The following is a 71,403-nucleotide window of genomic DNA, read 5'->3' on the forward strand; positions in this document are numbered from 1 at the left end:
ATCTCAGAACCCAGTGAAGCTCCATTTGTGCTTCAATTTTGTCTAATCAGCAACTAATCACTTGGATTAATCGAGAATTCCACATGAAAAGGGCTTATATCATTAGAAATAATATAATTGATTATATTGTCTACTACTGAGGCAAAATCCGATACTCAAATAGTAACTTAGAATTCTTAGCTCAAATTATCCATAAAGAATTAGGTATGAATAAAATTTAAATTGATCGGCAGAAAAAGTTTGGCCCTTCTCAAATGTTAGTCTAGATAAATTTTGGAAAACTAAGTATGCAAAGGGGTATATTAAGTCAAGGTCCACACATCCAGAAAGTTTCATTGAAATCTGAGAAGGTGCTGCCAGCTCCGAATACAATTTGGCGCGAACTGCGTCTTAACCTCCTTCGGCTGTGATTTCAGCTCCGTCACGAATCTCCTCGCCCCAAATCGATCTACCAATTTCTTCAACATTCCCTTCACTTTCTCCTTCTCGCCATCCTCACTCTCCAACTCACTAATCACATTCCGAATCGGCATTATGACCAGTAGCAGTCCCTTCATGATCATCTTTTCAATCATCTTCCGGAACGATGCCACCCCCTTCCCAACTTCGATCAAACTGTTCTGAAACACCAAAGCCTTCCGCACCAGATTGTTGAACAGTCTTGAGTGGAGGTTCTCCGATCTCGAAGTCGTCCGGTAGTGACTCCAGCACCATCCGGAAGAATTCCATTATCACCCCCAGATTACAGTAGTACTTGGCAACGGTCATCGCCTTGATAACCTCGCTCATCCCGCAAGCATAACGCGTTGACTTTTAACCGGTGTTTAGCTAATGTTTTGAAAATATGTGCGCTGTGACGAATCCATGGCAGAACGTCACCGGACGGATTCACGGTTGAAGTTATGAAACCAAAAATTAGATTGTGTCAACAATAATAATTAACATTTTGACACATGCACAGAGCAGACGCAGATGTAGTTCAGTGTTGCCAGTAACTTTAAATATCATGAAAATTTCTAACCATGCGTGCCAATGAAAGTGCCCAGGTGTGTCAATCTGTATTTTTGGCACACTGTGCAGAGTGACCAACCCCTTGAATCGGTTAGAAGCAACCCATCGATTGGTTTTTTTTTGCGACGTTCGTCCTTTTGATAAGTTATGCTAGAAATGTCTTCAAATGTCCAGTTGATCAAGTTGGAGTGTGGGAGGGGGAGGGCTTTCAATATATGTACACAGGTACCTACTAGAATTTACATTTAACAAGATTGAAATTGTTTTAGACCCATTGAAATTGTATTAATTGGGTTGTTAACATTGAAAAATAGACCAATTTTTATAAATAATCTGATAGAACTTCGTTTCCTGAGCACAACGATATTTTTAACGATCCCGTAGACATTCATCTCGATTTTTAAATCAAGATTTAAATTTTTGATCGTTGACACTAAATCTATTCGTTGACAGCTCACTCCCATACAAAGTCCCACCAAGAGGCGCTAAGATGGTGATTTTTGCTAATGTAATCGCACTTATTTAAAATGGTTCCAGCAACCGGTGGAAAATAACGATTTTAAATTGGCTCACTACTTCACTAGCCTATTGGTCCCAAGCAAATCGATTAACGTAGCCCATTCTAGTCGAAATTCTAGTACTACACTATGTTTGTTTTGATTTGCTATGAAAGATTGACAGATAAATGAGGGGTTAGTGGATTTTCCTATGTTTCGAGGGGTGAATCGATTAACTTGGGACCGAAGAGAGTACCAGAGCTGAGCCAAAAAATTGAGCACGTTATTTCGGGACCTTCTAGTCTTAGAGTTACCTCTAAGGTTCCAGTGTACCAAAAATGATGAAATTTTGTATTTCGGTTCCATTTTTTATGCAGATAACGAATATGTTTTTACCTCAATACCCCTAAACAAATTTCTAAGATTTGATTGATTGAAGAATCTTCAAGACTGTGACATTTAATGCAAATTTCAAAATCATGAATCAGATTCCTCTCACTCTAAAAAAGAGAAAATTTTAAAGGTTTGAAGAAAATTTTCAATTCCTAGACCTTAAAAAAGACTAGTTCAAGTTTGAAGAAGTTTTCAAGATTCTGGAACGTAGATTCAGATTTCGGATCATGACATATTTTCCAAGATCCCCGATTTGAAAACTATATCAATGTAATGGATCTTAGAAAATTTTTAAGGTTCATAGACTTGAAGAAAATATTCATAATTCTGGAATTTCTTGGCATAACCATGAGAATTTCTGAAATATTCTGAAGTGAACTCAAGGGAATTCTAAGGAGTATTCTATGAGCGTTCTGACTGGAGTTCAATTTTAGTTTCGAGGAGAACTTCAAGCAAAATCTATGAAATGCTTCCAAGATAATTTTGAGGGCCCGATAAATAAGAAGAGCTACAATTTAAATCTTAATGGAGTTCTAAAGTGAGAAAAAATTCAAATGATAATTTAAGCACAATTACTAAGCAAATGTGAGAATAATAATAAGGGAATTCTAAAAGCATTCCAATTGAATTCTGAAGAGAACTTCAACGGGAGATCAAAGGACTTCCATAAATGAATCCTTAAACCCTTTTTGGAATTCATATGGATAAATAGGAACAGATATTACAGTGGATGGAATCATTCTTAGAATTACACTAGAACAAATAAATAATATATTTAATTCTATTAGTCGATAACTCTATAACTCAATGGTTCCTTCAATTTCGAGTTATGGAGAGTTGACTGTATTGCTATTTTTGCATTTTAATAAGAATCGGTGATTTCTCATCAAATATTGTTTCTTTCCACAAACACTTTTTTACATTTTGTTCATTCCAGCAATTGCTATATTATGTAGAAACAATATATCGAGCAGAACGCATAACTACACACTACGAAAAAGCCATGTAAATTGTCATGCCCTGAGACCGACACATGCAAGCGGCCCAAATGACATAAGAATCAGTTGAAAAAAACGAGAAAATCAATTCAATCAAGCGTACTTTTCGTCGAGTTGCGTATGTTTCGGTTTGGGAACACCTAATTTTACATGACATCCCAAGTAACATTTTAAGTTTTATGAAATACTACAAAGCAACCAAGGCTATTTTGTCATTAATGCATCCACCAAACCCTCATTAAGACTAGAATATGTCTAGTTGGCCCACCCTGGAGCAGGTTCTGAAAGATGTATTCTCGAAGCTCTTCAAGATTGTATGACGAACGCATTGAGAACCATTTCAAAGCTACAATAAAAGCTATTTAGCAACAATAAAAACCTTTTCCGAGCCATTTCACTTAGCCGCTCGCTAAATCCACTAGAAAAGCATCTGTGGCGACCCCGCGGTCGGTACGCCTCACTACCTGGGTTAGATCAACCGTGCATTCACATCGAAATGATTTTTATCACCAGCTCGCAGTTAATGACAGCTGTCAAGTTACTGACAACGAACGGGAGCAGTGTGGCGTGCGTTTTGAGGTCATTTTGTCAAGTGCAAATTTATTACCGTACAATCTTTTACAAACTACAATTATTAAAAGCTAAAATAATAGTGAACTATAATCTGAATTACATTTACTTATACTCTAATATCGATATTAAGTGTAACGCTACGGTAAACAGTAAATTATAACATAACATTGAGTTGAAAACTTACAGTTAAAATCTCTTAAGGTTCAATTTACTTTGATGCTTTTTGGAAAATTTCAAAAGCAGTTTTTTTCGACGCATTATTTTAGATTGCAAAAACCTCGCGTCATTTTGCGTAAGATATCAAAAGGAATCGAATAGTGCTAGCTTTTTGCAATCTAAATTAATGCGCCGGAAAAAACTGCTTTTGAAATTTTCCAAAAATCATCAAAGTAAATTGAACCTTAAAGCTAACCTTAAAACTAGAGTAAAAATCTCTTTGTGGAACTATACATCGTGGAAATCGAACTGGGCTGCCGTATACGGTAATAGAAATTTGAAACCAGAAAAGATAGATGATTAATATAATGAATTACAGTCGGTCGTTTTACCAACAATTGAAAACACTAAACGTAAGTAGCCACTGTGTACAATGTTTGAAAATTGCCTAATTAGCTACACTATTGTAGGATTTTTTTTTAATACACGCTAGTTATTAAAAAACCGGAATATTATTTCAATTCCCGTTGGCCGAGCACCAACAGCATCAATCAAGATAGAAAATGAATCCAATCTTATCAAAATAATTAAAATAGAAACTGATGGTTTTAAAAATCTTGCTGAATATCCAAATTTAATACAAAAGTTCTCTTTAAGTGGCCTAGTTTTAAGTGTCTTATTAAATGTTATGTGAAATGTACGTGAAAACAACGAAAAAAACAAGTCTGCCCTAGTAAAATGTCGATTTGACTAATTATTTCACATTGAAAAAAAAAATATTCTTCAGATCGACCAAGGCCGTGATTTTTTTTAATGATTTTCAAATTTAAATGTTTGCTCATTGCTAAATTTACCAAAATATAGTTATATCCAAGCATATTTAGATTGAAAGTCGAAGATTGTATAAAAAAAAGCAAACTAATTGTAACATGGTGGTGGAAAAAAGTTGATTTTCATGGGTCATTTGTGAAAAAATTGTTTTGCTTTCAAGAAATCCTTATCAAATTCATAAGATTTTAAAATGGCTTTTATGAAGAAAAATTTCAGGCTGAATTTTATTTATCAAAAGCCATTTTGCTTGATCCTAACCCATTCAGATTTATGGTAGCATTTATGGAAGCAAAGTAGCCTGCAAAAAGTTAAACGTCAAAGTTTGTTTATCTTTCGATAGTTGTGCTGTGGGATCCAGGATTCTTCCAGGTGGTTTTCTTCCGATGGATTGGGAGCAGTTACTCAGATATTTTGCGATACTGTTTTACAATATTTCGCATTTCGAACAGATGGAAGTGTAATCGTTCCCCTTCTTCCGGATGGTTACAGAAGTGCACCATCCAACGATGTAGGGATGTACGCTTGAATTAAATTTTCGAAGAGTTGATTCTTTCGCCGAATAAAATCACTGCTATGGATCGGAAACCAGCTAATCTCCGCTAACTAACAGTTTCAGTGGTTTTCTGTCGGTTGTTATTTCGATTGTCATCTATTCGCAAGATCTGGAGAAGGCTGGTATGTTTCGACCATGTTTTATGAATTCGAGGGCCACGCTCACTTTACTCTTCTCCGCCAGATGGTCAGTCGTTGATGGTATACTGGTTCTTCTAAAGAAGTAAATTTTGCTGAAATCGACTTAAAATTTTCATCCTACTTCGTCTATCCTCGAGATTTCTGTGTCATAAATTTGGCTTTTATTAACTATGAGGAACCATCTTTTAAGCTCAATTAGTAAACAGAGTAAGTGGGGAGTTTATGGTGCACTTTAAAAGCCTAAACAGCAACAATAAATGCTTTTTTGCTCTGATGAAAAACCTAGTGGTTTTATGGTTGCTTTATTATGATAGAACACGTATATAAAGTATTTTATCAAGACATTAATAAACAATTGCTAATGACGTTTATGCTTGAATTACAGAACAGTTTTAAAAAGGGATTGAAAACTGTTTTAAATTTATTTTTAAAACAAGACAGTTTTTGACTTTCTTGTCAGACTATAACAGGTTTTTAAAACAGAAAAAAGCTGAATTACTAAGCAGGAATGTTTTACACTTTGAAATGCTATATTTAAATTCAATTGATTGTTCATTGCCATTATAAAACCATCATAAATCACAGTGGATGCCGCATGGTTACTGAATTGTTACTTGGGATGTTTGTTTACGTTCCATAATTTACATCCAAGATGTATTACGTCTCGTGTAAAATAGTTATTTCTTAGTGTGTATTGAGAAGTTTAGTTAAAAATGAATATCGCCAATCATTCTCAACTATGCTTTTCACAGTCCATACGTTCGAAGGCAACTGCTGACTCAGAAGTAGTGCGATGCACAAAATTGGATTTTTCCCTAATACAATCGGAAAAGATTCCTCTTAACACTGCACGGGAGCTTCATCCTCTAGCAGTTGCAAAAAAAACACTTTTGTTTTCGTTTGCTTTCTTCGAGTTGACGACGCATATGGGAAACCGTGTTCAACGACACGGAACTGACCTCCTCCCGTTTTCGCTTGGCCAACTTTGATGCCACGTGAGTTAACGTTCAAAATGCGCCAATCGAATTGTTTATTAGTAGGCAGGGGTTTTTTTTTTATTTCTGCGACGTGTTTTTTAACGGTTTTATTTTTTATCAGACGCTCTTTTGATGTTTACCAAATGAAATCAACAAAATCACGGGAAATACATATGACGACATAGTGTTTTTTGGCTTGTTTACAGATTTTTTTCCTAAGTTCCAAGACACGTTTCCCGAGACGAGAATCGTAATATAGGTACCGACGAATCGAATTTAGCGGTCAGCTTACCCACTGCAGTAATACTAGTGGTAATTACCCCGGATTCGGGTGGATTCGTAGTTTTCTTTTACAGGAAAAGAAACTACCAAGTCGCATTGCAGTTGCAGAGGAAGTGTGTTTGTGCAGGTGAACTGCTGCCAGCTCTCGAGAGAAACACACATTTAAACCGAAAGCAGAACCGTTCTGATCCGTGGAAATTTGCGACGCGACGCAAACTACTAAAAGCGTAAGACGACGATGAACGACGTGACGCCTTGATGAGACAAGAAAGGAAAAGCCAATAGCGTTGTAATGGAAAATGCGGAAAATAGCGTCCCGCGCTGTTTGACTGTCTGCTGCTCAGGCGTATGTTTTTTGTTTTTATTTACGTTGGCCAAGAAGGGTATACGGATGCTCCTGTTGCTGTTGCTTATTAATTTACGTGTTCTCTTATTTTTGTTCTTTATGGGACTGCTCGATACCGAATTGGCATAGGGTAGGGATTTTCCGTCTTTATACTGAAAGTGAGCAAACCCGTGTACGGGGTTGACCCAAGGAACTCGGGCAGCTGAACTCAGTCAACGTCGATCCTCCGAAGAGGAAAGCAGTTGAAGTAACTGGAAAGATTCAGCAAGCGCAAATTAGAGACACTTACGGGTGAATAGAACTTCACAGCGGAGCCAAAGTTGAAGCACGAGTTGGAGCAAACTAACTGCACTGCGGAATAGCATTTTCTGAAAGTGATTTCTTTGTCCTAAGCTAGCAGCGCATTTAGAAGAACGGTGATAGTATTGTGATTTTTTTTTTGTTAAGTGTAACTGAGTGGTACTGAATTTACTGGAATAATAAGTGGAAAACTAGAAAAGCTGTGATAAAAACGAACATTTTGGAACTGTTTGTCGCCAGTGAAAAATATTCTGTAAGTGTAATGATTATTTAAAAAAAAAAACAAAAAAAAACTTGTCATTCTTTACTAAAAATTATTGAGATATTTATAAAGTTTCTTTAACGTTTTATTTTTTTTTTTTTAGTGATTTGAAATTAATTTGAGTGAAATGTGATTTGAAATTATTTTATAATAGATTTTTCAAGGATGAGTTTACATAGTCGAATCTGCTTTTGTAAGCAAAGATTTCAACGTCGATTTTTCAAAACTCTTAGCTCACCCACGCAGACTTACGCCACCATGATGGTGTGGAAACTTTACCGTACCTGATGAAGGTAGGGCCAATAACTGGTACCGTTGCATATATGAGATTGCGCCATAATTTAGCTAGATATATTGTTATTGGTAGCTATCAACAAGCACCAAAAAAAGGTGTCGTTATCGATATTGGCAGAACTATTCACTCTTTTACCTCAGCTATAGGATAGAAGGGCAAAGTCTTAAGTAAGTTGAGTAGTAATTTAAATATTTCTTTTACAGAAAATTTGTACCTTCTGATGTTAATTTGCTTCAAGTTCCATAAAAATCCGCTTCAAGTTCCATAAAAGTTATATAAAGTTCCAACAGAACTTTCAGGTTACTTTAGAAGCTATAGAAAGCACACGAGGAACTTCATGATATGATATGACAATGGTTTACCACCCATTGTAGCACGAAAACTAAGTCCGACAGCAGTGAGCTCTCTTTTCTGTTTTTTCTTGATCAAGCTTAATAACTTCTGATTGTCCTCAACATGTCGCTGTATGAAGGGCCAAAGTTGGATTGGGTAGATCGATAGGCAAAGTCACCCATACGCATCTCTTAAATAAAGATTAAAAAAAAATAAAAAAAAACCTATACGCATCTACGGGACAATAAAGAATCTCCTTTCAGCAACTTGATCCGCCAATTGGTCAAAAAGACAAGCCCCCAAACAGGAAGATGCCCCAATGAGTGGGTAGAAGAGCCCGCCCTTTATCCACGAAATGTTATCAACAGGGAGTTGGCATTCCCGCTCTCTCCGTCCAAATCGCTTCAATCGGGTGCTCTGTTGGACCGTCCTTTCCCTTTTATTTGTATTTCAATGTATATACGAGTTGATTGTTATGATTATTGACAATAATACTTACATTTCCATGAAGATCGTGCTACTTATTTTACCTTTTTTTTTGTGATACTCATCATCACAAAATCAAACCTTGAATCGTAGACCAGGTCCATCAACAATACACTCGTTCCGAGAAGGGGCTCATGGTCACCTTCTTCTTCTTCAGGTTTGCTCATCACCCGGAATGAAGGCTCGGTGCGGTTAGTAATATTAAACAGTGTTCCATGCAAACGAAAAAGAGATACAACCAGGATTAATTTTTTAAAGTAATAGTCATCTGAATATCCAACTAACCATATCTCAGTGACATTGTCTCACTCTGAACCTACATTAAATGTTATTTAGTGATTATATGGTTACTTTGGTACTCACATGAAATGTTGTGCAAGTACCACAAGTGCAACAACTATGGACAACTCACCCAGACATCCAGAATGCACGTATATTCAAAGTTGTTTTCGTGATATACAAACATATATACAAACAATTCGTATGGAATATTTGCTTATACGTACAAAAGTGGAGGCCATATACGTGCATATTTTAATTTTATTTTAAACGAGTTGATTTAACATCATATACGATTTAATCTGTTATAAAAAATTTCATTTTGAAATGTATTACGATGTAATGCGATTTAATTTGTGATACTGTACGACGGAAAAATGAGTCATCGTATATAAGTCAAAAATTTGCATTCTATACGACTTAACTTAAACATAATGTGAGGTATGCCATTCTTATATGCGATTTTGTAAACTATCACAATTTGCAATACTGTCTGTACATTGGTATACGACTTCTGGTTGTCTGGGCAATGTTAATACCATTTACTATTTGAATCAGCGTACACCAACATGATAATCTACTAAGAAACACCTAAGAATGTATAGAGATAAAGCTCAAAAATACAGTTTTAACTGATGGTAGTTTATAAACATCAAACTGTCCAATATTGGACCCTGCCAACACACGGCACCTGCACGGTAATGTGGGCCGTCAGAATGGTTCATCGGTTGCGAAGTGAAGTGCTTCTCAAACTGAAGCGATACATTTCTCAATTTTTCATTTTTTTTTTTAATATTATCAACCATATGCCCGTCCACGCCCGAATCCCATCCACCTCACAAAATCAAATAAAAATGTTTCTGTATGACAAACACGTCCAGACATAAACGATAATATGGGTGTATATCTTCACTGTAACAACTACGGGTAATCTTCGACAGTACATGCATTTTACTCAGGCACTTTTGAGCAAACTGCAATCACTCTCTCATACTCGAAATGTGCCACGACCAAATTGGCACAACGACGCCCTATACGCTATCTGACCAAAGCGCAGGGGGCTACGGGCCTGATGATAACACTAATTCGAGAATGCTATCCACATTTCCAGAAACCTGAACATGGCTTCTTGATGTTCTGGCTGTGCAGCTGGAACATCTGGAGCTTGGGAGATCCTAAAAATTACGGAAGTCCCTATCAATATCAAATGATTTGAAAACCGGTAGAGGGGCTTTCGGAATAATGCCGGTACTTCCTGATTTCTCCAACTTATTCGAGGATCAGTATGAGAAGCTTTCTGAGAATAATGCGCGGCATTGCTGGATTGCTTCCTAGGTGGGCCTTTGAAAACAAAATGACTACACTCGCCAACATCAGGGTTAGAGCCCTTATCATCAACTGGGACTATATAACTGTTAAGCTTTCGACTGATTAAAATCATCAGATTTAGATCTTTAAAAGCTGAACAAAGGTTTACTTGGTCTATGCACAACAATGACCCAAAGTAAGGCTGAACTAAAATCGATTAAACTACACTTGTTAAGCATATAATTATTACCTAGGTAGGTGGACGATTTTAGAACTGGCGATGAGGCTTTAAGCGTTATTTTAACTGTGAAGCAACTTCCGCTTCTGAAACTCGATAAGGTTTGATATATGGTCGATACCGATCAGCTATTGAAAAAACGTTTGCATTAAAAAATTGACTTTTTTCGGATGGTGATAAAAAAAGCTAAGACAGATAATTTCTTTTGATAAATTTCCCATGGAAGGTAATTATTTAAGCCTACTTGCAAAAAAAAATTCTACCCCCTTGCGAGCGGCCTTCCGGCAGTTAACCAGAACATTAGCCATGGCGGATGAAAACATGCGTGTAGGCATGTTTTTGAGTGCTTTCTTCGTTTTATTTATCAATTCCTCCTAAGTTTTTACGACAAAATTGTTGGAGTAGATCTTACGCTTCAGGTTGGCCCAGAAATTTTCGATGGGACGCAGCTGCGGGACGTTGGGCGGGTTCGCCGACTTGGGTACCTTATCGATATTCAGCCACTCCATCTCCTCCAACGATCGCTTCGAGTAGTGGGCCGACGCCATATCCGGCCAGAACACCGCGTCTTCACCCTTATGGCATTTCTTGATGAACGACGCAACTTCCGGCAGGCATTTCGTACTATAAATTTCCCCGTTCACGGCCAGTCCGGACCGAAAGAAGAGTGGCTTTGACATCCCCTTCTCGCTGATTGTCAGCCACAGCAGCACCTTCTTGGGGAACTTGGTGTGTGAAATGAACTTCACCTCGGAGCTCACTTCCTTCGTGGGGGAAGTAAAATACGAAGTGCCCTGCCAGTCGTTGCCATCCAGGGTGAGATAGGTCTCGTCGTCCATCACCACCGCCACGCTGCGATTCGCCGGGAAAAACGAGTTGACCATCTTATTCAGCCGCTGCCGCTGCGTCATTGCCTGCAGCTCCGAAACCAGTGGACGTGACTTCCGCTTCCTGACATGTATGTTCAACATCCTTTGGAGCTTCTTGTCGCTCAGGGTCGTCGGCCGTCCGGAACCGGACTTTCTTTCGATGCTCTGATTGTTGTCTAATAGTGCCAAGATGTTGTAGATGCTGGAACGGACGTATCCTGTGTCCACAAAGTGCCACACGATGTCCATTTTCGACGCGGCGGGGTGCCGTTCTTTGAACACGCACACTTCTGAACGGAATTGCTTCACTGTTTTTGCCGTCACGGTTAGAGTTCGACTGATAGAGCTGTCAAAATTTGTCTGCTGACTCATGGGTTACTATGATTGATGCTGCATGGGTAGTTTCGTCAGTGCTGTAGGTAGGAAGGTAAACCCATGAAAAATCGACCAATGTTGTCCATTTTTTTAAATGCAAACGTTATTCTAATTGAAGCACGCACAAATCATTTACAGTTGATCTGATCATTTTGGAGCTTTAAAGAATATTTTGGCAAATTGTCGTAACGTAAGGGTGGGTTAGCTTACCTCCACCTACAATGTGAGCCAACATCAAAAAGAAACAAGTGATTGGGGTGATATAATAGAGTATTTAGACATAGCTCACAAAATTTGAACGGTTTATCAAAATGTTGAGAACAAATTAAGGCAATGGAAACGCATGGTGTCTGATATGCGCTGTAAAATTCAAACGCAGCTAGACCAGCATTCGATCGCGTCCAATTTCGTCGCATTTCCAATCTTCCGGGATTAGATGTCTATATTTAGTTCGGCTACGTCTAGTTATTGACCTTACACATGTGGTGCGAAGCGCGATTAGTTTTTGCCCCGGAGTAAGTGTATGTGAGCAACAAAAGCAATAAAACCATCTTCTGGCAATATGGTTGGACGGAACGTGTAAGAGTAAACACTAGCAAATCCACCAAGAATGGTATATTGCGCTTTAGGTATAATTATTTGCGGCTGTTTTTGTCAATATTGTGACAGTTTGGCGAGACGGGCATGGATTTCATCATCTGCGATTTCTAGCGCTCACCGGGTTGCCAAAACTTCAGAATAATCTATATTTCAAAAAATTGTACAGAGTTTTTTATAACCAAGAATCTGTATTCACTGATCACAGGTTGTCTAGGTTTGACATAGATCATACAGTTTTTTTTTTATTATGAGTTGAAGTTTTAATATGGTTAAACATTCCAAACATAAGGCATAACTTGATAAATAATCCTACTTTTATATTTGCTTCAGTACAACTTTCGTATCACCCACTATAATTTACGTATTTTATTTGCCTTGGCATGAAAAGGGAGTATGAAATGAGTATTCTTCTTTGCTATGTCAATATTAATTTCATATATTTTTGTCTGTATAAATCCCTTACTCACTTTTCTAAGAAAATATTTATTTGATTTATTTCAATCTTTTAACTTCATCAAAACTCTTATTTATTCGGATTTTCGGTGAAAAAAAAACGAAGATGAAAATATTTTTTATCGTAAACACAGATTTCAATTTGGCAACCTTGCTAACCATGCGACCCCATTTTCCCATTGAATGCGTATATTTACATATCCTGCGTCCGCTTTGTCACACCAGCATGTCATAGCGAATGGTATTTCCCAGAATTTACCGATGTTTGCTCTTTCAGGTATTGAAAATATTTATTATTTTTCGCAAGCGCAATTTTGTATTATTGCGATCTAGGTGAGTTACTGACCGGGTCGGTTAAAATCTTACCCTTGGGACATGTTGCTGGCGAATTGCGCACCTTCTTTTCTTAGAGGTGAGATGAATTAGGAAAAGTTGGCAGCCGAAATAGTCGTGTTTGGTGAATTACCCACAAAAAATGAAACAGTTTAATACTTTTATGACGGGGGGGGGGGGGGGATAACCGTTTGGCATTAGTCGAAACGAAAAGCAAAGAACCTGCAGCCGACAAGCTGTCTGTCTGGGCTGTCGGAATGTGTAGTACTTCAGAGGTTTCCACTTCTTGGCGACATTCTGCCAAACACGGATCTAATGTGAATGTGTTTCATTCTGTTGTGCAATGGGTTGTTAGGAAAATCAGCTGTCGATTTTAACTCATTGACAGTTCATTTTTGGATTTTGTTTGCCAACAAAGAAAGTACCGCTTTTAAAGAAGATTATGCTTGTGTGCAGTTTCATACGTAAATTATTTTACCGGCACCCTAAATATAGAAATTTACACAAACACTGATCAGCTGTAACCGACGAGGAAAAACGAAAACCATTTCCGAGTATCGCGAAAAATTAAACACAAACAAACGCAATGATCGTGGATTGCCGAAAGCAACACTGAGTAATTCACCCAGCAGGGTTCAGGGTAGTTAACATTACAATTTGTAATCGTAATCCGTAGCGTTGTAAGAAGGTTTCTACGGCTCATAAGCATTAACCTTTTTGATGCTGACTTTAGGCTTATGAAGAACTTTCATTCAAATCAATCATTGTGATCTAGATGAGAAATGCGAACGCATACGATGTTCTTCGCTAACTCTTTCCTCGTCGAGATTACGATTTCTCTTCTATTTTTTTTTTTTGCTCCCACCCAGTAGTTGATGTTTGCTCCAACAGAGAGGGTGCAAGCAAATCAGCTAACTGGTTCTTTATATACCTTTCAAAAGAGGAAAAACTGTACAACGTTACAAAGTTCAGTGATTTTCAATAAAACGCATTACGGGGAAAATCCTTTGTTTAATCACAAACTGCACGTGTTGGTAAAACGCTCTTCAAAACGATCTCGCTCCACATCTGCGGGATACTACGTTCCACACACATATATTGGAAGATCCAATATAAACCATCACCAGCAGCAGCAGCAGCATCATGATGAACGAAAGAGGTCAGTGAAATGTGATTTGCTCCTGAAATAGAAGAAATCCACGGAAAAGTTCTTCTACTGGCCCGCCACGTAACAAAAGAAAAAGTGTTAGATAATGTGCCCTATCGGTAGCAATTCAACTGACATCGTCGAACGTGGGGGACTGATGGCGAATTTTCAATTGAACACTTTCGGTTTCTATTCGACACGGTGCGAGCAGAGATCACCGAGTACGAAAATACATGCGGGGCACAGTGAGAGTGGATATGAGTGATTGTTGCGATCGGCGAGCGTCATGATAGTGCTGATGCTTACGCCTCACAATCCCAACGGCTGACGTGCAAGCGTGAAGAACATGGATTAGTTATATTTATAACAGAGCCAAACGAAACTGGTTGGTGCTAACATGTAATTAAGTACAACTTTGTGATCGTTTGATGACTGCATTAATATAGAAAACAATGCATTTTAAACGATTCATTGAAGGTTGTGATTGTTTCATCTAGGAGCACGAAAATATGTATTCACTCTTATGAAAACCACGACCCCGCTCTATGATTGGCAGGATAAAATCAAGGTGATGAATAGTAACGAACAGAGGTTGTGCAAAATATTCGGCACTAACAGCATTTCCCGTAACGTGGGTAGATCACCTTTTCGTGGTACGTTACGGGATGTAAGATCTACCACCGATTCCTAGTCCTGACTACTTTAAACTAGGGGAACAGGATTTTACAGTAATCCAAGGAACACATCTTAGTCCTTGTTATTTTTTTAATGCCTTGTTGATATTGACAAGACTCGGCTTTTTCCACCGAGGATGATCTTGAAACAAGGAAAAACTAGTTAGTTAGTCTTCATATGTGTGGTTCCTAATCTTCTATTCATTGTTACCTAGTTTGAAGTGATTAAGACTAGGGTTCTGATGTATGATCATTATCGGTGTCATTGTTAAATTTTGTTCCTAAGGAATCCAATTTTGACTGACTGACTGACTGATGGTGTTTTGACACTCTAAAGGGTATAAATAGTGGGACCATTCAATTAGAGTCGGATCCTTGCGATAAATGCAACTGTAAAAAAATCGAATACTTCATCATTTCTCAATAGTGATGGAGTAAATAATACCACATGCACTAAACTAAGGACACGGGATATACAACAATAGATCAAATTACTGGTGTCGCAGTGGTATTAGGTCCCGAACAGAGGAAAAAAAAGCATTTTGTCCAATTGTAAAGTGCTACAGTTCCATGAAATGTTCCGGATGTTTTGAGGTTATGTCAAACGTCCAATTTTCTGCCACTGCTTATTTTGGGATGCAGATTGAAAATATGATATACCATACTATACTGTAGACCATGATTTAACCTTGTGGAATGCTTTAAAACCTCGATAAAACTTGCAATCTTCTATATGGGAATATGAGTTCATGGAGTCTATACTCATCTCATATGATCGACGTGTATGTATATCAGATGTACTAGGATCTCCCAAACGTTCCGAAGTTTAGATCAAAGGATCTCTTAGATCTACGACGATTTGGAAATGTCATTAGCAATCGAAACATGCCCAAACATATTTGTGGTGTATTTCCATATGAACTACGATAGATTTCCATGTATATAAGATGACATAGGTTCTCCAAATTATCTTGGAGATCAGATCAAATGATCTACAAGGGGAAATGGCTCTCATGTTGGTCAATGGATCTAAGACTGGGCCCATCGCTAAAAATATGCTATTTATCAATTTTATCTAGATGAACGCGTCATTGGGACGGTACTAATGGATATTTTTGCTCGCAATTTACATTAATATAAGACATTCTAGGTTCTTCCTATCACTGTCGGTAAAGGCGCGGCTATAAAGCAAGACCATACCGGATGCGGTTCGATTCTCGGTCCGGTCTAGGATTTTTCTCGTTGAAATCTCGAGTTCCCTGAGCATATAGTAAGATCGACAATCAATTCGAAACTAACGATTTTAAATTGGCTCACTACTTAACTAGCCTATTGATCCCAAGGAAATCGATTAACGTACCCCATTCTAGTATGAATTCCAGTACTACACTATGTTTGTTTTGATTCGCTATGAAAGTTTGACAGATAAAATGATAGGTTCGTGGATTTTCCCATGTTTCGAGTGGTGCACCGATTAGCTTGGGACCGAAGAGAGTACCAGAGCTGAGCCAAAAAGTTGAGCACGTTTCTTCGGGACCTTATGGTCTTAGAGTTACCTCTATGGTAAGATTGAACTTGCCACACAATTATACTAATGCAAAAATGGTACAGGCTTAGAAAGCTCTCAATTACCAACTGTGCTGTTACAGAAATTCCGATTTTGAATCCGCAAAATCCTCACCGCGACATTTGGTCATCCGCGCCAAGATTGGATTTCTTTTATTTTATTTTTTAAGGACCGTGGATATTGTTATTGCTACTTCATTTCTGATCACATCAAGAAGAATTGCACAGAGAACCTCATAGATGGCGCAGCAGATTAGCTTTATCCACCTTCAATGTGCAGAACCACCGCCAGCCACGTCCACACGGTCTTTTGGGAAAGGTGATTCCGTGGATACACTTGTATCATCAACAATGAACATGAGCATTATTTGTAGATGATTAAAGATGATTAGTATGACACCCGTTGTTATAGGAGACCGACCGTGTTTACCTATACGTCTCTACGATTTACATTGGAAGGGAAGTTGTGTTAGTGTGGGACAGGTTATTTTTTATCTGGATTCACTGTGGTAAGTGATGCAACCGGTAAAGCAGATTTGTTTATTTAAACCTAGATAATTAGGCATAGTGACAAATATGAGGAAAGGCACGGGCCTGGGATTGAACTCCCGACTTTCTACTCAGTAAGTAGAAACGGTAATCACTATGCTACTGAGTATTTATGCCAAAAAAAATTGAATTTACAACTCAAATATCCCCATAAAATTAGGAATAAACTCAACAATTGTGTATACAGCCTTAAACATTAATTATATCCAACATCTAAGACTTTGAGTCTAAGTACTGGAAGAAATTCTCGTTTCTGCCAAAAGAAAGTAAATTTAAACGGAATTAAAAGGAAATTATTCAACCCACTTCAAAAGCTCTTCAGCCATAAATTGTGAGGGATATGAAATTTTTGAAAGTCCTAGAATTACGAACATTTAAATGTCAGGTTGGAATGTACGAGCTTACAGGTGAATATGAATATGTTGGAAAATACGATGCACCGTTGTTGGTTTGCGTCGATGAATAGCTTGGAGACGATAGGAGTAATTGGGTGATATCGAACTTGTTAATGATTGACTTAAGGGTGAGTGTTTTGGACTGGTTGGCAAATCACTAGGACTTGTTTGATTAAGGTTGGGTTTCGTGGTCGTGCGGTTAGTGGCGTCACCCGTCGTTCAGGCGTATTGCGAGTGTCACAAAGTGAGGGTTTGATTCCCGCTCCAGCCGGTGGAACTGATCACAACCCGAAATTTTCCCTACTGGTCCTACTGGTTGTTGTGTGTTGTGCAACCTCTGATTGAAGACGGTGTCAAATGTATTGTTTACTCTTCAACGACACCCAGCCAATTGCTGACCAGTCCAAAATACTCACCCTCAAGTCCACGGAAAACACTAACAACAAGTTCGATATCTCGTTCGTGATTCGTTGAATTATGCTGACGATGAGATGCGTGATCATTGATCAATCTGCAGTACAGCATCTTTGAAATAATCTTCTTTTACGACATTGTTACGGTGCAGTAAGCAATGCCATTTCGATGTTTTGTATTGAGGCAAAACAGACCGTTACCTTCGAATGAATGAGAGTCGAGAGAGTAAGAGCAACCAGCGGAAACTAACGATTTTAAATTGGCTCACTACTTGACTTGCCTATTGGTCCCAAGCAAATCGATTAACGTACCCCATTATAGTCGAAATTCTAGTACTAAACTATGTTTGTTTTGATTCGCTACACGGTAAGAAAAAATTACCCAACGGCCAGTTCACTTTTACCTACTATTGACTAGTTTGCCCCAACAGGGGTAGTAAAGTGTGGGAACCCAACGTTGAGTATTATCATATTTACCTACTTTTGGGTACAACTAACTTACTTTTGGGTAGAAAGTGAGTGGAAAATTCCATTCGAATTGCACACAAGTAAATGAAAACTATTTGTACCCGCTTTACCTACTTTTGGGTTCCTGCACTATAGTGCCGAGATGAGTGAAAAGAACTTACCTTTGAGTACTTTTTTCTAACCGTGTATGAAAGTTTGTCAGATAAAATGAGGGGTTCGTGGATTTTCCTGTTTCGAGGGGTGCATCGATTAGCTTGGGACTGAAGATAGTACCAGAGCTGAGCTAAAAAGTTGAGCACGTTTCTTCGGGACCTTCTGGTCTTAGAGTTACCTCTATGCTACTAGTCTTAGAGTTACCTCTATGGTAAGAGAGCGTATATCTTGGGCCTCGACTCGACTGAAGTGGACCCGAAACTATTGCTTTTATTGCCAATAATCGTATTGTTAATACATTCAATATTGGCGTCAATACATCGATATTGACAATATTTCTGTATTCACATCATCAATATTGTTGTCAATAGTTCCCCTTCGCGTCAATATATTGATACGTGTGGGGTTCGCTGGAAATGATGTAAAAGAATAGGTGAAATAAAATAATCAGAAGTAGGTACGTTGACTGAAGACGAAACTTCTTTGTTTTTATAAGCTCTCGCTATCACCGGCTAAATACCAAATTATATCAGACATTGTAATATCTAGCTGCCTATTATCGAAGACAACAAATCAAAAAGACTGGCAACTTTGCCAGAATCCAAGCGACAGATACAGTAGCGCTGCGCTTGAGTGAAGGTGGAAGCAACGCATAGTAAAATGCGCAAATACACAAACCCTTCGTCTGAGGATGTAATCTTTGCTATCAAATTCGTTCGAAGCATATACCTTTGAGCGGCAGATGACGCGATTGTACCTGTCTCATAGCGTTCGTATGAGAAAATAGAAGAGTTGCCAGTCTTCTTGATTTGTTGTCTTCGCTATTATCTTAAAGAAATTTCTTGTCACATACTTTACCCAGCAACCTAAAATGCATCGGCATGATCAAAGTAAATCCAATCCTCTGCCAAGAAGGAGGGTTGCTGAAGCCACCACCATTAGTGGTGTCAGCACTGTAGCCTACATTTTTTATGCTATGTGCATTGACGAAATGTATGCGTTAAAAGATCTTATTTTTGCAATCGAGCCAAAGAATCAACAACTGTGGCTTCAAGCAAAATGTTTGTGGATGACGTTTCTGCCACCGGAGTGAGTGAATCACGCCTGCCGGACCGCCACCAATCACTCCAGAGTTTTATGTATCCTGGGCCAGTGCTGCAAAAACTCTACAATACACGGTGAAATTGACAATTCTGCTTCGGTCACTCATTTGAGCTTACAGTCATCGTCAAGGCACACCATGTCAATTGTCAATGACAATTTTTATTAACTAAATTTGGAACGATATTAAATGACTTGAGCAACACAATTACATGGAACCGTTAAAGTGAACAAGCATCTACGCCCTGAACTGCTTGGATAACAATAATGTGACGCAGAATGCACGAAATTATACTTTTTGTTAGCAGGTTAATCTTTGTCATTGACGAAAAAATTAATGAGATTTTGACAAAGGTTTTTTTTATGATCAAGTCTGTCAGTGACTAAGTGAAAAAAAAAAACATTTTTTTTCAATATCGCACAAAGTCTGTCAATGACAAAGGAAAATCTCAGCACTGATCCTGAATAGCATTTGGTACGTTTTTCTTCAAATTGATCTGGCTTCGTTGAACAAGATAGATCCTAAAGCAGCAATGAGTAGAGCATTCTAGACCAACAATTAAAATAGGCGAAACAACAAAACGTTAAAAATAGCTTTAAACGCAAATTGCTCGATACTCAAACACATCCACGCAATCTTACACCAACACCTGAAAAAACAATCATCCTTTATCGAATGGCATTATTAGTTTGCGCAGATGTGTTTTTATGCTCGAGAAATTTTTGTTTAATGCCTATGACAGACATGATTGTAGCAACAATCAATACGAAACTAACGATTTTAAATTGGCTCACTACTTGACTAGCGTATTGGTCCCAAGCAAATCGATTAACGTACCCTATTCTAGTAAGAATTCTAGTACTACACTATGTTTGTTTTGATTCGCTATGAAAGTTTGACAGATAAAATGAGAACTTCGTGGATTTTCCTATGTTTCTAGGGGTGCATCGATTAGCTTGGGACCGAAGATAGTACCAGAGCTGAGCCAAAAAGCTGAGCTCGTTTCTTCGGGACCTTCTGGTCTTAGAGTTACCTCTATGATTGCAGCATAGAGGTAACTCTAAGACCAGAAGGTCCCGAAGAAACGTGCTCAACTTTTTGGCTCAGCTCTGGTACTATCATCGGTCCCAAGCTAATCAATTCACCCCTCGAAACATAGGAAAATCCACTAACCCCTCATTTTATCTGTCAAACTTTCATAGCGAATCAAATCAAGCATTAGGTAGTAGTAGAATTTCGACTAGAATGGGGTACGTTAATAGATTTGCTTGGGACCAATAGGCTAGTCAAGTAGTGAGTTTCTTCGGGACCTACTAGTCTTAGTCTGTCGACGGTATAAAACCACCGACGAGTCGACATGCCACAGAAGCATTTCATTCGCCATTTAAGGCATCCGAATTTTGTTTTCTCCAACTGGTTTTGGATCTCGTTGTTTCACCTTGGGAGATTTTTCGGATGAAAATATTTTAAACTTTGACGATTTTGTGCCACCCCCAAATCATGTCCCATTGAGCCCAAATTTTGCATTGGGTCTGTTTCGAGGTAATGAACATTTTGGGCATGTTTGGTTTGCAAAATTGGTCACTTTTTCCCATGATTTCATTGTCATCTTGTACAAAGGCCAACAAACTAGAATCTGTCTTCTTTTTGTTTTTTTTTTGTATTCTGTTTTAACTCGATTAATTTTTTTTTCGACTTTGGACGTGGCGACTGAGCACCAACAACGGCAAAAACAGTTTGATAAGAATGTAACGAAGACAAACACAGTATTAGGAAACAAAATCAAGAACTCAATTACAATTCATTATTATTACCTCGGTTCCCTAGAGCTTTATAAGACACTGAGCCTTACACAATAAAAAATAAGGGTAAAAAAGTGTAACAGAAAAATTAAAGAAACACTAATAGGTTTTCAAACAAATTTGAAGAAATTCAAGAAAATCTCAAAGCACCTTTCAAAATAGGACATAAATTTAAAAAAAAAAAGTCCAGAGCACTTTGGTTTAGGGGACTTTGTAAATATTCAGGGAACTTTAGGGGAAATTCAGCATACATTGTAAAAAATTTAAGATGCTATATGGAATTTTCGAGAAATTTCAGGAATTTTAGCAAAGTTTCAGGATGTTAAAGAAATTTTGAAAAAGTTCTGGTAATTTCAATTAAATTATAAAAACTTTAATGAAATTCAGGGAAGTTTTCGGGTGCTCCCAAGAAGATCAAATACCGTCCTAGAGATTCAAAGATAAAAACAAAGTTTCAGTTTCATAAGAGATTAAAAAGCAACTTTGCTTAGGGAGTTTTGGAAAATACTTTGAAAAAAATGAAGTAACTTTAGAGATGTTCAGTAAACTTTGGGAAATTTTGTGGGACGCCAAAATAGCTCAGAGAACTTAAAATAATTCAATGGTGCTTCCAACACGAAGTTCCGCAGCTCCAGGAGTCGGTAGTTGAGGAAACTCTGTAAAAGTTTAAAGAATTTTAAGAAACAGCCATGCTAAAAATCTGATAGGCATTATATTGAAGTGAATCTCGCCAAGATGCATATTAATTTTACGTTTTTGATTTCCTCTACTCGTTCATAAGGTACTAGTTTGACTGTGTTTGATCGAATTGTACGGCGGAATCAGCTTTGTGACACTCCTCCGGAAGATCCTTATCAACCGGAAAAGCGGTCAGTCCTCCAATTCGAATGAGCTCATGTATGGTCAGCTGGATATGGGTCAACCGGAAAGCACTCAATCACCAGTGCCGACAGTTTTTGATGTTTGACAAACAAAATCTGTGACCCGTTTGAAAAAATTATAATATAACTCCATAGAACAGCGCTCCCACATTTCTCCAGTCTACAAACGATTGACACTATTCTCCCTTTGCTTTCCTCCCCCAGGACGTGTCATCACCATGCCGGCCGAGTGCGCGGCCAACCCTCTGCAGAGGGCCCTCGCCGATGCCATCATCCGGATGGTCCCGATGGATGAGCTCCGTATCCTGTTGGCTTGCGGAGCCAAAGTCAACGAACAGGTCACCCAGGGACTGCGCCCCCTGCACTATGCCGTGTGGCAGAACAACGAAGCTGCCGTCAATTTGCTTCTGGTGCGCAATGCCGAAGTTAATGCCATCGACGAAGTTGGCTACAGTGCGCTGCATCTGGCGGCAGAACATGGCTTTAAAGATTTGGCCAAAATTTTACTGAACGGTGGAGCCAAAGTCGACTACCGTGAACCTACCGATGATCCATATCCCAGGACGACGCTTTGTGATGAACCACTTCGCCTGGCTCTCCGGAATCGGCACTACGAAGTAGCCCGGCTACTGCTGGAGCGTGGAGCCGATCCCAATAAGCGATACTTTTTTGGTTCGGAAATCAACTTGGCCACCGATATCGAAAGTTTGGAACTGCTGCTCAAGTTTGGAGCGAATACGGAGGCCCGAGACCGATCTGGAATTACTCCGTTGATGCGAGCGGTTCGCACCAACGGAAACTTCGATTCTGTTCTACTGTTGCTTCAGTACGGTGCGAATGTAAATGCCATGACCGATGCCCGGAATGATTATCGAACTGTGCTACACTATGCTGTCCTCTCAGGTAATAATGCAGTTCATTTTTTTTATGCGCTTTGCATTTGATAAACTAATACTGATCTATGCTATATGTGCTATCTGTAACACATTAGGGCTCCATCTTGCTGATGGTATGTTTCAATGTCAAGTCGACGACGGTCCTAGACTTGTACTTTTGTTCAAAATTGATGACTTATTCGCTTCCTTTGATGAGCAAACGCTTCCGAAGTTTTAGAACTTGACCCTTGACTACTGACGACCAAATACTTTTAACGAAAGGAAATTTCTTCTACTCCATAGGAAATGCCTCCTTGGTCACACTGCTCATCAAACAGGGTGCTAGAGTGGACATTCCTGCACCACTCCCGGAACCGGACAGACCCAGTCCTCTGGATTTGGCGGTGCTACGAGGCGATCCCACTCTGGTACGGATACTGCTGGAAAATGGCGCCAACGTGAATCGTTGCAGTCCCATCATCGGATCACCTCTGCACGTAGCCTGCGCCGATAACATCCCCCACAGAGTAGAAATCATGAAGGTACGGTCCTTCTTAAGATTTATTTTCCCCAAATCTTCAAATCATTGATTATTTCCACAGATGCTCTTGTCCTACGGTGCCGATCCGAACATCCGTGTCATTGGAGACATAGCTACGAATGCCGTTTTGAGACCCCCAATTGCCGAACTGATTGCCAGCAACGACGATGTGAAACCGGAAGAACTTCGATTACTCATGAAGTACGGATCTCGGGTAGGTTTCTTGTACCACCACCTTGGATATCCACACTCGTTAAACTACATTCTCGTCCTTCAACAGGTCATCCTGAAGACCCAATTCCGTGATCCCGAGGGCGTGCTCAACTGCCTAACCGGTATGGACCCGAAGTCGGACTCGTTCCGGATAATCCTGGAGGCAGCCGAAGAATTCGATCCCTGCATGATGCGCCGTAGCCAGCAACTGAATGACGAACAGCGGATGCTTCTGTTGGAACGTGCCACCATCCCTATGCCGCTCAAGTCCCGCCTGCGTGCGCACTTCCGAAGGCTGTTTGGCCGCAGTCTACCCGAGTTTGTACCATCCCTGTTCATCCCGAAGGAACTGCAGAGCTATCTGCTGTACGAGCATAGCTTTTGATTATTTTTTTAAAAATCCGATGACAGTGTAACGTGGTACAAATTAATCGTTAAACTCTAGATTTTGTGAGCCAATTTTGAAGAAGATTATATGAAAAATCCCGATAAGACTTATCCTATGAGAACGAATATATTCCTAAAACATTAAACTTATAAACTACAGCACGACAATGTTTCAAAAGATATTATAAACGCTAGACATTTTGTAGGTTAGGATTTGATGCTGGAAAGATATCGAAACACTGCCACTTTTCCGAAACGGATCTTCCAAATGTGAATCGTGGTCTTCTTTTTCCTGGCGAAAAGGCGACCAAGCATGCAGATGCAGATCGAGAAAAGAATGCAGGCAGTGACCTAGCACTTGTTTGTGATAGATTTAAGAGCAGTACGATTCTTATGAAAAACTTACACAGTGAACTTTAGACTTTGTAACCGATTCGTGATCAATTTATTTCGTAGAAAGTAACGTAATATGAACATTTCTTAAGTTAACATTTTGGTATATTGTAATAAAGTGCTTTCATGTGCTATTTTGGAAAAGATGGTGGTTTATGTTTGAAACCGAAATATGTTTGTAGTTTCACAAGGCTCCATTCTTGATCTAGCACTCTTGAATGAGGGGGGCGACTCTATCAGCGATGTAGGGAAGATTTTGTTTTGCTGTGGTTAGCTGCACGTAGATAGAAAGAAGATTGATGACGATGAAGATATCCTGCAAAAATATGATGCAAGTAGATGCGAAAAATGATAGAAGGTTTTTCGAAGATTTAGATGTGTCGCCCCCTCGCTTAAACGGCGCTTAAGATTGTTGGCCTTGCAGATGACGTTACCTTAAAACTGAGTTTAGGCTAGGCAAGTCATTTGATCAACTAAGTTGAATTCAATTGGCTTGAAAAGTTGAGCCAGGTTCAACTTTTTCCAATTCAGGTGAGTTGATCAAGTCAGTTGAACGGCAAGGTTTACACGTTCAATTCGCGTTTGAGTTGCCCTGTCTTAACCCAGCTTAATGGTAAAAGATGACAAGTGAGAAGATGTTGAAATGCTAGCAACCGAGGTAATCCAAACGGTAGAGAAACAAATGCAAGGAGCGAAGACCTATCACAAACCGGCAGCGCTATTTGTCAGTAACTGCAAAGTGGCGCAGAAGACAGAAATCATCGTCGGAGAGCATGCCATTACCTCGAAGGGGTTGTTCATAAACTATGTAAACAGTTTAAGGCGGAGGGGGTTGGTAACTGTCCACGGTCCATACAAATTAAAAAAAATAGTATGGACAATTGTTTACACAAGGGGAGGGGGGTCTATAATTTTTGATTATATATTATAATAATTGATTAAAAAAAATGACATGTAACGAAAAATCCCAAACACGGACACAAAGATAGAGCGCAAATCGAACAAACGACGCATTGCGCATGCTCACATGAGCGAGCGTAAGGCTCGGTTGATCGCTCACCATTTGGTGATGATGCAACGTCATCTGTGGACGATTATGAAAGCTTGCCATATAATAAAGAACTTTCTGAGGAGTCCGCTGATTCCGAGAGTCGAACAGCGGATGGTTACCTAGAGGAAGCAAGACTGCAACGAGATAGTGTGTTCCACCGGCGTGGCATAGAGATTTTGATTACGCTGGATTCGTATTAAACGCTATGAATAACGTTGACAATATTCCGAGCTCGATTGTGGAGCTGAAACGGCGTGACGATTGGGACAGTTGGAGAGCGGCTATTGAAGAGGAGATGGATTCGCTACGCCGGAACAATACGTGGACCTTGACGGAACTTCCCGCAGGTAGGAAGCAGTGATGGGCAAAACACCGGTACAGCACCGGTACGGTTTTCTAAAGCATAACCAATGTGCTGATCTGTTGTACCGAGTGTATGGTGCTGCTGTCGATTCGGTTTGGTAGTTGCAAGTAACACCGCACCGTGTTCACCAGTTCGCTGCACACGGTGCGGTTCTGATTTTCCAGTACCGGTGTTCTGTGTTCACAAGGATGATGTTTTGAATTCAAGAACCGATCCGGTACTGTTGTGTGTTTATGTGCGTGGTGCGCATTATTCAGAATTGCCAGTGATGGCAGATAACTAAACAGAAATTGTATTTGATGAATAATATTATGCAGTGTCAAGTCGAAATAGCGGTTTTTGAATACAGAAAAATTGTGAATTCAAATGATGTATTACGCAATGTGGGTATTTCCAGAATCGGTGTGACGTGGAGATCGGAAATCTTCAACCAACGCCACCTTGAAATCCAAGATAGCGGCTTCCGGTTATAGAAAAAAATTTAGGCTGTGAACCATTTTCCGAGTTAAATTTAACTCGTAGTTAAAAGTGACATTTCGAAAGTTATTTCTTATGTTCGAAAATCCCCGTGCTGTCGATCGACCGGTTTTCGAGCCACGGTCGTCAAAATTTAACTTCTTGTCTGTCAGAAATAACCACGCTCGGATAGCAGGGTTAATCGATAACTTTCCATCTGTCAAATTTTAACCAAAAGTTAAAATAATCCACCAAATGGTTCAGAGCCTTAAACACCTTTAAACACCTGTCAAATACCTTTCAAAATGAGTATTTCCGGAATCAGGGTGACGTCTTGAGACCGGAAATCAATGTCTGCCGCCATTTTGAAATCCAAGATGGTGGCCTCCGGTTATATTAAAACTGGGAAATAATGCCAAAAATCATTCAATATGGGTATTTTTGGAATCAGAATGACTTAAATATACCAGAAATCGATGTCTGACGCCATTTTGAAATCCAAGATGGCGGCTTCCGGTTGCAGAAAAACTGGGATATAACGCCAAATATCCTTCACTATGGGTATTTTTGAAATCAGGATGACGTATAAATACCGGAAATCAATGTCTGACGCCATTTTGAAATCCAAGATGGCGGCTTCCGGTTGTAGGAAAGCTGGGATATAAAGCCAAATATCCTCCAATATGTCTATTTTTGGAATCAGGATGACGTCTTGAGACCGGAAATCAATGTCTGACGCCATTTTGAAATCCAAGATGGCGGCTTCCGGTTGTAGGAAAGCTGGGATATAAAGCCAAATATCCTCCAATATGTCTATTTTTGGAATCAGGATGACGTCTTGAGACCGGAAATCAATGTCTGACGCCATTTTGAAATCCAAGATGGCGGCTTCTGGTTGGATTAAAACTGGGAAATAATGCCAAATATCCTTCACTATGGGTATTTTTGAAATCAAGATGACGTATATATACCGGATATCAAAGTCTGACGCCATTTTTAAATCCAAGATGGCGGCTTCCCTTTATAGAAAAACTGGGAAATAATGCCAAATATCCTTCAATATGGGTATTTTTGGAATCTGGATGACGTATAAATACCGGAAATCAAGGTATGACGCCATTTTAAAATCCAAGATGGCGGCTTCCGGTTATATAAAAACATTAAAAGCTGGAAAATAATGCCAAATATAATTCAATATGGGTATTTCTGGAATCAGGATGACGCATCTTCTTCTTCTTCTTCGCATTTCAAGCTTATTGCATATCGCATATTAGCTTATTGCGTGCTCTCAACTTAGTGTTCTAGATGCACTTCCACAGTTATTAATTGAGAGCTTTCGATGCCTGTACCATTTTTGCATTGGTATAATTGTGTGGCAAGTCCAATCATACTTCTATGCCCAGGAAAGTCGAGAAATTTTCCTACCCGAAAAATTCCTAGACCGTACCGGGAATCGAACCCAGCCACCTCCAGCATGGTCTTGCTTTGTAGCTGCGCTTTTACCGACTGAGCTAAGGGAGGCCCCAATGACGCATATATACCGGAAATCAATGTCTGACGCCGTTTTTAAATCCAAGATGGTGGCTTCTGGTTAGATTAAAACTGGGAAATGATGCCAAATATCCTTCAATATGGGTATTTTTGGAATCTGGATGACGTATAAATACCGGAAATCAAGGTCTGACGCCATTTTAAAATCCAATGGTCATGGGGGCTCGAGCACTCCTGGCTCAAAGCTTATGGCGGGAATCAACTTAGAAAGAACAAAACAATTTTAAACTTGAACAAATTTTCAAGCAGTTTTCCATTGGCTTGCAAAATGAAATCGATTTACTGCGCAGTACTCAGGTAATAGCGGAGCATTTGGCTGGGTTCACTACCATTCTGTTTAACCTGCACCAACTAGCGAATACATTCAGTTGACGTTGAAGAAAGTGACAGTCAGCAATGGAGCAGATTCGTAGGAAGATTTTGAGGTCATCTGCATATGATAACCGAGGAGCTTTGATGACCAGATGCACGTCGTTGAAGTACAGTATAAAAATTAACGGTCCCATGTGGCTTCCCTGAGGTATACCTGATGTGGTGAAGAAGCTAGCTGATCTGCAATCTCCTATGGCAACTTTTAGTTGCCGACCGGTAAGATATGATCGAAACCAACTCAGAAGATTACCGCATACATCGAGCCTGCCGAGTTTAGCAATCGCAATACCATGGTTCAACTTGTCGAATGCTGCGGATAGGTCTGAATAAATAACGTCCGTTTGAACCCGATCCGACATGCTTTCGGTTATATACGATGTGAGACACAGCAGATTGGTAGTTGTAGAGCGGCCGACAGTAAAACCAACAATCAGTAAGAAACTAACGATTTTAAATTGGCTCACTACTTGACTAGCCTATTGGTCCCAAGCAAACGATTAACGTATCCCATTCTAGTCGAAATTCTAGTACTACGCAATGTTTGTTTTGATTCGCTATGAAAGTTTGACAGATGAAATGAGGGGTTATTCGTTTTTCCTATGTTTCGAGGGGTGAATCGATTAGCTTGGGACCGAAGAGAGTACCAGAGCTGAGCCAAAAATTTGAGCACGTTATTTCGGGACCTTCTAGTCTTAGAGTTACCTCTATGGTAAAACCATGGTGATCAGCACTCAAATACTGCTTGCAATGGGGCAGCAACGGTTCCATAATGACTAGCTCGAATAGCTTCGAAACGGCACTTAACGATGTAATTCCTCGATAGTTATCCACAGCTCGTTTCCTTCCTTTTTGTAAACGGGAAACATGTGCGCAAATTTCCAGCAAGATAAAAAAAATGCCACCTGAGAGAGACATTCGGAACAGGCGAAGAAGCGGAATTAACAAGCTAGCAATATGTCTCTTCAAAAATACAGACGGAACTCCATCAGGTCCAGGATTGAAAGATGACTTGAGCAGAGTCGCGGCCTTAGAAATCATTTCTGCATTAACATCAATTGCCCCCAGCGTTTGATCGTTAACTGGAACGTTCCTGGCAGCCAGGTTAATACGGTCGTCAGTTAGTGTCTCATTAGTGAATACACTGGCAAACTTTTCGGAAAACCCGAATTTATCCACCTATGGTGTGATCAGACCCTTCTTACATATTCAAGTTTATTTATTTTATTGTCATTATCAGTGACCAAGCCCCCACCCCCGTGTCATCCAGTGACGCTACGCCACTACCTGGGGGTACCCGGAATATATCCGGGTGTAGTCTATTTGGTGAGGCTACCAATCACCTTATCATCGTATTTTAATGTGATTTAATGGGTTTTAATTCAGTTGTCCCACAGCTGTCTACAGCAGCAGTCGATTTTTTATTTCGGTGTGAACCACGCGATAGCCTGTTTTCGAGACTCGCTATTATATAGTTGCTCTTTGTTCGTTGCTAGCAGTTCGGAGCCTTTTGTTGCTACAATGCAAGATGTGTGAAGTAAAAAACACCATCAAGTTTAGCTTCAGCCACCATGATGCTAAACCAAACATCGGAGAGATTGTAAATTTCGCCAAAGCACTCGACGCGGATCGAAGTGAAATGGAAGCTGTTTATCGCATTGGTGAGGAAAGGGGAGTATTCATCAAGTTCAAATCAGAGGAAGCGATGCTCCATGCTCTGACGTTCAATTCGGAGGATTTAATCTTCCATTATGCGAATGGAACGACGGCAAAGGTACGCATGTCGCATGCTGGTGAATACATTCAATATGTGCGTGTGTATGACTTGCCACCAGAGGTACCCGACAACGAGCTAGATAAAGTGCTGGGGAAATATGGAAAAATTAAACGCATCATCCGGGAGAAATTTCCATCTGATCTGTGTTTTGAGGTATATACAGGGATACGCGGTATATATATGGATGTGAAGAAGGAAATCCCCACGTCATTACATTTCTTCAATCGCAAAGGAAATATATTTTATGATGGCAACAAAGATAAATGTTTTCTGTGCAAGGCGGACGGACACCGGAAGCTTTCCTGTCCCATGCGGAAGGCTGGGAAGGAAGCGGAGAAGCAACCTAAGGAAAAAGGAAAGCAGCAAAGTGAAAGAAAACAAAACAGCAGCAGTACGTATGCTGGTGTAGTGGTGGAAGGTGCGTCGCTAGTCATTAGCGACCAGGAAACGGACACGAGGTTGGAGATGCTGAATGAAAATAACGAAATGGACGTGACGACCCCGACGAGAGTAGCGGAGAGCATGCAACGGGAAACGACGTTCAGAAGCAGCAGCAGCGATCACGATTCGGGTTCAATGAAAATGAGGAACAAATTCGGGAAAGAAAGAAGTTGCGTGCACGGGAGAAGATCGCTTTGTCGCCGCTTCGATCGCCACCCAGAAAAATCCTATCATAAAATGCATTTTTATATATATTTTTTTTGTATTTTGAGTACCAAAATTGGTATTTTATGTACTCGGCTCCGTTAAGTTATTTTTATAACATTTGAGCCTTCCAAATAAACGAAATGAAAAAAAAATGGGTTTTAATTCAATTTATATTCAAGCAACTTCCCCGGGGTACCCGGAAAATGTCCAAGTGTGTCCAATGTGGTCTGGAACACTTAACACGACTTGCATTGATCTTATTTTTGAATTCTGTAGTAATTTGATGTGTCGCATGATGGTTTTGATACGTTTTCCGTTAAATCCAGCGTGAAGGCCCATATTCACCGGATCTTATTCCGGCCATATCTCCGGAACCGGTTCACCGATTCCAAAACCGTTCAATAGTGTTCAATGGGACCCCAAGACCTATCATTTGGCGCCAAGTTTGTCCAAATCGGTTGAGCGGTTGCTGAGAAACGTGAGCGCATTCATTTCGTTACATACACACACACAGACACACATACACACGTACACACACACACAGACATGTTCCGATCTCGTCGAGCTGAGTCGAATGGTATGGTGCAATGGCCTAGGATCGATAGTCGGTTTTTCAAGTGATATCTATACCCTTCTTTGTAAGAAGGGTAAAAAGGTGGCATATATCCTGAACAGTGGCAGCAACTTCTACGTTGAATTCCATAGACGATGGGAGGCTGGATTCCATGCGTTGCTCGTTCACGTAGTTCCAAAAGGATTTCGGGTGTAGCTTAAGTTTGCGCTGGATGCCTCGTTGGAAACTTGAAAAGCATTCACGACTGACTCGCTGGTACATGTGATTCAGCCTCACATAATGTAGTTTCAGAGGAAGTGTAAATTTTCGTAAATCTTCTCAATGCTGCTCTCTTGATTGACTTCAACCTACGTAGCTCTCTCGTTTGCCAGGGAGGGTGAGACACTTTGTGGTGAGTTCTTTTCGGGACGTGTCTGTCAATGACATATGCCAAGACATGTGAAAAGGTTTGCGCTGCAGCCTCAACGTCATCTGGATCAAGGATGTTCTCCCATGCCATACTAGGCAATACATCTATGATGCTACGGTGGTCAGCTTTACGGAAGTCATAAGAAACCGTAGCAGTATAGTCGCCGAAATCACGCACGAGTTTGTCCTCAACAGTGACAATTAGAGGAGGGTGATGTGGAACTAGCTTAGTTAGTGCACAAGGAGCCGAGGAAATTGATGGAACCCTGTCCTGTGTGCTCACGAAGCAGAGGTCCAAACTACGACCATTTTCGATAACTACATGGTTAATTTGAGAAAGAGTCGCTGCGCTGTAGTTGTCGAGAAGGCTAATAGCTCCTGCGTGAAATGTAGAGCTATCAGGATCTGGATACAGGAATCCGCTATGAGGTGGACTCCACGAAACGCCTGGCAGATTGAAGTCACCAAAAATGAATATCTCATCAACTGGAGTGGAACTTCCGACAACTGTGAAAACTGACCGACAGTGAGTATCGATGAGTTCATTGTCGTGGACTCGATCAGGTGGAATGTACAGAGCGCATAGAAATAGTGTGCGATCACCCAGATTGATGGCTGTCCAAACCTGCTCCACATAGTTCCATGAATCGTTCTCGATGGCCTTTGCCTCCAACCCGCTACGGACAGCTACAAGGACACCTCCACCAGTAGATTTACGGCTGTTGTTAGGATTCCGATCGTAACGACAATAATATCGTAGCAACGATCCGATACAGCTAGGCGGTACTCTTCAACATCAGAATTCATTCCACCGGCGTTTTGGTAGAAGATCACGACGTCCTGCTTGCGGCAAGGAATCGAACGACTGCTCTCCCTGGAAATCACAGATACATCAGGCAATAACTGACCATCATCAAGTCTCATTGGATACTCGCCATAGTGAGTGGGTTGGAAGACCCCCTCTCCGCATCCGACAGCAGGTCCGGAACGACTATGATGAACGAAGGTTGCTGATGGCAGGACTGAGACGGACGGATTGGGGGCTTCCATGGGGCTTTCTACGGCGCGTTCCGGGTTTCCAGGATTAGGAGTTACAGAGGCATCATCACAATGACTAACATAGTTAGAATTGCTGAAAGTTTGATCGGCATCAGGCAGTTAATAGATAGTATATTGATTGTACTTGCTTGTAGAGGCAAGGTGGAAGACTCCTGATTCATATCCAGCCACAGGTCCAGGACGACTATGCTGAACGCTGGCGGGAATCGGCACGCCTGGGCTGGAGTAACCAGGAGCTTCCAAAGAGCGGTCTATTGTGCGTCCCGGAGATGAATTAGGATTGTTCGAACAATAAAGCGGATGTTGTGAATGAGCAGTATCAGAAGTGCTTCTCAACTGGAAACAGCCGGCAGGTGCTTGAAGCGTTGCACTGGAAATGACTGTAACTAATGTATGCATACTTGCCTGAAGACGATGCTTGGGAGACCCCACCACCGAACTCGACCGCAGGGCCAGAACGACTCTGATGGCAGGAAATAGAACGACTTTGATGGCGGGAAACAGCTAGCGCGACTGGATCGAGTGGTTCGAGGTCTCCCATAATGCGAAGTTATGTGCTCAAGTTATTAACGAAAGAGAAAGCCGACGAAGAGAATCGACCAATGTTACTTAGGGTCTAATGCATTGTTCAGCTGGAAATAGACTTTTCCCCATCAATCTTCATTTAGACAACAATAGAATAATAAAAAATAAGGGGGATTATTTGAAACAAAATTGGTCGAATTTTCAAAATTAAATTGGCTCCAACTTCGAATGAAATTATTTTATTAGTCCGAATCAGTCCTTACATAAGCTTCTCCGTGTGCTCATTATTTTCGTTCATTTGTATTCTTAAGAATTGAACTAACCAACTATTGAAAAACAATTAAAATACTATTGAGAAAAACTTTTTATGTGATTCGGATTGAGACTGAATGGAAGACCTAGAACTTTTTTCAAAAACACATTGAGGCCTATCTGCGCCGCGAGTGAGGTGAGATGACTTGCTGTCACGAGTGAGGAGACTCTCCATTTGACTTCACGGAGATTCACCTCACGAGTGACAACGAGTTAGCTTACCGAAAAACCTTTTGGGAATCAAAGGGTTAAGGGAAAAATATAAATCCTGGAAAATGTATGATCAGAAAAGGTTTCTTTCGAGTAGAAATACAGCTGCACAGATTACGAACAAAATATATTAGCGTGATTTCATCATTTTCTTAAATCGCGCGAAATACAAAACTTAAATAGTGTAATCACGACGAAACGAAATTTTCTACGCTGCAACAGGGTAGTTTTTTTTCATCCTATTCGGCATTTCCAAATGTCTGATAATTAGGTATTTACAGTAGACAGTGAAATGCTTAAAAACAAAATTTTGATAGGTAGCATATAGTTGACTGTTTTTTTTTCTTCTTTTCATTTCACTCTCGTTACTTTTTCTGTTAATTCTAGGAGTTTTCAGCTTTCACTTTTATAGTTGCCTAAAATCTAGACCGTAGTTTTATGTTGTTGTTTGCAATAATTAGCTCACAGGCGAGTTAAAAAAATATCTACAACGAGATCTCTCTGACATTTGTTGACGCTTTTTTTTTCTCATCATTTCATTTGGCTACATAATGCTTCCTCTCTGAGCTGAGAATTTCAATTCAGTTCAATGGGTAATTTCAGAATATTTTCTCCAAAATAAGGAAAGTCGGAAAAGGAACCCAGCAGGATTAACAACAAGTAAAAAAAAAAGATAACACACATTCCTGTGTAAAACGATTTTAAAGCCTTTGGCGAAAAGATTAAGTAAAAACAAATAGGTAATATCCTTGTGGAAAGTAGAGTAAGGTGGTGGGGAACATAATAGTTTGCTAAATGCACTATCGTTCTCACGTTGCAATTTGCCACATGGTGTGGATGTTTTTAGCACTGCTCTTCAACTGGTTAAAATCACAGGAATGACTAAGACAACGGAGCGTGGCCAGATAGAACTCCTGCAGGGCTTGCAGACGACGCAGGATGCGGGCGGCCCAGGTCGGACGTTTAGAGGCCAACCGGTAGAGGCGTAGGTTGAGCGAGATGTTATCGCTCAGCTCCCGCTTCATTGCCCCCAAGCAATCGTCACGCGATGGCGAGTTCGGCTGTGAGTAATATATGGTTGTTATAGAGTTGGAAACGCGATTATGGGAACGAACTTACCTTCATGTCGTTGCATATCAGAGTGGTGGCATATAGCCTTTCGGGTGGGTTCAAATTGGAAAGAATAAACCCGAGCACGTTGGGGACGGTTATCGGGAGACTGCGGGAGAATACACGACTCTCGGATTTTCTGGAATATGCAAATAAAAATAATGTATCGAAACGGCTAATAGCCGAGTTAAAGGTGTTGTTACCTCTGGTTGGGGAATATGATCAAAGTTGGAAATGAATCCATAGTGTACTCCCACCGGAGGTCGTTCCTGTCACCATCGATGCGGACAAACTCTAGCAGTGGTTGCTGCTGGAGCATCTTCGAGATGATGAGCAGATGCTGCGAGAGCACACTGCAGAAGGCACATTGAGCAGAGTAGAAATGAACGACGACAGTCTGGAAGTGAGTTTCAATTAATAATTGTCAACAGCAGAAAGGTTCACAGTTTTTTACCTTATTGCAATTAACCACCACGTGATTGAAATTGTGAGAATTGATCTCCCGCACGAAATGATGCCTGTGGTGCTGCACTTGAGGCTCGCCGGTTGGTCTCGCCTCTTCCGGCGGTTTCCGTTCCGTTTTAATTTCATTTCGAGAAGCGTTCTGCTTCTCGCCGCCACCTTTCTGCAGCTTAGTGACCATTTCCGATCGTTTAACATCAATCATCCTGCGGTGTTCCTTCCGGAACTCGCTCATATTGAACGAATGAGTAGTTTTGAACGAAACATTGTTCGACCGCAGAAACCGCGGATAGGTGCCGTTGTAGAAGTCGTGAACCAGCTTCGCCATACTGGATAAATTAACTTGCTTTCTTAGGAGATAGGTAGATTCGTCCTGAAAGTGGTTTAGATTGGATTGAGATAAACAGATATTGACTTTGTTGGCAAATGGTTCCTACCTCCGGGTCAACAATGATAGCGATGGACTTGTTGGGTTCGTGCAGCACATCCACGCCAAGTCGTTCGGCAAATGCATGATACAGATCGCTGTCCATTCCCAAGAAAGTCAACGTCTTGTTGAACTTACAGGACATTCCTTTTACCAAATCCACATACACATTTTCCGGCCCTGTGGGCTCTTGAAAGAAGACTTCACTGTTATCCTCTTCACTCAACCGCAGCAGTTCGCACTGTCTTCTCAAACTTAGTCTCTTCAGTAGCTTAGGCCCACGATAGTCCTGATCCGAATCCAGCATAGAAGTCGCCGGTTTCCCTTCCCGACCATCATGCTTCATCGACCCATACAAATGACTTCGTTTCCTTTTCCCACAACTTTCACTCGCTCCCAGTTCCATCGATTCTTCGATATCTCCACATTCATAGAATCGCTCGTCGCACTTGACCTGCTCAATGTCACAGAACCCATCGCTCTTCTTCCGCGCTTCACCAAACTTAGACGAATTCAACACATTCACAAACGAAACTGCAATCGCAGATTTACTGGAAGCCCTGCAATCACCCTCCGCTCCGCTTCGATTTTCATCTTCCTGCGAAGGGTGACGCTTCAGCATCAACTCACACTCCTTGCTCAACTGACTGTAGACGTCGGCACTGACACGCCTCTGCTCGGCAATGTACTTTTTTGCCATCTCCTGCACCCAGATGTCGTTTCGACAGTTGTAGTACTGCATGCCGAGCTGCCGAAGCATCATGTAGGCATCCGAAGACGACCCGTACAGGGACCGCGGTGTAAAGAAGAACAACACCGGCCCTTGGTTGAAGTATGGCGCCAGGGAAGAGGACTTGGTTGCCCCCGGGGGAGCGATCCACATCGACACCACTTGGATTTGTTTGTTGATCCAGGTGGTGAGCTCCGGCATAGTCCACGAATCGTTCCCAGGGAATTCCTGTGAAAGTATACATGTTTAACAGTGTACCAATTTATGGCTCCTCCAAATTAAAATCTCTGCCATTGATCACGAGTACGACCAACGAGAAAATACTCACAATTGTCTCGTTCCACAGATACAGCCGAATGGCCGGAACCTCTTCAACCCCAAATGCACTGGAAGACTCGCCCGTTACAGCGCCGAATGCCACCTCCTGGAAGGGATCCTTCTCCAGCCACTTGAGCGACGTTTGATAGAACCGATTGTATTGCTTACGATTGACATTCACATCGATAAATGCGACGACCACCGCCTGAAAGATTGAACCGATTATCAACGTCCCACCTGCAAGCCACGGCGCATATCTCTTACATCCTTTCCAGTCATGAAGCTCATCAAATCGCCGGGACCAACCATCCGCTGGATGGGATTAATCAGCGATTGCACAAACCTGGACAGCGCCGCATTGGTCCACGCCTGGTGAAACTGGACGGCCATCCCGTTCGGCTGATATGCCATCAGAACCGGCCAGGATTGCACTTTGGAGTACTGCAGCCGGCACTCGCCTCCCGGCTGCCAACAGTTGATGGCGGCAAAGTGAGCCTCCCGGTAGTAGAGCCGCGCGACATGTTCGTAAACCGAGCGGGCATGTTGGCTTTCGGCGCACCACGGTGCATAGTAGAACACAAATGATAGCTCCGACTGCGAGACGCGTGTCTGAGTGGGTCCCAGAGCTCCCGTGGGCCAATCGTGCACTAGAGACCCTTTCGAGAAGAACGGTGCCGGCGGTGGTGCTTTCGATATTCGGGGAGGACTGGAAATAATCGTCTGGCCTGAAGGGAATTCCACAGAATTAAATGGAAAACCAAACCTACCTGTTTTGAATGGACGCATATGTCGTCAGTAAGAGTGCCAGAATGCACAACGCCTCCCGACCGTAGATAATAATCATGCTGATTCGGCTATACCTTCTGCCTCGATTGTTACTACCGTTATCACTGGATTCGTCCCCCGTGTAGTGATACTTTACCACAAGATCACTCGACGATTGTAGCTCTTGTTCCACGTCGTCTTTCACATTGTTTTGCTTCTTGCTGTCGTCATCATCAGCATCAGCAAGTCTCGTCAACAGCGACGATGGGCTTGATTGCTCCACTCCTTCTGCATTGCTCGAGGACGATTCTTGCTGGTGCTGGCCCGGAGGATTGATGGAAGTTGTAGCCTCGTCGACAGTCGCCTGTTTTGCCCACGGTGCGAGACTGGAACTGATCCGGCGGCGACTGCTCCGTTGCTTTTCGTCCGCTTTCAGCTTCTTCGTAGAGTTGTTGCTGCTGCTGCTGCAATCTTCGACTGTTTGCTGCTCCCAGGCTTGTGTTAGTGTATTCATAAGGAACCGCTATTTTCATTCGTCGTCGTCGTCTTTGGCTCTGTTGTTGCTGTTGCTGCTTTCGATAGTGCTCAACCGAGAAACAACACGTCATTACCATCAGCAGCCGTCGTCGTCGCTTTCGTCGTTCAAAACACGGCCCCAGCCAAACACCAGCAGTGAAGGGGAAGAAGCCAATCAAAACAGCATAATACTCTTGCTTTCACAGCATTCCGCACGACCTTGCTATCGCCGCTTGACAAGCTTATCACTTACGGCCCATCCGGTAATCGGTGCCCTTGGTGGATAAAGCTCACAATCAATTGCAAATTTCGGCTAATTCAATTATTACTAGTTTTTTCACAGTTAGAATTCCGAAGAACGGATCGCGATATGGAAATAAAAGTTTTGACGTTTCACGACAGTTCACGACACTTGCGTTCGTTTAGCAGTTGTGTCGGTGGATGCAACATGACAGTCAGCTGATCGAACCGGTTCGGTTTTGTGTATGCTCAACGAGCTATGCTTTGCTACAACCCTGAAATTTGTTTGTAACCAATGAAACATTTAAAAATCGTCCTTCGGTGATAACAGATCCTGCGGAAAAATGAGCGACCATCAAATGCCGGTTTTTAAACGAATGAATTTGGCCCAAACGAATTCTATCGCTGGTAACAAGAAGCGCACCTGGAAGTCCCTCAAGCAGATTACGGCTTACGAACGCACGCTTCCTTGGAAGGATACAGATGTGACTTGTAATTGTTCCATAATTAGCATTTTATATTTTGAAAGTAAAATTCCATTAATTTCATTTCCAGATTCCTCCGTTAACGCACCACCCTCGTTCGTGCCGGCCAAGAAGTACTCGGACATATCCGGCCTGATTGCCCCGTACACCGATCCGCAAACCAAGCTGCACTTCCACAATGCGGAAGAGTTCCAGACGGTCCGGAGCCTACCGATGGATCTCACCGCGGGCTTTCTGGCGCTGCGAGGGGCAAGCAGTATTGTTTAGAATTACTACTTTAGATGTTTAGATGATCTTCAGCTCGAATGCAGCTATGGTGCGATATCAATATCAGATTTCACTGCTAATATGCTACGCTGCTCACTCCTAATAAACAAAAACCATAAACGAAAGATAACTCAAATAGAACTTTTGCTCAAATGGTTTGGATGATACCCCAAACACGTTGTAAAGCAAAATAACCATTAACAAAATATTAGGGACTGTACCAAGGGGTAGATCACTCTGCACACCAATCTTGGGTCATCTTTTTTGTCAATGTGCCGATTGTGCCGGGCATAGAGCAAGCTGCGATTGTTTGTAAAATATCCATCCCGGTAACCCGGTATTTCTGACACCTTGAATGTTTAGGTTTGAAATCGCATTTAAAAATGGGATTAAGGATGACACGAGAAGTGGCGGGTGTGCAAAATTGTGGTGTTTTGTGTTCATAAGAGCAACCGTAACGGTACGCTGCTAGACTCATTTTAGCAGCCCTCATCATAGCGCAGCTACCGTATCGGGGGTTGCCATACGAGTAACTAAAATAGCAGTCGGCTTCTCGGTGAGAAGCGCGTTACCAAATTTAGCAGCGCGGGAGAAAGGTTGCTATTTGATGAAATGTCAAAATGCTCACTATCGGTACGGACTACGGCGAGTAAATTGATAACCGCGATAGCAGCGACCGGTGTGGAGAGGAGTGACTAAACTAAAATGAGAGCGCTGTGCGCTGGTAAAATAGTCGCGCAAATGACAACGACCGTTACGGTTGCTCTAAGATAATAAACGGCCGTTTTAAGCGAGGTTTTAAGGGTTTTATAATGCCCTCAAAGGCAGTCCAAAAACCTAGCCTTTCATGATGTGAAAAGCAACGGTTTATGCGCGGCCGGAAAGAGTTGGAACCGGTGGGGAACATTGTTAGAAACCGAATATAGAGGATGATGAATATGACTTCTGTTGTTTGTTTTGTGTGAATTGCAGCATTATTCGAATTAAGGGTGCTAATGGGGTCTAATTATCTGCCTCTTTCTCTTGAGTCCACTCGAGAACCTACATTGCGTATTTAGATCTATAAATGGACCGAGAAGTGAACTGCTGGTCTGTTCAATGAGAGGATGTTCCTGAATTAGGTTCTGCAGCGTGACGTCACAAATGAACTCAGTGTTAGCCGGCTGAATCTTTTTGACAGTTCAGTGGTACTGTTTACAAGCACTTAGTCGTTTTTTCGAAAAAAATTTTCTAAGGTTTCTGAATTTTAACTTGAAAATTGTCGAGGAACAGCGCGTTGCAAGGATGTTGCTCGTGAACATTGCAGAAATGCTGTGTACATCTCACTGCAGTCTGAAAAATTATCGAGAAAATCCACCCAAGAAAAAATCGACTAAGTCCACGTAAACAGTACCACTGAACTGTCATCAGATTGAGGTTAACCCCGACGGTGCAAAACCTACACAGAAACAAAATCCATTGGCAAAAATACTATATTGATGGTTTAAATTAAATACTCCCACCAATAGATTTGTGCAGAAACGAAATTCATTTAATTTGACTAATTTTTCTATCAAAACTACTATACCGTTTGAGTCAGCATAGTTGTTTTGACATAATGGTAGTAAATTTGATTATATTTATAGTCAACTATACTGAAATCATGGTATATTTAACGGTATTAAGCGTAGTTATACTGAAAATAAGTGTTTTCTGCAAAATAGTATTCCTAACTATTATCTTTGTTTCAGTGTAATATACAGTCAAACTAAAGCCCTACAGTAAAAGTATGGACGACTGTCACCACAAAACTGAAAAAAGCTGTTCCAATCGAGCAAAGCGGTGCATTTTGACGGTTCGATTGGAACAACTTTTGACAGACGTCCATACTTTTGCTTTTACTGTAGGGCTTTAAGTCAAACAGCGCGTAATGTTGTGAGCAACTTCAATGACAAATGTCCAGCAGTGCTCCCATTTTATTTATAACAATCCAATGCCTATAGCGGTGCCGGTGGTGTAGTGGTAAGCGTGATTACCTCTCACTCCAGCAGGCCTGGGTTCAATCCCAGTCGGCGCCGCCGGGATGTTCTGAGGCATAACATCTCTGATCACGTCTTCCTTCGGAAGGGAAGTAAAGCCGTTGGTCCCCGGTTCATGAGTTGATGGGTCGATAGGTAGGGTCCAGGTGTGGGAGCTGCCTTCCTGGCGTCGGTAGCATTGGTGCTCAGCACGGAAAACAAGATCGACGGAAAACAAACCAAAGAAAAAAAAAAAAAAAAAAAAATCCAATGCCTACGATATGTGCCGAAGGTAAGCCGATGGATGTGCCCACGCTGTGCCGAATCTAATTTCGCCACAATGTGCTGAATAATTACCCCTTGGACTGTACAGTATTCCCCTGGGGGCAAGACAGCTTTCGATCATGAGTAAAACCGGAGTTAATTCTGAGTAACTCTGAGTAACTCACATTGTTCAATATCTTATATACACATAGCAACCTGATTGTTATATTGAAAATAATGTTGATACCGATGCTGTCAAGCAAAGTAAGTTGACGTGCTTTCTTGGAATTTTTGTGTAGGGACTTTTGAGACGGTTCGATAGGTTCGGATTAGGCTAAATCAATTCAATTCTTAGAGCAATATAGTTAACGTTTATATATTTTTTTTAAACTTCCAGAAACTCAATGAAAACTTAATTTACACAAATATATAAAAATAATAGCGTACATGCAGGCTGCACGATTTTCAAAACGATAAGAATTCAGTGCCTTCCCATTTTTGATAACTAATGATTTTTGCATGTTATGCTGTCTATAAATTCATCGAAAGCTCCATTCAATTTATAATATTACTCGATCATTCTTTAGGGATTAGACGTTTGATATTTCATGAAATGTTGTGCTTGAGGAAATAAACATATGAGGCCGTGTTGTTGACCATGGCATGATTATTAATGTTAAGGTTCCACAAAGGGTAAATAATTTGTTTACTTCTTCATTTTGGAATATCCTTCTATATGTATTCACCATTAAATACATCCACTCACCCATGTTAATGAATCTTCACAATTGCTTGTTTTAATAAACTTTAATTCATTACTAGAGGTAATACCATAGAGGTAACTCTAAGACCACTGGGTCCCGAAGAAAATCATTATTATTTTTGGCTCACTCAGTACCAGAACAACGGTCCCAACATAGAGGTAACTCTAAGACCACTGGGTCCCGAAGAAAATCAATATTATTTTTGGCTCACTCAGTACCAGAACAACGGTCCCAAGCAGTCCCAAGCTATTTCACTCACCCCTGCATGTTCTGCATGAATCCACACACCCCTGATGTTATCTGTCAAACTTTCATAGCGAATCAAAACAAACATAGTGTAGTAATAGAATTTCAACTAGAATAGGGTACGTTAATCGTTTGCTTGGGACCAATAGGCTACTAAAGTGGTGAGCCAATTTAAAATCGTTAGTTTCGTATTGATTGTTGGTAATACACCTGGCAACGCTTTTTCAATGATACATTTACGATTGCTGGCAAAGCGCTAAAGTTGAAGTGGTTTTCTTGGTGTTCAATTTTGTTCACCAAGAGTTTTGAGAAGCACACGGCGAATGAGAACGACCCAAATTTGAGTTTAGTTCACTCATAATCGCCAAAAGTGCAGGAACTCAGCGATGAGTAAATTTGCCTCATGTTTTTCCAGGGAAAAATTCCCGAATTTGAGAAAAGTAAAGATTGGATTCACTCAGTCTATTGGTATTACTCCGAGACTGAATAAAATTTTCGTCAATTTCCTCATTTTCCGGCAGATTTGTTAGGTTTTCCACAAGAAACCATGAGACAAATTTAACTCATCGCTGCGTTCCTGCACTTTTGGCGATTATGAGTGAACTAAACTCAAATTTGGGTCGTTCTCATTCGCCGTGCAGTTGTTTTGAGTTTCGTGTATTCGATTGTGAATACACTGGAGTCGCTTTTTACGCGGGTGATACGTCCCGCGTAAAAAAAACCGCGTAAATTCCGGAATCCGCGTAAAAAAAACCGCGTAAATTCCGAAATCCACGTAAAAAAAACCGAGTAAAAAAAGACCGTGTAAGAAAAAACCGCGTAAAAAGCGATATACCGCGTAAATTCTGAAATCCGCGTAAAAAAAAAACCAAAATCCGCGTAAAAAAAAACCGCGTAAATTCCGGAATCCGCGTAAAAAAAAACGCGTAAATTCCGAAATCCACGTAAAAAAAAAACCGCGTAAAAAAAACCGTGTAAAAAAAACCGCGTAAAAAGCGACTCCAGTGTATATGTGTATACTAATGATGATGATTGAAGAATATTTCAAAAACAAGAAGAATACAAATTTAATTGTTGAACCTTAACAAACTCCACGAAGCTGGTCAGAGCTGACCTAATCTGGCCTAGAATCAGAAACTACATAATATGCTACAATCAGCAGTCAAGGACCAATTATATTGACCACAAAGGAAGTTTAAAGCTCAGGTCCCAACAAACATTGGAAGTGGAATAAGAGCTTATTCAGACAAAAATATGCTTCTTGAGCTAAAAAATTGCTTATTCAGCCTTTAATCAGCACACATTGTTCGTTGGGGTTGTACCTCAGGTAACCGAAAAGGAGCATTCCCCTTTTGGAACGGGTCACTCCCGTCACTCCTGTATCGTCCTAGTCCCGTAAAACCGCCGTGCAGTCAAACCACCACAGGAGCATTTCGTTTGTCCACAATTCGATTTGTTAAACGAACGATTCGATCTTTCTAATGGGCGAACAGATGCTTCAAACGAAAAAAATCGAGACTACTTTGATCATTTTTGAGTAAATATGAGTAACTCAAATTTACTCGTTGCAAATATCCCAACAAACATTGAATGCTGAATAAGAGCTTGTTCAGGCAAAAATATACTTCTTCAGCTAAAAAATGGCTTATTCAGCTTTTATTCAGCTCACATTGTTTGTTGGGATATTTACTCAGAGTACAGCTGTCTTGCCACCAGGTATTCCCCTACTTATCCTGCAAGAGCATCGCCGGACTATCGGGGTTTTATAATACGACTATCAAATCCATATTAAAAAAAATCAAATGAAACCGACAGCATTTTTATACTGTATATTCTGAGAACAGACATCCTAAAGTGTGTAAGAAATATAACTGCTATTTTCAATAGACATTTGAAACTAGCAATATCGTGGTGGCGCTAGTGTCGCTATCCATCGACGTCGACGACTGGCAGACGTCATCTTAACATAAATCCGGAGAACGTTGAGATTTGGGCGTAATTGCTTTTGTAAACAAACACGTCATTCAACGATTTCTCCGAGGGGGGCGACAAATCTAAATCTCAATTCTAGATGCTCAAAAAATCTCACACTAGCGAATCAATCTTCGAAAAATCATCTTTCATTTCTCGCATCTACTTGCATCCGAGGGGGACGACTCTATCTACGATGCAAAAAAGATTGTGTTTTGCTGTAGCTACCTGCGCGCACGCTGAGTAGATAGAAAGAAGATTGATGACGATTTTAAAGATTTCTTGCAAAAACTTGATGAGCGATGCAAGTAGATGCGACAAATGAAAGAAGATTGTTCGAAGATTGATTCGCTAGTGTGAGATTTGTTGAGCATCTAAACTTGAGATTTAGATGTGTCGCCCCCCTCGCTTGCATCGTGCTTCATCTTTTTGCAGGAAATCTTCAAAATCGACATAAATCTTCCTTCTATCTACTCAGCGTGCGTGCAGCTAGCCACAGCAAAACACCATCTTTTCTGCATCGTAGATAGAGTCGTCTAAAGCCCTACACTGAAACAAATCGACATGTACCGTTTATTGGATCCATCTTATAACATAGCAATGTCAGGAGATTTATTCATTCTATGTGATGATTGATAGATTTCAATGGATTATCACTTAAAAACTATGACTGCGATATGGAATGATTTCTATCGTAATTTCACATACTTAGTACTTGATAATACTTTGCTTCGAACGTGGTTAGCGATAGGTAAGATGTATATGAATATTGTCTGATATATTTCATGGTGAAAAACTGTTGATATGTCATGGGTGGGAATAGGCATCTAGAAACTAATGGAAAATCATATAATACCCCGTTCACATTACAGCCTATATCACGTAATATAGGCTATCTTGCAATCAGCACTCATATATAGGATTTCCAGTGAAAACTAGATGTATGAGTGCTCATTGCAAGACAGCGTATATCACGTGATATACTCTGTAATGTGAACGGGGTATAAGTTTGCACTATGAGCAAATCGAGTAAAATGTACCTGTTTTCATGATGAATATTGCTCACTAAAAGATATATCATATAAGATAATCATGTATATTTTATTGGAGTTGCTTTTAACGATTTTTGACGTTTGTTGATATGTCGCGTGTAAACAGACATGTAGAAACTATTGGACTGTCATTTAACTTTGCAGTATAGGAAAACATGTATAAATCTCATTGGAATAGCTTCCTTTGATTTTTGAGGTTTGAATATTGTAAAAAGATCTATCCCAATCATTAAATAGTCATATAGATTTGCCTTTTAAGAAATCCAACAGCAAACATTTGTTTTGGTATGTTTTTCTGGGATGAACATCGCTCCCAATAAAATTTATCTTACATAATTGTTCTTTATAAATTATTGAAACAATTTTCAACTATGTTATCGTACACTCATTAGAATGATTAGTCGAACTAAATATTGCTAACAACAATGATACTGTAATAAATAATCATTGTTTGTTATTGTTTCATAAGATAAGGGGTTCCGGAAAAGAATGTTTTGAGATTGAAAAAAAAATGATTCTACTGCAATATTTATTTGCTAAGATTCTAATTGTAAGCCTTCTACACGGCTGATTCAGATTCCAGCACTAGGACTCGAACTTCATGAACCAGTTCCATGAACTCATATAATGTAGTCGTTGTTTTATTGCACACAGGAGCATTAATAATGATTTGAATACACGACACCACTGAAACGGAGCATATATGGGTCAGTGCTATTTTTCTTCACTATAGCAAAACGAGTATAACGTTGCTCTATATTCCATGTTGAGAGAGCTGTTATTACTTCATGCTAATTGAACGAGTTCAATATTGAAGTCAGCCGTGGCCCAATGGAATCGAGCGCAGACACGAAAAGCATCACAGCTCAACAGTTCTGGATCGAATCCCAAATCAGCTACAATAAAAACAACACAACTGTGAAAGCTCCCACTGCCTGGTGTTTATTTTTCGATTTATTTTTAGAAATCGATTAAATATATGTGTCAAAAGAATAAGTAAATTTCATGTGATTTTCACATAAACTTTACTTCGATTGATTTATGACACATATATTATATTGTGGTGAAAAGTAAAGCTTATGCTTATGGGTTTCAAATCCATTTCAGTTAATTATTATAATTTGACCGATTTTCATTTATCATATGGCGATCATATAAAAGTTTTCAAATTATCATCATTGTGAATGTATCAGATATTCATATAGAATTTACCTGACACATTTTCAATCATATCATTTTCAATGGATTATCTTATAGCGCAAAATTATTAGACTTCCACATAACAGGAATATGTCAAATTGGTTCAGTGTACAGTAAAGTAAAAGCACAGACAAACAGACGTAACTCTTCATTATGTATCTTCGTTCATGCATTTAACGGTTGATTTGAATATTATCAGTTCCGCGAACTACTCGCCGCAGCGCTGGCATCGGATCACTTTGACGTTTCTATATATTCTATAGAAATTTGATGCAATATTGTTTACGAGTTAGCGAGCAAGCTTGTTTTCCGCGAGAAGCCAGATAGATGTCGTTACTGAGGTTATATGTTTTGAGATACTATGTTTTCAAGAACAAGTTTTTCAAAGAGTTACGTCTGTTTGTCTGTGGTAAAAGTATGGACGTCTGTCAAAAGTTGTTCCAATCGAACCGTCAAAATGCACCGCTTTGCTCGATTGGAACAGCTTTTTTCAGTTTTGTGGTGACAGTCGTCCATACTTTTACTGTAGGGCTTTAGAGTCGTCCCCCTCGGATTTCTCGCGAATCAAAGCACAATCTATCACTGCAAATAAAATTCACGTAATATTCACCTGAAAAGGTACGTAAATATTTTCCATCGTACTTATCAGGTGAATATTACGTGTTTTGGGAATGAAATGTTGTTTCAAGTGATTCATATGAAAATCAAGTGATTTTCACGTAAATTTTATCGGACGTTCCGATGATCGTCAAATTAGCTTCACTTAAAAGTTACGTGAATTGTTTATTAATCGTCACTGGATTTTGTAGTAATATTTATGTGAATTTGTGGTATGTTTCATGTGTTATGTCATCCGGATTTTTTTTTAATAAAATTTAACTTATTTGTTGAATTTTTACTTTATTATAATCTCATAAAATTGTTCTTTTTAGTAACTATCGTGAGTATCAAACCTATTCTTAAATCTATACTGCATTTGTTTGCTCCTCAATGCTCTATAATAATTGCTGCTACTGAATAAAGTTAAAGTTGGTTATTGGTTTATTTAAAACATTAAGTTTGATCCTTACATTTATTTTCCTCCATTAACTGATGACTTCGAAAAGGACATCATGTCTCCAATAGACGTCTTTTTGTTGTAAGCACTCCTGTAGTTCGGCGATTAAGCTTGTGAGGACTGCTCAATCCGATTTTACGCTCTTCAATTTATTTTGGGTATTGAAAATCAGGATTCATATATTGATATTAATCAAAATTACGCTCACAAACATTAAAAATCCCCAATCTCCTAGTAACAAAAATCACATATTTTCAACCGGCGCCATTTTGAACTAACAAATACGCAAAAACAGTTTTCACATCACGAGGTCACTTAAAATTTACGTGAACTTCACTTAACATTTATCTGTATAACACTTGAACTCCATCAGTGAATCTAGTGGAATTCATTACCATGCCATTGATATTTATGTGCAGCATGTAATTCTTATTGGATTTCTATTTTTGAAAGGTTACCTGATTTTCCAGGTGAAATTTACGTTTCTCGTTAGTTCAGTGATAGAACAAACTATACCAAATGATAGATGAATCATTCCCTACTTGTTTGTGTTGTTAGTTTTTGAGATTGAACTTTAATTCACGAGAAATCGTCGAATGAAGTATTTGTTTACAAAAGTAATTGCGCCCTAATCTCGAAGTTTTCCGGAAATGTCAAAATTGTTGTGAGAAAAACATTAACCGAGACTTTTTTTACAACTACTATATACACCTAACCTACTATATACAAATTTGCATATCAAAGCATGTTTTGATAAATTACATTTTTGTGCAAATTTAGTCTTAATTTCGTTAATTTTTGAATCTATTTTGGCAATGCCTGCCTCTTCATGTAAATTTGTTATTCTAGTGTCGAAAGGACGATCAAGTACCATCCTCAGCACTCTATTCTGAGCGACCTGAATTTTGTTCCTGTGAGTCTGTGCACATGATTCCCACACCGGAGCAGCGTAGAGGATCGCAGGTGCTATGATTTGTTTGTAGACGGCCAGTTTGTTCACCCTTGAGAGGCGGGATCTGCGGCAAATCAGCGGATACAGACACCTAACCAAGACTACAGTTTTCTCTACGTGTGAACGGAAGAGGAGCTTTTCATCGATCAACATCCCGAGATAGGTTACTTCAGCGGACCACTCAACCCTTGTGCCATCCATGATTACAGTACGAGATGGAGCCGGTTTCAGTTTGGGCGATTGCCGATGGAGGAACATGATCGCTTGTGTTTTTGAGGGATTGATTTTGATTTTCCACGTGGTGGCATAATCAGCAAAGGCGTTAAGGCATCGTTGAAGTTTGTTCGTTATTTCGCGAGGCATCCTTCCTTTGACGGCTATTGCGGTATCATCTGCGAACAGGAAGAACACGCAACCGTCACCGAGGGGAGGAATGTCGGAAGTATAAATGCTGTAAAGCAAGGGGCCCAGCAAACTGCCTTGCGGGACTCCTGCTGGGATGGAAAACGTGTCTGAAAGACAACCATTCAACGATACCTTAAACGACCTTTGCTGGAGGTAGTTACGGGTGATTTTAACCAGATGTAATGGGAAGTTAAAGTTAGAAAGCTTGTACACAAGTCCGTCATGCCAAACATTGTCAAACGCCTTTTCAACGTCTAACAAGGCCATGGCTGTGGACTTGGATACAGCTTTGTTGCTTCGGATGTTATTCATCACCCGTACTAGCTGTAGCTGGTGATTGGTAGAGTGCCCCTTTCTGAATCCAAACTGTTCCGGAAGGAGAATGTTATTTTCCTCGACAAACTTGAGCAAACGATTGAGAATGAGTTTCTCGAACAATTTGCTCAGCGCTGAAAAGAGGCTGATTGGTATGATTTTTGCTACTTTTCAGATGCTTGGAAAGTAGTGCAGTTCCAAGCATCTGTTGAAGATAGTGGTTAGAAGAGACTGCACTTTCATGCTGAGTCTTTTCAAGATCAGCTTTCATGTTCTTGGTGCATTTCAGCGCTGAGCAAATCTGTTGTACTGTAATCATATCCGCCGGAGGCACGACACAAGGGGAGGCACCTAGGTTTTGAACGAATTGCGCAACCTGATCTTCGAGCGGACTTTGGATATTCGAGCCAAGCAAATGCGATGAAGCGACATGCTCGCCGATCGCATTTGCTTTCTCCTGTGGGGTGATTAAAAGCCGATCGTCATCATTTTCGACTTTGAGAGGTGGAATGGGTTTGGGATGAGTTTTCAGGACCTTGGCTACCTTCCAGAATGGTCTGGAGCGGTCATCCAGATTCTGGACAACACGCCCGAAACTTTCATTTCGGAGTGAGTCCATTCTGGAAGCAATCTGTCTGTTCAGATCAGCCATTTCACGTTTTTTGCCCAGATCTCCAGTCCTCTGAAACTGGCGTCTACGAACATTTCTCATGCGAATCAAAAGTTGGGTGTGGGAATCAATGGCAATAAACTTACCCGTCACAGGAACTCGTCGGACGCACGCCTCGTCAGCCACGGTTATGGCTTGGTGGAGTCCCTCCAACGCTCGGTCGATGTCCTCCACGGTGTCCAGCGGCGGGTTGTCGATGATGTGCCTGTCTACCACGCGTCCAAACTGGGCCCAGTTTACGCGATGGTAGTCCTTGCGCAGGCTTGAAGCAGGAGCCACGTTGCAGCCCAGTTCAGCCACTACTGGTTGGTGGTCGGAGCTGAGTTCGTTCAAGGCTACCGGCTTGGACAAGCCGATATTTCTCGATGAACATTTCAAATGGTCCTATCTGCTTTGATCGATTCTCTTCATCGACTTTCTCTTTTCATAACCACTGCTATGTAAACAGATTTCGCGCTAATTCTACCACATAGTTTAATAAAGGAGGTTCTTATCTAGCGTCCAAAACGTCAAATACAACAGGGAAAGGTTTTGCAGCTGAGTTATTAACAAAAGAGAAAGTCGATGAAGAGAATCGATCAAAGCAGATAGGACCATTTGAAATGTTCATAGAGATTTGTCAAGAGCAGGTCTAGCGTCGATGGGTTGCCCGCCGGTGAGATGAATGTTGGTTCATCCGAAAAACAAATGGAGTACAGCTCATGCTGTGAGTGGTCGAACAGCAGACGACCGTTCTGGTTCTGCTGGTAGGCCTGACGGAACATGGCGAGCATTCAGATCTCCTCCAACTACGAAGCTCGAACCGAGCAAAGTAAAACCGATCAAAACATGGACTGCAAGTGTGAGTTTTATTGGTGCGCGAATAAACAAGGTGTTACCAAGCGAAAATCTTTTCACAATTTTCCTAAGGATGCTGAATTGTCCGAAATACAGAAAATTTTCTTCTCGCGTGGAGTTCAAGTTCGTCGGTGGTCCATGCGCTTGCAACGAAAAAGTTATTTTCCGACCACTTCCGCCCGGAGGCTTTTCGAATTCCTGGAAGCACGGATGCAGAGTAAGCAGTTTACACATTTTTCTGAATTTAAATGAGGGCCAATTGGAGTTCACGCCATCACTGAATCATTTGAAGATACGCCGTCAGTGAACTCAAAAAAGTAAATTTTGCAGCTGACTACTATGTACAGTTAAAATTGGAACGAAAAACGATTGTAGATCTGCAAGAAACTGTAGAAGACCATAGTTTTTTATTCAAAAATAATGGTTCCACAGAACCTCGATTGATTTCCGTTGTTCATTTGGATACACGGTCAATAGTGATATATCCAAATGCATGTTGTTATTTTTCAATCCGATTTTTTTCGGATTAATAGTGTCCAGATTATCTAGTGTCAGATGAGCGGGAAGATACTGTAATAGCACCGCACGCTGATTTTCACACAAAACGGCCAACGTTGACATTTTGTAGGTTATGATCCAGGCTATTATAGGGGAAATGGCTCTAATGTTGGCCTATGGATCTAAGGTTGGGCCCATCGCTAAAAATCTGCAATTTATCAATTTTATCTAGATGAACGCGTCATTGTGTGCGGATCTATGACACAATTGGTCTACGTCCTGAAGAAGAAAACGACGTAGAAGTGATAAAAGCAAGGTTTGAAGAATACTTCACACCAAGTTATATCGTTCGAACGTATCGTGCGAACGATAACGTTGATATAACTTTAACCGAATTGTGCAGAGTGAAGAAGAACAGTTTGACAGTTTTCTTACCAGAGTGAAAGAGCAGGCGAAAAAATGCTCATTCAGTGTGCTTCATGATTCTCTGGTGAAAGATAGAATCATAATCGGAGTCAAATACACAAACCTAGTGCCGCAGTTGTTGAATGATGATTTGACACTGCAAAAAAAACTGTTGAGTTGTGTCGCAATTTCGAACTGACGACGATGCAATCAAAGGCACTAGCCGGAGAAGTGAAAGTGGACATGATGAAAACCATGAAGAAAAAGCTGAGCAGCAATCTACCTGAAGAAAAAGACGTTTTCCAGTGCAATAAGTGCGGAAGAAAGCACACGAAACGGTCGTGTCCCGCTTTCGGAAGAGTCTGTCGAAAATGTGGTTTACAGAACTATTTTGCGGCAATGTGCCGGTCGAAGAATGTGGTGCACAGGGTGCACACCATTCAAGCATCAGTGGAGGATGATAGCAACGTATATAATAGACGTCAACACGATTACAAAAATACCTATGGACCCATATTGAAGGGTATTTGATGTTTCTCAGATTTTATGTAACCGGAAGCCGCCAAAGAGCGTGAAAATAGAGGGTTTAATTTTCAAAAATGTAATAAAAGAAGATTTGTTTATAATTTTAACAGAAACGGTCAACCACCTAAGTACCGGTCTCTTTCTTGAAGTAGATGTCAGAATTGTCATCAAAAATACCTTGTGGACAACCGGAGGGCTTTCTCATAAAATTGGTTTCCAAAGCCTGATCCCTTATCGGCCATCAGCCGAAGTTTTTAACCGTTCCAATAATCGAACTACATGACAATTAAATACTCCAGATGAATGTACCTCGTCCACGTCCAGCCGCCTCGTTCTGACCGACCACCGCTTACTCGGTCCAACGGTGGCAACAACCCGGATTCGTACAAACGTAGTACAGTCTCATTTCCTCTTCAGCTCGTCGTGTCTGTGCCTGAAAGAATACCGCCTCGCGGTGGGTACATTTGGGACAGGCGTGTTCCTCCGTTCGGGGCAGCGTCGGATCAGATATCACGTCCGGTACGATGTGGGTCAGTTCGCTGGAAGGATATGACAATTGAGGTTATGCTGCACGCCGCGCGCAATTCTCTGGACTTACTCAATTTCGTGCATAATTTTGTTCACGTAGATGCAGTTCGAATCGGCTTCCTGTTTGTAGTCGCAGTTTCGGCAGGCGTACAGCAGCACTTTGTTTTCTTTGTCTTCCTTCGGGTATAACATGTTGTTGCTGCGGGTAATGATTAGCGGTGGAACATAATTCTTGGATTTTAAACCAACTTACCATTCCTGACAGAAACGAATGCCAACGAACCCGGGTCCATCGTCGTGGGCAGGAGCATCAAATGCCATTTTGGATCAATATTTTAATAAGAAAATCTGATTTTATTGGAAGAAATTACTGGGAAAGATCCAATCACAGCGATCTGTTTACGCCTTATGACGTTTCTCCAACATAAATGCTAGGTAGGGGTGTGCGAGGAACCGATTCGAACCGGTTCAGTTTAGGTGATGTTACACTGCAGCATACATTTCCAACAAGAATCATGCTCGCGATGGTTCGAGAGAGTTCTCGATAGCATAATGTGCAATGTTTATAAAAAACTGTTTTGTTGAGTCGCACAACGCAGCTGAGAGTGACACAGGCGACACGAGGTTGGATTGTGTGTAGAAGACGATCGTGAGGTTCCGTGAAGGTGAACATTCTATTGCCCAGATTTGGTGAAAACCTTGAAAATCAGAACTGTAAAAATGGCCAGCGGAGGAGATAATCCGGACCAGCCGAGGCAGCCTCGAAATATGCAGGTAAGAAGACATGGGAGGATTAAAGATTGAATACTCATGCAAAGTCCTTAGGGTCTGTTGAAATTTGCGATGGAAGCAACACAAGCGGAAGATGCTCCCCATGAGTCACACGTCCAGCCATTGGACGAGGAACGTCGTCGATTTCTGGAGCAGGCTCTCAAATCGCTTACACTGGATGTGGTCGAGGAGATTGAAAAAGCCATGAAAACTCTCATGGATCCTAGCACGGACGAGGAGGACAAAGCGCAAGCCATTGAGATCATCATTGATTTTGTACAGGACATTGATGCTGCCAATGGTAGGAAGTCAGATCAATTACTTGCTTTGCCACCGCAAAATTCCAATCGCAATTTAACCTTTTTCTAGACTTCTTCAAAGTGGGCGGTAATGTCATCATAAATCCAGGTCTCGATTCACCGAATTCGGACGTTCGCGCGGGAACACTTCGGCTGATAGCAGAACTAGCCCAAAACAACCCCTACTGTCAGCAGCAGCTGCTGGAAGCGAACACATTGCCTCGGACAGTCGAGCTTTTATCGGATGAACCGGCGGTAGCAAGCCAAGCCATGCACGCCATCTCCTGCATGGTTCGACACCACGAACCTTCTTTGGCGGCGTTCATCGACCTTGGAGGGCTGGAGTGTATTCTTGGATGCATTCAGACCGATAACGAAAAGCTCCGCATCAAATCGTCGTTCCTAATGTCCAACCTGTGCACGGAATTCGCAACCGTGAGGGATGAATTTATCATACTGAATGCGGTGGAACGGGTGGTGGCCGCCGTAAAACCATCGAAACAATTTGAACCCAAGCTGGAAACGGCACTGTCTACGCTGAATGTGCTCACGGAGAGTGATGAAGCAGTCCGCCGGAGTCAGGAGTCGAGTTTGCAGCTGAAGGAAAAGTTGGAACTGGTGCTGAAGCTGAACAACGGGAAGGAGGAGTGTTTGGTAGGTTTTGGGATTATATTTGGATAATTTTAATGCGAGCTTTAACAATGGGCTTCATTTCAGGAACAGATTGAATATGCAAATACGTTACTAAAGCGATGTTTCTCCGATGATAATGGTGGCACTGACCGATAAATAAAGACAAATTGTGGCGTTCATAGTTGTAAGCTGAAACGTTGGCACTTTTAATGTTATCAAGATGATGACAGCCCTTAATGAGATGGGGGATTAATGTGCAGGAACTCACCTCACGTTAGAAACAGGTAACAATCATGTAAATATTTATTACTATCTTTGTTTGAGCTAGTTAAGCCTTCTAAATGTTGTGTTCAAGATACTGTCAGATGCAGTTAAGGTAGTAGCCATTAGAAATGCTTGAGTAGACTATTAACAAGGTAGAGTATCGAAATGTGTAACCAAAATCACCCCCTCCCCGTCAAAAAAAGAAACACAAAAATTGATGAAAAACAAAGAACGGATAAATAAGAAAACAAATAGAAGATGTTTTAATGATCATCAGGCATTGATAATGTCAGGAGCTTGCTTGAAATGATCCAGCCCGGTTCTATACGCATGTAAGCATTCACATTAGGGTGGTTCAAAATATCGATCGATTCTAATGCAGGGTGTAGGGATGGGAGAATTGCATTCCCGACCCACTAAACCTTTTTTTTTCCTCTGTTCGGGACCTAATACCACTGCGACCAGTAATTTGATCTATTGTAGTATATCCCGTGTCCTTAGTTGAGTGCATGTCACTATTGAGAAATGATGAAGTATTCGATTTTTTTACAGTTGTCATTCTCGCATTTATCGCAAGGATCCAACTCTAATTGAAAGGTTCCGCTATTTGTACCCTTCGGAGTGTTGAAACACCCTCCAAAGACGCGCCCCTTTGTCAGTCAAAATTGTATTCCTTAGCAACAAAATTCAGGAATAACAACGTTAATGACCATGCATCAGAACCCTAGTCTTAACCACTTCAAACTAGGGAACAACGAACAGAAGATTAGGAATCACATAGATGAAGACTAACTCATTTTTTCCTTGTTTCAAGATCATCCTCGGTGGACAAAGCCGAGTCTTGTCACTATCAACAAGGCATAAAAAATAACAAGGACTAAGATGTGTTCCTTTGATTGCTGAAAAATCCTGTTCCCCTAGTTTGAAGTAGTCAGGACTAGGAATCGGTGGTAGATCTTACATCCCGTAACGTACCACTAAACCTTACCCTGCGCGCTTGGCCCTTAATCTCCCCGGAACCGCCCGAAGGCATTACTTCGTGGGAGGGGCCGCTATAGCGCTATGGCACTTCTCTAGCAATACTCTATCGATCTAGTCGGGCAGTAGGCAACTGCTGCTCGGCACGCCACTGTCGTTGTAGTTCCGAAACTATGTGGGTGACCGCAGTCACCATCGCGCTCCAGTTCTCGGTGGTACCACACATCATAGGGACGATGTTATCCGGACTGGTATCCGCTCCGCATATCGCTAGCATAACGCTCATTACTGGCTTGAAGCGTGGACAGGCGAACATAACGTGTTCGGCCGTCTCTTCGACAACAGCGCACGCGGAGCAGATGGGAGTACTTGCATGTCCGAACCTATGCAAGTAACTCCTAAACCAGCCATGGCCTGACAGGAACTGTGTCAGGTGGAAGTTTACTTCCCCGTGGCACCTGTTGACCCAGCTTGATACGGAAGGTATCAAGCGGTAGGTCCACCTCCCCTTTATGGAGTTTTTCCACTCCGACTGCCATCTCGCAATCGACACCGCTCGCGCGTTGTTGCGCACCCCTCGAAGGGTCCTCGTGTCATAGCACACCACGTCCTCCTTGATGATGAGGTCGATTGGCATCATCCCTGCTATGACACAGACGGCCTCCCTCGAGATGGTGCGGTATGCACTGGCCACCCTCAAGCACATTAGCCTGTGTGTACTCTCTAATTTCCGGCTGTGACAGTACACACTTAGTTTTTTCTACCGAGCTCGGCTGTGCAAATCTCGGCAAAATAAGTTTCACTCACACACACACAGATCTCAGCAAAAGTGACATTTCATTGCTGAGTCTCGGATAATGCTTAGCTGAATCTCAGCAAACAAATGAAATGTTTGCTGATATCTCAGTGAAACTTTTTTTGCCGAGATTTGCGCAGCCGATATCGGTAGCCGTATCTGAGGCTAGATACTACGACCCCAGCGAGGAGCCTGCGCTTACTGGCACTCACTGCCGAGCTGTTTGACATCATGCGGGATAATGCCCCCACAGCCATAGACGTTCTCTTGCAGGCGTACTCGACGTGGCATCATCGAGCATAACCCCCAAGAGTTTCAGAGAGCGCACAAACATAATTGTGCTTCGGCCGACTGTCAACGTCGCATGCTGTACTGACATGCGATTGTTGACTACGACCACTTCCGTCTTGTGATGGGCAAGCTCCAGTTTCCTGGATCTCATCCATTCCTCCACAAGCTTGACGCAGTGTGCCGCTGTCAGCTCTACCTCCTTGAGGGATTCCCCGTAGGCTACCAGCGTGACATCGTCGGCAAAACCTACAATTTTCACACCTACAGGGAATCTTATCCTCAACACTTCGTCGTACATGACGTTCCATAACACCGGGCCCAGGATGGAGCCTTGTGGCACTCCTGCGGTGACTCTAACGCATTTTTCGCCTTCTTCTGTGTCGTACTTCAACACACGATTCTGGAAGTAGCTTTCGAGAATTATGTACAGCCCTACGGGAATTCGGACTTGATGTAGCGAGCGGGTTATCGCCCCCCAGCACGCGCTGTTGAACGCGTTCTTCACGTCTAGAGTTACCACAGCGCAGTAACGAATACCCCTTCGTTTCCGGTGGACCACCGCTGCCGTCTGGATGACGTCGCGGATAGCTTCCACCGTAGATCTGCCTTTACGGAACCCGTACTGGCTGCTTGACAGGCCGTCTACACCTTCGGTGTAAGCCGACAACTTGTTGAGGATGACCCTCTCAACCAGTTTACCAGTTGTGTCCAACAAACAAATGGGTCTGTATGCTGACGGGTCCCCAGGGGGTTTTCCTGGCTTCGGGAGCAGCACCAGCCTCTGCTGCTTCCACGCATCTGGGAAGATGCCTACGTCCAGACAGGTCTGAAAAACAGAACGGAACATGCCTGGATTTTCCGCAACGGCCGCCCTTAGAGCCACAACCGGGATTCCATCTGGGCCTGAGGCCTTGCTCACCACCAGCGACTTGGCAATATCACTCAGTTCTTTGTTTGTCACTCTAGACACTTCTCCCTGATCCGCGACTGGGATTCGCGGCCAGGAGTCTACGTCCCTATGTGGAAACAAGAACCCAACGATCGACGCCAGCATCGCCGACGATCTCTCCGGGGGTGCCGCCACGCCACGGGTTTTGGCCATGACCACTTTGTGAGCATCCCCCATGGGTTCATGTTAGTTCTTTGGCATAAACTGTCAAAGCACGCACGCTTGCGTCTGGCGATCTCTTTGTTGAGGGCCGCCTTAGCCGCTCGAAGAGCGACGCGGCGTTCCTCTCGTGATTCGGTCGTACGAGCTCGTTGCATCCTCCTTCTCGCATGGAGGCAAAACGCCCTAAGGATAGCAATCGACTCGCTCCACCAGTACACCGGTCTATGGCCATGCCTGGGATAGGCTCTCATAGGCATGGTTGTATCGCACGCCCTTGTCAGCGCTACTACCAGTTCTTCCCCCGTCGGATCCGGGGTTATTCGCTTCCGCCTCAGTGCTTCGCCGAAGACCTCTTTCTCGAAGAACGACGTCCGCCAGCCTCGAGCGCAGGAAGGATTTCCTCCTGCCACTCGCCTCTCACCTGGCTCCACACTGTACCGAATCGCCTGATGGTCACTATGGGTGTAACCCTCATCGACCCTCCAGTGTAGGTTGCCCTCCAAACACGGGCTGCAGTAAGTCACGTCGATGACGGATTCCGCACCATTCCTTCTGTAGGTACTGACCGAGCCGGTGTTGGCTAGTACAATGTCCAGTTTGGCCATTGTCTCCAGTAGGATGCATCCTCTCTGGTTGGTGTGGTGGCTGCCCCACTCCACCGCCCATGGGTTGAAGTCGCCCGCAATGACCACCGGTCTTAGGCCGATAAGTACCACAGTGAATCTGTCCACACTGAACCAATTTGACATATTCCTGTTATGTGGAAATCTAATAAATTTGCGCTATAAGATAATCCATTGAAAATGATATGATTGAAAATGTGTCAGGTAAATTCTATATGAATATCTGATGCATTTACAATGCTGATAATTTGGTAACTTTTATGTGATCGTCATATGATAAATGAAAATCAGTCAAATTATAATAATTAACTGAAATGGATTTGAAACCCATAAGCATAAGCTTTACGTTTCACCACAATATAATATATGTGTCATAAATCAATCGAAGTAAAGTTTATGTGAAAATCACATGAAATTTACTTCTTCTTTTGACACATATATTTAATCGATTTCTAAAAATAAATCGAAAAATAAACATCAGGCAGTGGGAGCTTTCACAGTTGTGTCTTTTTTTTATTGTAGCTGATTTGGGATTCGATCAAGAACTGTTGAGGTGTGATGCTTTCGGTTTCTGCGCTCGATTCCACTGGGCCACGGCTGACTTCAAGATTGAGCTCGTTCAATTAGCATGAAGTAAGAACAGCTCTCCCGACATGGAATGTAGTGCAACTTTATGCTCGTTTTGCTAGAGTGAAGACAAATAGCACTGACAAGTTTATGTTCCGTTTCGGTGGTGTCGTTTGTTCAAATCTTTCTTAATGCGCCTGTGTGCAATAAAACAACGACTAAATTATATGAGTTGATGGAACTGGTTCATGAAGTTCGAGTACTAGGGCTGGAATCTGAATTAGCTGTGTAGAAGGCTTACAATTAGAATCACAGCAAAGTAAATATTGCAATAGAATAATTTTTTTTTCAATCTCAATACATTCTTTTCCGGAACCCCTTATCTTATGAAACAATAACAAACAAAGATTATTCAATACAGTATCATTGTTGTTAGCAATATTTACAATATCAACAATCATTTTAATGAGTGTACGACTTGGTGTACGATAACATCGTTGAAAATTGTTTCAATAATTTATGAAGAGCAATCATGTAAGATGTATTTTATTTTGAGCGATATTCATCCCAGAAAAACATGCCAAAACAAATGTTTGCTGTTGGATTTCTTAAAAGGCAAATCTATATGACTATATAATGATTGGGATAAATCTGTTTACAATCTTTAAACCTCAAAAATCAAAGGAAGCTATTCCAATGAGATATGAGATATACATGTTTTCCTATACTGCAAAGTTAAATGACAGTCCAATAGTTTCTACATGTCTGTTTACACGTGACATATCAACAAACGTCAAAAATCGTTAAAAGCAATTTCAATAAAATATACATGATTATCTTATAAGATATATCTTTTAGTGAGCAATATTCATCATGAAAACAGGTATATTGTACTGAATTATCTAATAATGCAAACTTATATGATTTTCCATTACTTTCTAGATGTCTGTTCCCACATATATCAACATGACATATCAACAATTTTTCACCATGAAATATATCAGACAATATTCATATACTTTTTACCTATCGCTAACCACGTTCGAAGCCAAGTTCGAAGCAAAGTATTATCAAGTACAAAGTATGTGAAATTACGATAGAAATCATTCCATATCGCAGTCATAGTTTTAAAGTGATAATACAATGGAATCTATCAATCATCACATAGAATGAATAAATCTGCTGACATTGCTATGTTATAAGATGGATCCAGTAAACGGTACATGTCGATTTGTTTCAGTGCACCATCTGCGAGAACTGCTCGAAAGACCACCTGGGCGGAGCATAACAGCTACTTAAATATACTCCATTAACCCTGGCGATCACGAATCCCTCGCTCGAGTTGGACACGACTACCTCCTGAATGGGGAAGCTCCCCATCGTGCATATCGCCGCCATCCCCAACGCGTCCGTGACCCAATTCCCGTTGCCGGTTGGGACGCGGTACGGGTCGGAGATGATTGCGACATCCGCTCCCCATTCCGCTGCCGATTGCCATAGCAGTTGCTGGGCAGCCGAGCAGTGGTTCAGGTTCAACTGCGCTACCTCGAACATGGCTGAGCATTGCTCTTGGCCGGGGCAGCATTACTCTTGGCCCATGGGCAGCGTGGGCCACCTGCCATGTGGTTGGTAGGGGATTTCCCTTTCTCCGCGCATATAGTGCACCTCGGCGGCTTTTGGCAACCTCGTGCCTTATAACCCTCCAAGCCGCACCATCTGCACAGCTTGCTTCTGTCGGTGTTCTTGCAGTCCCGAGCCATATGGCCCTGGCCGAAGTTCCTAAAGCAAGCTGTAACCGGTCGGGGAATACTCACGGGGCAAACCGACCAGTCCACTCGCACCCTCCCTGTGGCTACCCTCTTTCTGGCATCAGCTGCCGAGAGCTTGACGGTAGCCACTTGGGTGGAAAACAGTCCCTTCATCAAGGTAATCGCTGTTTGTGGTACCTCGACTTGACACTGCTCCCTGAGCGCCGTGACTATCTCGATCGCCTCCGTCACTTCGTCCAGGTCCTTGACTTGGATGGTGATCGTCGGGCCTAGTGACTTCACCTGCACCCCATTACCAACGACCTCCTTTGCCAGTTTCTGGTAGGTTGGCCCCTGGTCTTTAGCGCCGCGCTTGAGCACCAGGAGCATCTCGCCAGTACGATTGCGCCTGATGCCCCTCACGTTGCTGCCCATCTCCGCAAGACGCTCGTCCGTTCTCAACTTCTTCAAAACTTCCGCGTATTTCGACGCTTCCGTCTTAAAGATGAAAGCCTCGCCCTTCGTCTTGTTCCTGTTCCGGGCAGAGCTGCTCTTGGGGGCAGTTTTGTCCGGGGGTTTCGGGAGTTTCGGGGGAGCGCCCTTCTTACCGCCCTGCTTCCCACCCTGCTTGGAGCCGCTATTTGTCTCAACTGATTTTCCATTCACTATTTCAGTCCTCTTCTGCGGATCGTCCACTGTTGCAGTGATGGGCCACCGCCACGCACACCACCTGCGCAGAGACTTTCCGTCTCTTAGGGCGTGCCGCGCCCTTTACTGGCGAGGGTGAGGGCCGATCGCGCTTCTGTCCCTGCGTCACGGCAAAGTGGAGGGCCTCGTTGGCCATCGTGTTGTTGCCCGCGAAGTTGAAGGCGTCCGTCTGGGTAGACTTCGGCTGCTTCTGTTCTGCCCTCTCGGCAACCTCTAGTCGCTTCCTAAGCCGCTCGTGGTCGTCCTGGGCCTCGTTCACGGTTGCGCGGAGCTGTCGCAAGGCCTGATTTAGGTCCTTCGCGATGTTGTTCCGCATGCTCGTGAACTCAATGATGGCGTCGAGCTGTGCCAGCCACCTAGGGAGGGGCCCAAAGCTATTCATGGCTCTGATTAGCCCGAGCCCGTCCATCGGTTACTCCTCCGGCTGTCCACCGATCTCGACCGTTGTCTCTGCGTCTCGCGGAGATTTCGACCGTTTGTTCGGATCACTATTTTGGGGAGATCTGGTTAGACCACCCATGATGTGCCGTATCACCTTGTTGCATGATGTGCCGTATCACCTTGTTGCATGATGTGCCGTATCACCTTGAATGGTTGATAACTATAAATCTCATGAAGGCTCATCATGGATACATTTATTTAGCTATGATTAATTGATTTTTAAAATACTGCCGTATCATTCCTCTTGCGTCCATGTAACACTGGAGTGCAAGTTTTGAAGTAAAATGTAAGCCCTTAACATGTTTTCAATATTTAAGAGCGTAGGTACTTTAATATTGTTTTACAGGATGGCTGCCTCGCGAATTAAACCATTTGATGTGAAATTAGAAGCCAGTCGCCTACCGTCTGAGTGGGAATTTTGGAAGAATGATTTGGAGTCATTTTTCTTAGCGCAAAGCATTGATTCGCAATTCGAAATGCGAGCCCAGCTGGCCTATTTGGGAGGACCCGGGCTACAGGATTTGCTCCGTTATCTTCCAGGAGTTAACCATGTACACCACGTTACTGCGGACCCACCGTATTTCAATGTTGCAGTTAAATGTCTGGACGACTATTTCGAGCCATTCCGCCGTAAAACATATGAAAGACATCTTTTCATCAAATTGTGCAAAATTCAGATGAGAGATTTACCGATATTGTCATGCGGCTAAGGAAACAAGTGACTAGGTGGGTGCAGCTACCACCAGTTTGTAGTGGATGAGTTGATTGCTGATCGTATTGCACAAGGATGCTTTTCCGACGATTTGCGTACCAAACTGTTGCAGAAAGATTGTAGTCTGGACGAAGTTGTAGCGTTGAGCACAAGTATGGCCGAGTCGCTTCAGCAGTCTAAAAAGTTTGGAAAACCTGGGTTGCAACCCAGACAAGAATATGAAGTAAATGCTGTTTCTCGACCGTTTCGTCGTACATTTCGAAGTAAGTCACATTCCGAACAACGTGTTGCTAAATATCCTGGTACGAATATTTTTCGGAATCAGCCAAGTGGAAGGTTTGTTTGTTATAGTTGTGGAGGTCGAGGCCACACTCAGGGTAGCAATGAATGTCCAGCAAAACAAACGAAGTGCGCAATCTGTGGCAAGATTGGCCACTGGGCAAAACGTAGTTTTAGAAGTTTTAAACGTCGATCAGGAAGTCCATCATCAGGACCAAAAGTCAAGCGCATTTCGAGCTATCTCTGAAGAAGCTGAAAAAGGAAACACAAAAGATTACATTTTCTATGCAATGGGACGTAATGTGTTTATCTACAAGGTCGGCGGGGTAGATATACCTATGACAATTGATTCAGGTGCAGTATGGAAGGAAATGAAGGAAGCTAAAGTGATTTTTTTAAGAAATGAGTATTGAAGCTGATCGATCACTTCTCGCATATGCATTCAACGAGCCCATGCAGATAGTAGGTATGTTCAGAACGGAGATTGAAGCTGCAGGTAACAAAACTGTTGCAAAGTTTTATGTAGTAGAAGACGGCCAGCGATGCTTGCTGGGAGACCAAACAGCAAAGGATTTACACGTGCTTAAAGTTGGTTTTGATGTAGGGTCGATCGAAATGAAACAAGTTAGTCCGTTTCCGAAAATTCAAGGTGTAGTCGTTGAGATTCCCATCGATCCCAGCGTGCGTTCAGCAGCCATACCGGAGACCACCGATTGCCATGGAAACAAAGATTAAATATACATTACGATCGCTAGTGGAACGTGACATAATTGAGCCTGCACCAGGACCATTACCATGGGTTACCCCGGTAGTTCCGGTAGTTAAAGACTCTGGTTAAATTCGGCTATGCGGTGAGAAAATCAAGTGGTATAGCGCGAAACACATTCGTTGCCTTTAGTCGACGAATTACTAGTATCAGTCAACGGTGCAGAAAGGTTCTCCAAAGTCGACATTAAAGATGCCTATCATCAGGTAGAAATCTCCGTAGGTATTCAGAAAATTTTAGATTCTTTGCAAGCTGGATCGTCGGAAACATTACCGAAGGAGTTCAAGCCATTCGCAAGTGAGTTATACAGTGCGGACGGAGTACTGCTAAGGAGAAATCGTTGGGTAATACCTTCGAGTTCACGGGATCGTATAATCAGTCTGGCGCATGAATCACACCCGGGAATAACTGCGATGAAACGTCGGTTGTGTCAGAAAGTGTGGTGGCCATGCCTTGATAAGCAAGCGGAGTCCTGTGTAAAGACATGTAAGCAGTGCATGCTGGTATCTTCATTAGGACCACCAGAGCCTCTTAAGCGCACGAGAATGCAAGACCACCCATGGAGTGATATTGCTGTCGATTTGATGGGGCCGCTTCCATCCGGTCATTCGCTATTCGTATTGGTAGATTATTTTAGCAGGTTCCCTGAGGCAATAGTCATGAAACAGAGCACAGCAAAGCGAACAGTACAGGCTTTGCTCGAGACGTTTTGTAGAGTTGGTGTTCCGGAAACTATCAAATCGGATAATGGATCTCGATTTATCAGTAAGGAAATCGAGCGGTACTGTAAGGAATATGGCATTGTTCTCCGTAAAACGATACCTTACTGGCCGCAAGCAAACGGCGAAGTAAAGCGCTCCAACTAAACCATATTAAAGAACTTGAAAATAAGCCAGGAATCTAACTCTGATTGGATCTGGGATCTACGGAAATTTTTACTAATGTATAATTCTACACCGCACAACATAACCTGAGTAGCTCCTTCATCGAATGCTCCGTGATAAGCTTCCGGATTTCAGTGAATCGGGTTGTCGTGTGGATCAGGAAGAAGCGCGAAATAAGGACTGGGAGTAGAAACTTAAAGATGCTAAATATTGTGATTCACGCCGTCAAGCTAAAACATCACAAATAAGGGAGAGGGACGTGGTAAAGGGTGATACGGTCAAAATTTGGTCAATATCAACTTGACGTATTTCTTTCAATTTTGCATTTAAAAAACCTGAACACCCCTCATTTTGAAGGTGTGTGTGTGTGTAGAATGTTGCTCCTATTTTGATTTTGGAATTCACTCTTCAGTTGTCAAAATGCCGTCCAAGCAAGAAGAGCAGCGTATCAAAATTTTGCTCGCGCATCGCGAAAATCCGAGCTACTCGCACGCAAAGTTGGCAGAATCGCTAAAAGTTGCCAAATCAACCGTTACAAATGTAATTAAAGTGTTTGGGGAACGTTTGTCGACAGCCAGGAAGTCTGGATCGGGGGGAAATCGAAAACCGGAAGCCGCTGAGACGACAAAGAGAGTTGCCGGTAGTTTCAAGCGAAACCCTAACCTCTCTCTCCGAGATGCCGCAAATAAGCTGGGTGTATCGTCTACAACCGTGCATCGAGCCAAAAAACGAGCCGGACTATCGACTTACAAGAAGGTAGTGACTCCAAATCGCGATGATAAACAAAATACGACGGCCAAAGCGCGATCCCGGAGGCTGTACACGACGATGCTGACGAAGTTTGACTGCGTGGTAATGGACGACGAAACCTACGTCAAAGCCGACTACAAGCAGCTTCCGGGACAGGAGTTTTATACGGCAAAAGGAAGGGAAAAGGTAGCAGATGTTTTCAAGCACATGAAACTGTCAAAGTTCGCAAAGAAATATCTGGTTTGGCAAGCCATCTGTACCTGTGGCTTGAAAAGCAGCATTTTCATAGCTTCCGGGACTGTCAACCAAGAAATTTACGTGAAAGAGTGTTTGAATAAACGTCTGCTGCCTTTCCTGAAGAAACACGGTTGTTCCGTACTGTTTTGGCCGGATTTGGCATCTTGCCATTACGGTAAAAAGGCCATGGAGTGGTACGCCGCCAACAACGTGCAGGTGGTTCCCAAGGACAAGAACCCTCCCAACACGCCAGAGCTCCGCCCAATTGAGAAATACTGGGCTATTGTCAAGCGGAACCTAAAGAAGACCAAAAAAACTGCTAAGGGCGAGCAGCAGTTCAAGGCAAACTGGCTTTCTGCGGCGAAGAAGGTGGACAAGGTGGCTGTACAAAATCTGATGGCAGGGGTCAAGCGTAAGGCCCGGCAATTCGGATTTGGAAAAGCGGAAGCCTAACTGAATATTTTTCCTGAATTTTATACTAATTGAACTTGAAAAGAAATTTAATTTGATTTTTTAAATAAACGATTTCACCGATTTACACGCGTTTTCCCTTGACCAAATTTTGACCGTATCACCCTTTATTTACTAAGCGAATGCAAAAAGAGAACAACCCGCATAAACAATAACCATAAGATGCGCCTAACCACCAATTCGGGATATCATACCAATTTTATGTGGTATGGTCGCACCATCTAAGATATCGTCAGTTTATGGTACACTTTTATTAGGGAACTTATCAACGACGTTTACCCCGGAAGAATTCGAAATGACTAAATTGAATGGCTCTGATGCAACGCTACGATCAACTGAAACTGGTCGAATCTTCCATCGTAATGTTGTCCATCTTAAGCTGTTGTCAAGAAGCACCACCTCGGGTAGTTCTACCGAAGAATCAACCAACTGCCATGAAGTTCATCAGACCGAAAACCTTACAGACCCGATCCACGAAAGTGTCAACAACCAGGAAACAACGCCTGACACGAATTTTCACAAATCCATGAAACGGTCAATCCGTACCCTTCGCAAACCAGCCTTTCTGGATGAATACCAAATAAATTCGCTCGACAATATTCAAGTAGGACTACCCCATTTCCGGCCTATTAAGCACAACTCGCACTCAGTCTTGCTTAATCTAGCGCAGTTTTGCACCAAACGGAATGCTATTATTACTGATGACTTTCAAATTTATTTACCTTTCTGTATGTACCATAAGATTTGATAAAGATAAACCAATCGTTGAGATATTGTCAAAAGTCTAACACTGCTTTTTGATGCCAAACTCGGCCTACGGATTCTAAACTCGGCCTAACGCTTTGAAATGCCATTGAAACGCCAATGAATTCACTTCGGCCTATCGGATAACGATAAAAAATGATTCGGTCGGAGCGCTTCTTTTGTTTTTGGAAATAATGGGTCCAAACCTTCATATCACGCGTTCTCATTGACTTCGTTCCGTAGCTTATTAACTAAAGTATAGTACCAAACGCCTAATTGACTTAACTCTGAAATCATGGATTTATTTGAAGTTTTCTGCTCTATAGGCCCAAAATGGGCGATTAGGCCGAAGTAGTTCTCTACCCTATAGGGAGAATGTAGAGATTGATAAAGCGTTGGCCCATAAAAAAAAATAAAGCGGATCCGGCAACCCGAGACATTACTTGAGTTGGCGTAAGATAGGGTCGGTGGCGAGCGAGGAGGAGGACGGAAAAGTAAAGTGTATCACGAGGTTAGACAATAACATGTAAGTTACATTTCTAATTGTGCAGTGTTCGAATTATTCATTGATAATCCTAAAATACCCTGCAGGTGCTTCTCATACTATTTTGATAGCTTTTGCCTGTATCTGAATTTAAAGCTTTTATGCAGCACAAAACTACAGAAAGTGAGCTTCGTAATTCGAAGTATGGTGATGATTTGCTTTCGAAGCGCGATGAGGTTAACAGCGTCAATCTGGCGTAATTATTGTATGTGCACAGAAAAAAAATCTGAATTTGACTAGTGATGTAAATATACATGCATGCAAACATTCATGCATTTAAACTTTTTTTCACGCAAACTAGAAACTTGCAAGAATTGTTGCAAAAAAGGGGGATAGTTACACCCTGGGCATTGGCATAACCTTGAGGATTGCTTAACTGCAACCAGGTCCCAGGGCTTGTCTGTATCTTTACATTTTGAAAGATGCACACTAGAGTGATGCAAAATTTGAAATTTTCGCTCCACAATACTTAAACGATTCCAAATCGGATCCTGACTAACCTCTCAAAATTTGAACCCATTTGGTGAGAAACTGAGATGGCACAAACCATTTGAAGTTTGTATGGGAATTACTATGGTAAAACCAAGATTTTTGTTCATGTCTATCTAATAATTCACCATATCGGTCTGCTTCAAAAACTTTCAGCTGTACTTGTAGAAAATTTTCCCAGCTACAACTTTGCTCAAGACCACTTTTTGATTAAATGCAAAGATCGAAAGTTATCAATGGTTCAATGCGCTGATGTCTTATGATCATGCTCAATCAACTGCTCAGCAGGCAACATTGGTGTTTCTGGGGCGTTAAATAGGACACAAAAATCATGGCTACTATGTCACACTGCAAAATACAGTGTTGCCTACAGAGCAGCTGCTTGATCATGTCATAAGTTTACCAATCTCTTAAATAAATAATAACTTTTTCCTGTCTAGTTTTACATAGAAACAATCTTCTACAAAGTTGTAGCTGAGAAAATTTTTTATAAGAATGGCTATTGAACTGTATCGCAGCTCAATATGGAAAAAGACTAGAAGGCAATGAACAAAAAGTTGAGATTTCCCATAGTAATTTACAAGTAAACTTCAAATGGCTTGTGCGAAGTCTGTTTCTAACCAAATGAGTTGTAACTTTGGGAGGCTAATCAGAACCCGATTTGAAACCATTTAAGCACTGTGGAGCGAAAAAGTCAAATTTTGCATCAGTCTAATGCACACTAGTGATGCCAGTTGTGATGTAGCGGATCAAAGTTTGTTTTGATTTAACTACTAGCCAAAATTAAATAATTATGTAGTTTAGAATTATAGTATAAAATATGAATTGTTTCTTTTAAATAATTGAGTCTAATAGTTACAAAAATGTAAAAAAAAATAATTTTCATTATTTGGCTCAAAACTTTTGGAATGCTACATCACACAGATACTACCTTTGAATTTGGCTTGATCGAGTGGCGATTTTGTTTTCTCTTTTTTTTTATTTAGATCAATACGATGCAGTTTTGAAGAAAACAACGATATCAACTATATTCCTTCTCGGATGAAGACAGCGAAGATGCTTTCCTTATGAGCGAATTTGAAGACGACGAGAGCGCAAACAAAACGACTGTTCTACCGCAAATCACTCTTTACTACTACTATTCAATATTACTTCCTCGATTTCTCGTAAAATAGTCAGTCATTCATCGGTTTCATTTATTAGCATTCAGTGGAGTTTTTGCTTTTATTTGTACCACCTTTGGTGCCTTTTAAGTTTTTGATGATTAGATTTGCCAGATTGGGTAGAGGTTTCAAAGTTTACGCATGTCTATAAGCCTAATTGTAAACAGTAAACAGGGTGCCTTCCATTCATTTTGGCTGAGGGAATTTTTTGTGAGATGGTGGAGTGGTGGGATATTATGACGATGTATGTTGTGCGTAAGTGGCGGAGGGAAGTGTGGGGTTTGTGTTTGGCGCATCTTGTTATTCCACAGTTATGTCCATAGTTGAATGGAAGGCACCATGATAGCAAATATAATAAATGTTACTAATAATACTTAATTAATTATTTTTTTTGTTCTATTGCCTTTCTCTCTTTATATCGGTGCATGATGAGATACACTGAACAAGGTGAAGATAAAATAATACTTAAATGTAAGTATCACATAATCTTGCAGAATTGATCCGACGCCTACGAATATAATGGAGATAGTTAGATAAAAACACGAAGGATCCACGATCAGATTCAAAATGGAAGTGATGCGGTATAATCGAGGAGCTGTACTAGTGAGATTGATAGCAAGAGATGGACACTGTTTATTTTCATCGATAGTGAACCAACTTCATCCTACAGATGTGCAGTCGGAGCAACATTATGAGATGGTTTGGCAGCTCAGACGGGAAGTTGTGACTCACATCCGGAGTCACATTCATACATATTCAGACAACCTGATATCCTATCTTATGGATCCTGAAATACGCACTCCTGGTAATACATTGGAAGAGAAAACCCAACTGTTCTTGCAAAGGCTCGAAACCTCAGCAGAATGGGGCGGTGAGGAAACGATTTCAGCGGTATCCATAATCTATGGAAGGAGAGTCGACGTGTACAACGAAAATGGACCAATTATAAAATTTAACGAGAATGGAACAGTCAATGGAGTTATACGCCTTGCATACCGGATTACTGCTCATACTAGAGAAAGTTGCAGCAGGAATCACTACGATAGTATTATCCAAAATCTACAATTACGAAATAATAGATCCCAAGAGGTAACAGAACAGACACCCAATGAACGAGGTTATCAGGCCCCGAACAGCGAAATCGAAATATGGCAGCGGAACCCAAGGATTGATGCATCACAAATAAGTAACAGGTCATACGAACATACGACAATTAATACGACAATGACAGGAAACCCAAACCAAAAATACAGAATAGCAACATGGAACGTCAGAGGACGCTCAAATGACAGGAAACGAGACGAATTAGACATTGCTCTTAACGAACAACAGATCACATTAGCCGCTATACAAGAGTCGCGTATGCCTGGATGCACGTTCGAGACACGACATTATGTGTGGTACAATGTTAACGATGACGATAGAATTCGCCAACGAGAAGGAGGAGGGACTGCTATTGTCGTTCATAAATCTATTCATAAGCCGAATAAATTCAAAAAGATAAGTTCGAACTCGTGCTCGTATCTTAGTGACTTCGCTGGAGAAAATATTATATTTATATCCACTTATGCTAGACCGGTGACCAAGGAGGATAATGGAGAATTTTCTGCGTTGATTAGATATGTTTTAGGTCTTTCAAACCACCTACAAAACAGAATCGCAATGCTCGGCGATTTCAATGCCCACCTAGGAGTAGAAGACCTAATGGATAGCGATAGACGCTACATAGGACACAACCTACTACATCGGCAGTCAAATGTAAACGGACTGGAATTGAAGAATCTAATTCACTGCCTCAAACTCAAGGATTACCTCACATTCGCCAAGTCAAAATCCGTCAGAGTTACATGGAGCAACCGGAAGAGTGAATCTCAAATCGACCATATACTACTAAGCGTAATGTCCTTTTTATGCAATCCTGATATCAAAGCGTTCCTGCATCCAGCATCAATCAGCGATTAGATAGAAACCTAGCTCGCATCCCTGGTAATGCCAGCATAAGTGAAAAATGGGAAAAGATAGCTACGGCTATGACTACAGCAGCACAATCTCACTTGAGTTGTCCCACATCTCCTATGACTCCAAGGCGTGAGAAAGCTTATAAACGGTACGATCAAATTCATCACAAACTTATTTTGGATCGGTCGAACCCAGTTTTGAAGACAAGCTGCGCGGAAGCCAGACGCGATAAAGCAAATGCTTTTAAACAACATTTCGAAGACAAAATCAACAGGTTTCTTGAAGAAACAGAACATGATAATGGATTAGATAAAATGGTGAAAACATTCAGGTTTATCAAAGCACATAGAAGGAATAATGGAAGCAAGCGTGGGAAATTTTATCCATATTAGAGACTGGGAGATGAGGCTACGAGAAC

The 71,403-nt window shown here is 41.6% G+C and overlaps 5 protein-coding genes across 7 annotated transcripts; 3 read left to right on the forward strand and 2 right to left on the reverse strand.

Moving 5' to 3' along the window:
• Positions 1-6,918: 6,918 nt before the first annotated feature.
• Positions 6,919-24,591, forward strand: LOC135702875 (putative ankyrin repeat protein RF_0381). 2 transcript variants are annotated; one of them, XM_065223928.1, is made up of 5 exons: positions 6,919-7,310; positions 22,243-22,941; positions 23,217-23,455; positions 23,516-23,668; positions 23,735-24,591. In XM_065223928.1, exons 2-5 carry the CDS (start codon positions 22,257-22,259, stop codon positions 24,050-24,052), a joined length of 1,395 nt encoding a protein of 464 aa, XP_065080000.1. In that variant the 5' UTR covers positions 6,919-7,310; positions 22,243-22,256; the 3' UTR covers positions 24,053-24,591. The 2 variants fall into 2 exon arrangements, with proteins under 2 accessions (XP_065080000.1, XP_065079999.1); XM_065223927.1 differs by lacking the exon at positions 6,919-7,310 and adding an exon at positions 13,992-14,047.
• Positions 24,592-34,110: 9,519 nt separating this feature from the next.
• On the reverse strand, positions 34,111-38,472 carry LOC135702866 (thioredoxin domain-containing protein 11-like). The gene is made up of 8 exons (XM_065223908.1): positions 37,566-38,472; positions 37,063-37,504; positions 36,809-37,003; positions 35,761-36,708; positions 35,316-35,696; positions 35,065-35,258; positions 34,871-35,000; positions 34,111-34,812 (listed from the first exon to the last, which is right to left on the reverse strand). Exons 1-8 carry the CDS (start codon positions 38,075-38,077, stop codon positions 34,561-34,563), a joined length of 3,054 nt encoding a protein of 1,017 aa, XP_065079980.1. The 5' UTR covers positions 38,078-38,472; the 3' UTR covers positions 34,111-34,560.
• Positions 38,473-38,651: 179 nt separating this feature from the next.
• On the forward strand, positions 38,652-39,214 carry LOC135702860 (INO80 complex subunit C-like). The gene is made up of 2 exons (XM_065223902.1): positions 38,652-38,811; positions 38,875-39,214. The coding sequence occupies exons 1-2, from the start codon at positions 38,664-38,666 to the stop codon at positions 39,069-39,071; spliced, it is 345 nt and encodes a 114-aa protein (XP_065079974.1). The 5' UTR covers positions 38,652-38,663; the 3' UTR covers positions 39,072-39,214.
• Positions 39,215-52,450: 13,236 nt separating this feature from the next.
• Positions 52,451-53,146, reverse strand: LOC135702861 (DNA-directed RNA polymerase II subunit RPB9). Its single transcript, XM_065223903.1, has 3 exons — positions 53,011-53,146; positions 52,828-52,956; positions 52,451-52,768 (listed from the first exon to the last, which is right to left on the reverse strand). The coding sequence occupies exons 1-3, from the start codon at positions 53,076-53,078 to the stop codon at positions 52,579-52,581; spliced, it is 387 nt and encodes a 128-aa protein (XP_065079975.1). The 5' UTR covers positions 53,079-53,146; the 3' UTR covers positions 52,451-52,578.
• A 204-nt stretch (positions 53,147-53,350) lies between these two features.
• Positions 53,351-54,678, forward strand: LOC135702862 (hsp70-binding protein 1-like). 2 transcript variants are annotated; one of them, XM_065223905.1, is made up of 4 exons: positions 53,351-53,531; positions 53,583-53,829; positions 53,898-54,481; positions 54,551-54,678. In XM_065223905.1, the coding sequence occupies exons 1-4, from the start codon at positions 53,478-53,480 to the stop codon at positions 54,614-54,616; spliced, it is 951 nt and encodes a 316-aa protein (XP_065079977.1). In that variant the 5' UTR covers positions 53,351-53,477; the 3' UTR covers positions 54,617-54,678. The 2 variants fall into 2 exon arrangements, with proteins under 2 accessions (XP_065079977.1, XP_065079976.1); XM_065223904.1 differs by having other exon boundaries at positions 53,353-53,531; positions 54,545-54,676.
• The last annotated feature ends 16,725 nt before the right edge of the window (positions 54,679-71,403 follow it).

Source organism: Ochlerotatus camptorhynchus, unplaced genomic scaffold (assembly GCF_037179485.1).
Source record: "Ochlerotatus camptorhynchus isolate MF236.1 unplaced genomic scaffold, CSIRO-AGI_Acam_v1.1 ptg000202l, whole genome shotgun sequence".
Lineage (NCBI taxonomy): Eukaryota > Metazoa > Arthropoda > Insecta > Diptera > Culicidae > Ochlerotatus > Ochlerotatus camptorhynchus.

Bases quoted from the DNA above. Each gene is read 5' to 3' on its own strand.
- LOC135702875 (XM_065223927.1), top strand. The intron at 23,456-23,515 runs GTACGGTCCTTC...TTATTTCCACAG, and splicing joins ACAGAGTAGAAATCATGAAG to ATGCTCTTGTCCTACGGTGC. The intron at 23,669-23,734 runs GTAGGTTTCTTG...GTCCTTCAACAG, and splicing joins TCATGAAGTACGGATCTCGG to GTCATCCTGAAGACCCAATT.
- LOC135702866 (XM_065223908.1), bottom strand. From the start codon at position 38,077: ATGAATACACTAACACAAGCCTGGGAGCAGCAAACAGTCGAAGATTGC. The intron at 36,709-36,808 runs GTGAGTATTTTC...ATACTTTCACAG, and splicing joins ATCTGTGGAACGAGACAATT to GAATTCCCTGGGAACGATTC. The intron at 34,813-34,870 runs GTAAGTTCGTTC...TATTACTCACAG, and splicing joins TGATATGCAACGACATGAAG to CCGAACTCGCCATCGCGTGA.
- LOC135702860 (XM_065223902.1), top strand. From the start codon at position 38,664: ATGAGCGACCATCAAATGCCGGTTTTTAAACGAATGAATTTGGCCCAA. The intron at 38,812-38,874 runs GTAATTGTTCCA...TTTCATTTCCAG, and splicing joins GAAGGATACAGATGTGACTT to ATTCCTCCGTTAACGCACCA.
- LOC135702861 (XM_065223903.1), bottom strand. From the start codon at position 53,078: ATGGCATTTGATGCTCCTGCCCACGACGATGGACCCGGGTTCGTTGGC. The intron at 52,957-53,010 runs GTAAGTTGGTTT...CATTACCCGCAG, and splicing joins ATTCGTTTCTGTCAGGAATG to CAACAACATGTTATACCCGA. The intron at 52,769-52,827 runs GTAAGTCCAGAG...ATATCCTTCCAG, and splicing joins AAAATTATGCACGAAATTGA to CGAACTGACCCACATCGTAC.
- LOC135702862 (XM_065223904.1), top strand. From the start codon at position 53,478: ATGGCCAGCGGAGGAGATAATCCGGACCAGCCGAGGCAGCCTCGAAAT. The intron at 53,532-53,582 runs GTAAGAAGACAT...CAAAGTCCTTAG, and splicing joins GGCAGCCTCGAAATATGCAG to GGTCTGTTGAAATTTGCGAT. The intron at 53,830-53,897 runs GTAGGAAGTCAG...ACCTTTTTCTAG, and splicing joins GGACATTGATGCTGCCAATG to ACTTCTTCAAAGTGGGCGGT.